General features: G+C 36.8%; 8 protein-coding genes across 8 annotated transcripts; 2 read left to right on the top strand and 6 right to left on the bottom strand.

The window, feature by feature from the left end:
- Positions 1–21628: 21628 nt before the first annotated feature.
- On the bottom strand, positions 21629–23073 carry LOC130050343 (uncharacterized). The gene is made up of 4 exons (XM_056150211.1): positions 22935–23073; positions 22726–22782; positions 22184–22330; positions 21629–21977 (listed from the first exon to the last, which is right to left on the bottom strand). The coding sequence occupies exons 1-4, from the start codon at positions 22982–22984 to the stop codon at positions 21743–21745; spliced, it is 489 nt and encodes a 162-aa protein (XP_056006186.1). The 5' UTR covers positions 22985–23073; the 3' UTR covers positions 21629–21742.
- LOC130046266 (uncharacterized) lies at positions 22319–28407 on the top strand. Its single transcript, XM_056150206.1, has 6 exons — positions 22319–25271; positions 25791–25907; positions 26080–26196; positions 26590–26706; positions 26900–26944; positions 27094–28407. The coding sequence occupies exons 1-6, from the start codon at positions 24836–24838 to the stop codon at positions 27432–27434; spliced, it is 1173 nt and encodes a 390-aa protein (XP_056006181.1). The 5' UTR covers positions 22319–24835; the 3' UTR covers positions 27435–28407.
- LOC125665327 (uncharacterized) lies at positions 28407–35079 on the top strand. Its single transcript, XM_056150177.1, has 2 exons — positions 28407–31568; positions 31699–35079. The coding sequence occupies exons 1-2, from the start codon at positions 28610–28612 to the stop codon at positions 33297–33299; spliced, it is 4560 nt and encodes a 1519-aa protein (XP_056006152.1). The 5' UTR covers positions 28407–28609; the 3' UTR covers positions 33300–35079.
- A 210-nt stretch (positions 35080–35289) lies between these two features.
- Positions 35290–36606, bottom strand: LOC125665325 (uncharacterized protein F54H12.2-like). Its single transcript, XM_056150710.1, has one exon. The coding sequence runs from the start codon at positions 36604–36606 to the stop codon at positions 35290–35292; it is 1317 nt and encodes a 438-aa protein (XP_056006685.1).
- Positions 36607–37578: 972 nt separating this feature from the next.
- Positions 37579–38733, bottom strand: LOC130050514 (uncharacterized). The gene has a single exon (XM_056150711.1). The coding sequence runs from the start codon at positions 38731–38733 to the stop codon at positions 37579–37581; it is 1155 nt and encodes a 384-aa protein (XP_056006686.1).
- Positions 37980–41610, bottom strand: LOC125665665 (uncharacterized). Its single transcript, XM_048898428.2, has one exon. The coding sequence runs from the start codon at positions 39979–39981 to the stop codon at positions 38911–38913; it is 1071 nt and encodes a 356-aa protein (XP_048754385.2). The 5' UTR covers positions 39982–41610; the 3' UTR covers positions 37980–38910.
- Positions 41611–42860: 1250 nt separating this feature from the next.
- On the bottom strand, positions 42861–52008 carry LOC130050345 (uncharacterized). Its single transcript, XM_056150213.1, has 4 exons — positions 51752–52008; positions 46449–46581; positions 46088–46158; positions 42861–43434 (listed from the first exon to the last, which is right to left on the bottom strand). Exons 1-4 carry the CDS (start codon positions 51810–51812, stop codon positions 43274–43276), a joined length of 426 nt encoding a protein of 141 aa, XP_056006188.1. The 5' UTR covers positions 51813–52008; the 3' UTR covers positions 42861–43273.
- A 4318-nt stretch (positions 52009–56326) lies between these two features.
- LOC125658987 (uncharacterized) lies at positions 56327–63992 on the bottom strand. The gene is made up of 4 exons (XM_048890463.2): positions 63785–63992; positions 59170–59302; positions 58818–58888; positions 56327–56921 (listed from the first exon to the last, which is right to left on the bottom strand). The coding sequence occupies exons 1-4, from the start codon at positions 63843–63845 to the stop codon at positions 56776–56778; spliced, it is 411 nt and encodes a 136-aa protein (XP_048746420.2). The 5' UTR covers positions 63846–63992; the 3' UTR covers positions 56327–56775.
- Between the last annotated feature and the right edge of the window lie 8097 nt (positions 63993–72089).

The following is a 72089-nucleotide window of genomic DNA, read 5'->3' on the forward strand; positions in this document are numbered from 1 at the left end:
ATTCTTCGAAAATCAATGCCGGTATAGCAATAACTATAGCAGTCCCTAGTTGTCTTTTCGCTCTGGCAGTTCAGGTGGTATTTAAGTTATTTAAAGGCATAGGGTCTAAGATATTGGTGAAATTTTGTTTGTTCCAAAAAGGTGGCGAAATTTAAGATCATAACTAGAAAATCACACAAAGTTCTTCAGAATGTTCACAAACACATTGGATACGATAGTAATTACAAAACAATTCCCTGTTCTCATTTGCCTAAACTGGTACCCTGTTGACTTTGCATCTCTTATGTTTGTGTGTAGCCACCAATCAGCGGAGTACCAGTTTAATATAATGTCCTCCAGACAAAAATTTTATAAAGGGGTAAAACGTCAAAATGACTTCAATTTCAAAGCGATGCAGCTTTAGATAACTCATAATTAGTACTGCAAATTTGTTTTTTGGAGTTCTCTTTGCAAAATATTGTGATGTCATTTTTGAGATAAAAGATAGACCCTATGCCTTTAAAATAATTTTCTTGGGACAAAGAATTAATGATATGAAAAAAGACTTGATTGTGCTAAAAAATAATGAGACCAAAGGACAAAAAAAAAAATCTAAGAGAATTAGAAAAAATGAGATTTCTGTAGAGAATGTGCAACTGCTAACATTCACCATGGATTCTATATTTTTGTGAAGGTAGCGGATGTAGAAAATGTGAAGCAAATCCTCCTATTTGTATTGCTCATAAAGAGATTAATGAAAAATCACCAGGAGAATGGATTGCTCCAATAAGGTGATTTGTGGTACAGATGTCAGTTTCATATCTTCATCTACATAATTTGCCTAATCATTTCTACCTTTGATCAAGATCAATTAAACACAAGTATCAATATAGAATATTTACACGGGTTATACGATTGCTGGTTTTGAAGACAGTGGTCCTGTCCTTTCTCTTGCTTATACCTCAAATCTCTGTTTTTGCAAATTAATCAAAAGATCAGTGCAGCTGCTATATTTACTGTGGATTTAAAATTCTATATACTTGATCCTCAATCGTTTGACAGTAAAGCTAAACGCTAATCTAAATAATGATTTTCAAACATAGATTTAGATCTGCATCCTAGCTGGGTTTTTTCTTCTTTTTTACCTTCAAGGCATCCATTTTTCCCTAGCAGCATAGGTTGATTGTTTGGGATTTAAATGGAAATATTTAGCCATTTTACGGTGGTTAACTAAATAAAATATAATCGGTTTTGAAGAGTGTTGGAGCAGCATAGGAATCAAATGGAATATATGTATTCAGTATATAAAGCGTTTGTATTTTTGTCACAATTTGCATCTTTTGTCACCTCGTTTCAGTACTTTCAGTACTTTGATTAAAAATAAGGGCGTCCTGAATCAACCAGAATTACATGTATTTTGAGTAAGCGCTTAAAGGCCTATGCTTCCGAAATTAATCTTATTAATAAAAGTCAAGAAGGTTTTAGAAAAAATTATTCTACTCTAAATCATATTTAACTCTGCAATTTTTATAGCCTGCTCTACTCAGTAGGAAGAAACAATATTTTGTGCTTTTGTAGATTTCAAGCAAGCCTTCGATACAATTCAGAGAAATGGTCTTTGGTATTACCTATTAGAAAATAGAATTAAGGGAAAATGTTATACTTTTAAACAAAATATGTATAGAAGATAAATATGATCAGTATGTCATTTGATTTTTTTTTTCTGTTTTAATGTCCGGTTCGCTAAAGTGAAAGTTTATCCCCCTTTTTATTCTAATAATAATAATAATGATAACCTTCATTTATCCAGGATAACACAAATTAGCAAATAGCTAGTTTCATTGTGGTCCTGCATTAAAACATGTACACAAACATAAAATTAACATCTAAAATTAGTATCTAAACATGAATACGATATAAAAGGAAAAGGGGGAAAATATAGCATAAGACACACCTAATTAGTGATAAAATTATTACCTAAATATGAATACATGACATAAAAGGAAAGAAGAAAAAATAGCATAAGACACACGCACACACAGTGCCATATCACAACTACATTTGGCACACCTGAACAAAAAGAGGCAATCACGATGTTTAAGTGCTACTTCTATGAAAATATTCTATCAAATACACAGCTTTAAAAATGCCAACCGAACCAGAGCTTCGAACATTTTGAGACAGTTTGTTCCAAAGGAATGCAGAAGAGTAGCTGTATGAACGTTTAAAATTTTCAGTTTTAGCTCTTGGTAAATATAATAAATTAGACATATAATCATTCGACCTGGTTTGGCGGCAACTCACATCTCTTGTATATTTAAACACGTTTAGGTAATATGGCATCTGATTATTTAAAACTTTGAACAGAAAGACAACTTTTCTAAACATAAAATAATCCTTAATTGGCATCCAGTTCAAACAAGAAAATAAAAAGTCAGTAGAGGTCCTGATATCTCGAATATTTAAAAATATTCTTGCTGCCCTCTTTTGTAGCTTGAATTTTTTTTTCTAAATACAGTTGATTTTGTACGTTACACCAGACAGTACAGCAGTAAGTTAAATGTGGAAAAACAATATTATTACAAACCGTGATAAGTGCATTTGGTGGCATAAAATAACTCACTCTCTTAAGTACAGCAAGATTTCTTGCAATTTTCTTTGAAATAAACTCCACGTGTGCATCCCATGATAAAGTATTATCTATATAAACATCTAATAGTTTAGACTGCTTCACAAATTCAATTTGTACACCATTAAAATCTATATTTAACATTCGACATTTCCGTAACATTTGAGACGTGCCAATAAGCATACATTGTGTTTTTTGAAGATTTATACTGAGTTTATTTTTAAGCATCCATTCTGAACCCAACTTAAGGTCCTCTTGCAATTTTGATTCAATTACATCAACAGATTTATCACTCACATCCTGTGAAGTGTCGTCTGCATACATTGTAACTGAAGAGTGTTTAAGACATTTTGGATAATCGTTAATGTACAAAATGAAAAATAATGGTCCTAAAATTGACCCCTGAGGAACTCCTAAGGATATACTTTTTTCTCTAGATAACACACCTCTCCAACTGACACATTGCTTACGATTTGTAAGATATGATTGAAACCTTTTAAAAGCGTTGTAACAAATTCCAAAAGACATAAGTTTATGCAAAAGTACTTCATGGTTGACTGTATCAAAGGCCTTACGCAAGTCAATAAACAGAACCCCTGTAAGCCTTCCATCGTCCATGTTTTTGAACCATTTATCAGTAAGACCATTCAACGCTGTCTCACATGAATGACTTGGCCTAAATCCAGATTGACTATCTGTAATTTATTTGTTTGTAGATAAATATTCATAAAAGGAATTGAAGACATGCCGTTCAATAATCTTACTGACAACTGGTAAAATAGAAACTGGTCTGTAATTATTTACCAAATGCTCATCACCTGCTTCATACAATGGGACTACCCTAGCTCTTTTCCAAGCATCCACAAATGTGCATGAGGATATGGATTTGTTAAAAATAAAATGTAAAATATCACCAATATGATTAAATGACAACTTTAAGAGTTTTACAGACAAACCATTACTACCTGTGGCTTTCGAAGATGCCATTTTGATAATTTCATTTGCAATAAATTCAATTGTAATTTCTGGAATTTTAAATGAACCTGGTGGTTCTAGATGTTCCACATACGGTAAAGAAGAATCAAAATGCTTTCCTATTTCATGTCCTACATTACAAAAGAAATCATTAAAACGGTTAGCCATTAATTCAAAAGAGGTAATGGTACCGTTGTCAGTTTGTAAATGTGTACATACTGTCGAATTCTGCCTCGATGGTAAACAATTCTCTATTTATATTAATGAACTAAAAGAATTTTTGATAGAAAAAATATATTGGTGGTTTACTATGATATCTACAACTTCAAATCATTTTTGTTTTCATTGCCACACTTTTATCTGCATTTCAAATTCAAGAATGGAGGGGACAAACGTGTGTTACATGTAATCAGTTCAAATTCCTAAGTGTTCTTTATTTAGCCTCGACGAAACATCGTTCTTTCCCGTAACATTGTACGGGAAAATTGTCTGTTCTGGACAGTTTCCGTTAAGTAACGTGGTAAAAAAGAAAATGTTATCTGTAATAGACTGTTTCCGAGAAAACATAGCATTTGTATCCAAACCTTTCCGCGCCCTTCATTGTATGAAAATAGTCACAAGCAAGTATGTGTTGAATTATTTATTTTATTTGAAAATTGAAACCTTTATGATAATTAAATGTATATACACTATCCAGCCTCCTTAAAATAGTCATTGAATATTTTATATTTCTATCATGTATTGTGATGCAACCAACCATTAAAATTCCCAATCATTACTTGCACGAAATAAAGGTCCTAAAAATCTATCAATGTAGTTCTAAGTAATTTGAATTGTTATGATAGAAATTTTAGAATTGAATAAACATTTCTTGTAACATCTACTTGCTTAGTAAATGATAAATGTGGCGCTAGTATTCAAATCTTTCTCAAAAGATAAGTTTTTATGATAAGTTAGTTTGACTAATGTTATGCATTTTCACTAGTTCCTGCTTTAAACACATTTTTAGACCCAGATCCTTGGAAATGGAATCCCAATAAATAGACAAGCATATCTAATACCACATTGATGTCGTTAACACAATGACAGGAACTCCTTCCTTAGTTGACCCAGCAAGATAAATACTAACAATAAGCTGTAACAACTTTCTTCAAGCAATCGTTACATTTCTCGAAACTATGGTCATGCCACGACACTCGCCTTATAATACTGGTGCATTCCCAAAAGTATTTTAACTATTTTAGGGAGGATTACATTTTTATTACAGGTCTAAAAAATACATGTAAAATGATACACAAGTATATACACTGTATACTTCTTTCTTCCAATTCATGATTCAACGAAAATAAATCATGATGAACACAATTCTTTTTCCCAAAGTGGAACTTGTTAAAACTTCATTTGAACTCCGCATACCGAGAAATATAGCATGCTTACTGTCTACAATATACTAATAAACCCCACAAGCAAATCTGCCGGTGTCGGGATAAGCAACCTTATTGCAAGATGGCTGAAAGATCAAATTTTAACATTAATACTTTGAATGTTCTCCATCCTAAACTGAGTTTGTCTATACAGATATAGAAAAAAACGAATGTAAGAATTCTAAGAATGAGCATTCAAAATATCCATGCTTAAATGTCTACCTATGAGCCGGTTTTTGTTCCAAAAATGTACATGCGATTTTGACCCCCCTTCACATTTTATTACAATGATTTTGAAATTAACGATTGTCATATACAATTGAATACTCCTCTTTGACTAACTGCACTCTGGTTATTCTCCGACTGTCCTTGACGAGCGGACATTCTCTTTGCAAGTGAATAAAGTTCCCGAACGCTTAACACCTACCGATAGATGTTGGACTGGTGTTTCGCTTCGCTACCAAGAGGTCTCGGGTTCGATTATCGATGCCGACACCACGTCCAACCTAAGACTTTTAACATAAGTAGTGCGTGTTTTTCCGCCAAGCGCCCGGAATGAAAACCGAAGGTTATGGGTATTCGGACATGACATTTAACCAGGATATCTCTGTCACGGTAGGTGTTGGCATGGTAATTCAGAACGAAAGAAATGTAAATCTGCGAAGCATAAATAGTTTTAATACTCAATTGTTCCACTCAGAAGTTCTCTAACTATCTGCATACGCATGTAATGCGCAAGATGCTTCAGAATTGGAAACCTTCTCTCAATCAAAATAGCTTTGGCCATCTCACATACATACACCCCACAACTGACACCGTCTTCTTGCAATGGGAATGTTGAATCACTGCAATAGTCGACATATTTCCATTCCCTCATTTCAAACTTCTTTCCATACCTTACCATGTATTCATAAGCAAGGTACCTACAAATCTGAAATAGAATTACACTTGTAGTGTCGCCTTTGGAATCGCAATAGTATATAGTTTTCTTAGGGACGTTTATTGCCAGCAAAATCCAGTGAATATTACGTATATTAACCGGAATGAATATTTGCGATTTTTCGAACCAGTTCACAGTTTTGCTTTGGACTTCAAACATGTCACATTTTAACACCTTGGAACTACCGTCAACAATAACTTTGTGACTGAACCAACCAGCATCAACCATATGCACGTCTGAATTTGTATTATTTGATAGCATATCCATATAACAATTTATATCGTCACTAGATAGCCAGTACGTGTCATTACACATCGATTTTAAAGCAGACACCTCTACTGGATACCGTTTTTGAAAGCGTCCACAAAATTGATTAACTTGAGCAGCTGAAACGTTTTGCTCTGGAATGACCATCGTTTGAATTTCAGACAAATTGTCACATTTTTTGTCGATTATCTTCACAGATATCCCCTTTTGCATTCTATCATAACAAGAGAGTAATATCTGCATATTTTTCATTCTTTCCTCCTTTACTTCTTCAGGTACATCACTCTCACCATAAATCAACAGTTTATTGTTGTCGTTGAATACTAATCTAACTGCACCATTCTCAGATACAAGCATCGTAGATATCTTATACTGCAGACTGACAAGGGGCATAGTTGTTGTTACTAAGCCCTCCAGATCAAAGTCATAACAAACATCACCTTTAATGTTCATTTCATCTGATGTAATCATCATCGTAGTGGGTAGCCAAGATACGTATGATGTGCATTTTGCATCTTTTGCAGAACAGGACGGACAACTCAACTGAATTTGAAACGATTTAGCTATGTCATGTAGATCAAATGAAGCAGGCTTTAGCACTGCGTAACGTGTTTTACACAAAATGTTCTCTCTTTGGCAAGACGTGCAGCTGACAACCACCTCTGCTGCATACTTAAAATGACATCCCAATTGTGTCTGCGACGAATTATTTTCAAAGAGAGTCCCCAAAAGCCGTTCAACAAATATGGAAACTTCATTCGACGTTTTGAAATTGCTTCTTTTTGCTACAAGACTTTGCAACTTCTTCAGTGAGGATTGGTTCACGCTTCTGTCTAATTTTATACTTTGCAGTAAATCTGCAGTATATCTTTTAGTGTTCTTGTTGGTTGGTAAGGACGAAATAGCTGCTTTGAATGCTTTTGTTTTACCTACACACTGAAGAAGAGAAGTCGTATACTCTGGTAGACTAGGTTCTTTTCTGTCATACAAAAGAAAGTAGCAGGAGCTTCCTACCTCTGACTCTGTACCAACAGATAGCTTTGTGTCACTAATTTTCTTCAATGAATTGTCCTCAAAGACAAAGGCTGTATAGTGTCCCGATTGGGTAGAGCGACCATGATGGCATACTGCACTTTTTAAAGTATACTGTACGTTCTGAAGATTGTCCGTGTAGTCGGTCAAATCTATTAATCTATCAGGTTTGATCTCCGATACATTCTTTCGATATTGACACCTTCCAATATCATACTCAAACCTTTTCACCGTTAAAACTAAAGTACTAGGGGCTTCTCTCAATTTTTGATTCAAATCTAATAATCCTCCACATCGGCAATTTTCAATAATATCGTGTTCAAAATAATCTTTTAATAATTCTTTAACAGACATTTTGATACCTGGTTTGTTTGGTATTGTTAGCGCCAAGTTTTGAACATATGAATCAATTTTTTCAGTTTTGTTCCCACAGTCTAAACACGTGAAGAACTTTATGATGTTAAGTCTTTCACCAATGTCCATAGCCATTGGAGATATCGCTTTCATATAAAATTCATTTGCATCTTGTTGTTCCCTGTAATTTATTCCTAGATCACCTACTGCTAAACCAAGATTGTTCAAAGCTGTTTGTACAAGTGGTGTAGGAACTTTTTCACCAGCTGACGCTCTGCTTAAAATGTGTCTGAACACGTCGTAAAAAGCCTCCTTCATATCATCTATTTTCTCCTTGCTGATAGCAATGGGTGCATTCTCAGAATAATCAAGAAATGATTTTGCCATGTTTGTAACACTGATGGATTGTATCGTGGCATTGAACCAACAAGTTGCACCGAGATTGTCAATAGGACAAAATGTATTGCAAGAAGTGCTCTGTAACGTCGCACCCTTGGATTCGAGGGAAGACAGGGAGTGTATCGGGGCCTTTTGAAACCTACCTACATTATCGAGGAAATCTTCCGACTTCTGTCGCTTATTCCAGTTCTCTGTTATTGTTGTAACATTTCTTTTTCGTTTTAATTTTCCAACAGATTTCAAGGTGTCCTTTGCTGCACATCTCTGAATCTGAACCGTTTGCCTCATTAATTCCTCTGCAAAGTCGTCAATGCGACGGTTTTTCTTTCCATCCAATCCAATATACTTCAAAATACGAAATCTGTTTTCTATGGTTCCCTGTGTAGTACACTCTGAAAGCGTTGGATGGGTTTTGAGAAGAATACTTCCCCATAGTGGTAAGATCGGTATATATCGATTTAAAATTTGTTGAAGTAGAACTTCAGAATGGTAGGGATTTTTAATCCCAGAAGCATTTTCAACTACTGTGCACGATGCTGTATTGAAAATATCCAATCCCCATGTTTTAAATGGAGAAAAAGTAGCTAAATTTAGAAAATCTTCCTCAGTAAATCTACTGGATGCAGAAAGGTTAGTTTGTTCGGTGGTACTTTCATATTCAATGGAGTCAGCATTGCTAGATGTGGATGTATCAAACGTATTGACCTTATTGACAAGTCGATCGATATACGCCTTATTTCTATCGGTAATTGTTTTGGACTGCAGTGTAACAACTACATCGTGGAAGATTTCTCTTGCCTCAGTGAGGGAGCTACAATTTAAAAGTAAACTAACCATGTACATGCCTAGTTTTAAATTTCTTTTGTAGTGCAGTGTACAAAATCTTCGCACTTTCTTCATGAAATGGCTTTTGCATAAGTGAACTAGTGTTTTATTTGAATACGCACGTATGTCATTTTTGCCAGAACAATATTCCCATGCCCGGAGAAGGAAGTCTTGCAATGTTTCGGTGTTAAATTCTTTTAATGCAGCAATAATGAAAACCCAAGATTCATCGCTGATGATAATTTTAGGTTTTGAAATGTTATTATAGCCATACATTTTTTTTTCGGCATTCCTGAACCTTGTTATCCAGTCTTGCACACAAGGAAGGCTCTGATCTTCAGAAAGCATCGCAGAAACTGGGATCCCCATCTTGCCATGTACCGGGTGTTTAACTGCAAGTTCGTAATACAGGTACTGCTTTCCATTCTCTCGTCGGACAACACTACCTGTAGCATCCCAAAACAGAGGATTCTTGTTTGACAACTTATGATAATACTGAAGTCCCTCTTCTGACCAAAACAAAATATAACGTGGCTTTGCAGAAATTTTTTGAATAAATCCAAACCCTTCCCTTTTTTGATCTTCCATACTTTTTAACAGAGATTGTAGAATATCTTTGTCTTTTCTCCCGACGTGGCGGCCTTCCGTGGCAATTTGTCTGTATACATGGGCGTCTGTCCCCAACCCATCACAATTACCCGATATTAATTGTGAAGTTTTTTTGTCGTGAAACTTTTCTAAGAAGTGTTTCAAAGGTTTCGCACCATTCCTAAACCTTTCTTTCAATACCTCTCTCTCCGTTTTTCGAATGGGCCGTGCATGCTCTTCCGTTGTTTTGTGCTTAACCTTCCCCTTATATTGAACCTGAACAAGACTTTTGTTCTTCATTACTACTTCTACTTCCACGGGACAATCAATGAACTTGCAGTGCGCTTTGCATTTAAAATATGGAGTGTCGCGCTTTTTTCGCCTAATTTGAGCGCTGCTTATCCTATGTTCATCAAATATGAACACGCAGTGTTCGTTTGACGTCTGTAATCCTTTAATAAAAATGTGTTGCCATTGTCCTTTTTTAAAATATCTGCCATTCTTAATGTTTTCTAAATGTGCACTGTCTTCGGCTGAAATGACGAAAGTGGTTAAAGATGGGATGTCAGTCGTAAAGTATTCGGGAATACTGCAGTGCAAGATGTCTTCTAAATCTGATCTGGACATTGGACATAAGTTGTTTCCTTCTACGTTTTTCTTTACATCACTGTATTGCTCGGGGCGGCCTGCAGAAGGAAGAACCTTAAGTGAATCAGTTTCGTCAAAAGCACGATCGTTAACTTGCTTAGACGATGCGGAAGAATGGGGTGAACGGTGTAAATCAATTTTGGGGGACACAGAAGGCGATGACGGGATATCTAAATGTGTATTGTTTTCTGGCGTATTCATGAGGTCAGGATGTTCATGCAGATTATGTGACTGATCTTGATCAGCAGTTTTCATATGGTTCTGATTGATATGTTCAGACTCTGCAGGATATGCAACATCTGTAGAAATCATGGAAATGTTTGACTTTGTATCTTTGACAGACATCTCTAATTTATTGATTGTTGCGTGCGCAAAATCAACTGCTCGCTTTCTCATACTTCTTAAAGATGTTCGATTTTTTACATCAATTTTGTCCAATTCTAGAAGACATCGAGTTAATTTCTCCGATAATTCCCTGTACTGAAAACTATTTTCCGACCCGGAAAAAAGTGCTATTTCGCCATCAATGTGTCTAATTTCTCTATCAACCGTATTAATAGAACCTTCGATACTTTTCATCTCTTGTAAAACAAACGTGTCAGGGACAATACGAATACCCTTTACAAGAAAAAGGAATTCGCCATTGTTACATGCCTTCCTACCACAACGAAACTTTATATTTTTCCCAGTAACGCCATCTTCCAATGTAGGTAGTCTTAAACATGTGCAATGATACCATATTTTGCAATTTTCGCATTCAACCATTCTACCCTCATCTACAGTATCATAATTAAGACCACAAATACAGTGATCACTTGTGGATGCTGTTTTGATAGTATGTGGGGTATAGGGTGTCTTTCGCTTTCTTAACTTTCTCGAAGAGCGAGTTAAATCATCGTCGCTTTTCTTCTCTCTCTCGTCAGAAGAAATATCTATAACGTTAATCGTTTTATTTCTTTTTAACGAAAGACGACCTCGTTTCAAAGAGCGATCATTTTGTCGGTCTTCAATACCTTGGTAACATTCTAGATTTACCACCTCATTTGCTTTCTTTACAGCACTTTTAGACATTTCTTCTGGTTTGGTATCACGGACATTCCCTCTGTTAGAATTCCATATAATGCTCAAATATTTTCTGTTCTTAGAGGAGTTGGACCATTTCAAATAGTTGGCCGCCAGACCATATGGACCCTCCTCGGAATGATCTCCATTGTTAGAGGGATTACAAAATTTTCTCAGCGCCGTTCCAATAGCCAGATAGTCTAATTTGTGATTTTTTATTTTCCATTGACCACTCTGTCTCTTCATTTTGCAAACTTGTGAAGATAATGAGTGCAAGAAAGTGATTGATGAAATATCTATAGATACGATCCTTCCGGAATAATACAAACGTAATATACATGTAATATTACATGTGCACATGCACATATAAATTCATATCACAAATTTGACCTTGAAAACTTAAAGTAATAGGTTTAATTAAGAATATAATGACTGGCCGCAAATCAAAACTATATGAATAAAACGATTTCTTGCAAAGTGTTGTGTCTCGCTAAATTGGAGTCTAACTATGCCTAAGTATTGATAAATCAAAGTTGTCGTTATGTCGTACCAATAAATTTCTACTTCGTCCGACGAGTTGTAAAGACAATGGGGATATATTTCATCAGACTGGATCAAAAAATTTATATCCTGATTAAAACCTTGTTGTTGTTGATTTTGTTGTTGCTATTTGTAAATATCAAGAATTAGATTCTAGTACGAATTAACAAACAACAATGGTGGATCTAGCGGTGAATACAATTCCCTTGCGGAGAGTGAGGGATTTCATATTTCTATGTTGTCAAAATTACTTCGTAAAACCAAGTGGCATAAGTTCCCAACCATGAACTTCATATAAAATATACGGCTTCAAAAATTTAAGCATTTCAATATGTTTTAATAAATGACCTTGAACATAAAACGCTCTCAAGGTTATCATTTTCTTCGCGGTAGCTCAGTGGCAGAACGGTCACTTCGTAACCGAAGGTGTTGAGTTTGAGCCCAACTCGTGCCATGGCGGCCAAACCTAAGACATTGAAATGGGTAGTGATTGCTCCTTCGCTAAACTAGTGAGAATCACTTGTCTATCGGATATGACCTTATAAACGGAGGTCCCGTGTCGCGGCAGACGTTGGCACGATAAAGAACCCTTACTGCTACGGCCTTGAACACTAAGCATGGATCTAAATTTGTGGTACTTCACCAACAGCTGGTGATGTTTCAATATAAGTGGAAGATTATCGACGGGACGTAACACAACCAACCAATCAATCATATTACACCTCATTTGTCTAGCCTAATAGCATAGTATTAGTAACTAGTTAGTCAGTGTGCCGACTATCTATAATCATATATCTTTATACATATAACCATATAACCATGATAACGATATTATTGTTAAGTCCGCGGATCGAATAACATGATGCCAAAAGTAACCTGTAGGTGTCCAATAAGTTGACAATTACAGTCCATTATTTTAATAAAGGACAAAAAAATGTCCAAAATACTGTTAAACCTTAACAATAGCTAGCGCATATGTCCAGCGCTTGAAAATGGTAAGTAATTGTCACCTTATTGGACGGTGCCAGGTAAATTAATCAACGTGTTAGACAGGTAGACTAAAACATGAGAAGACGCCGCAATTGCTAAACAGAAACAATTCCTTTATTGGAAAGTCACTGATATACCTAAACGATAATTTTCTCTTAGTATATTCATCTGCTCCAACTTAAAGATTCAAAAATTTCATTTAATTCTCCTAAAGTAAAGTAAATTTTATTTAAAGTCGGGACTATATACATTCAACAAATCAAACACAAGCTCTATAGAGCCTTTTAACCGACTATCACATTCAAGTATATCAAAGACACATAGCATGCATGTACACATATACACAGACATATCACAGATAACAAAAGAATACAAAACTTTCATGCAAGAATATACAAAAATATACAGATACGAAAGCATAAGACTAAGAGGAAGAAATAAAATACTACAAGCAAGAGTATATGTATGTAAAAATCATCATTAAATTTCAAGCTAATTAGCTATGTTTGCTGTTTCAAGTTTCCTTTTGGGGTCAGAGCAATAATTGATATATTGCGCGCATTAATTCATTTGATGAGAGCAATAATTGATTTAATGCGCGCATTAATTCAATTAAAGACCAAAAAAAAACAAAAACAAAAAAACACCGTACGGTTGCTCCACGGATCACTGAATGTGGGCGGAGCTTATCCATGGTCAATGTTATTTACCTGGAATTTACCTGGCTAAGAGAACGGTTGTTGTGTATATTTTTATGATATACACAGGAAATTTCTCAGGTTATTACAAATTATGCTTAGTGTCTTGATTTGTGCAAAAAAAAAAAAAAAATAATAAAAAAAAAAAAAATAAAAAATTCTACCTACATGCATTCCGCATTTCTATTTCCCGTAAACCTTCAAACTTGGTCATATTTATGTATTGCAAATGACAGGTTTAGCCCATTTCTAAACCTTTGCTTTTTAAAACTGCTAATTAAATTGTTATATATCGTATATAAATATTTTCCTAAATATGATATTACCCGGCGTTTCCAGGCACTTCCTGGTGTCCTGAGAGTTCGCGGTGTCGTGGGTGTAGTAGGTAAAATATCCATGTTTCGAGAGAATGAATAAATCCAAGTAGATCTGTGTACATGTACAACCAAATGAAGAATGATCAAGATACCCCTCAATATGGGCCGTCTGTAGCTGTAGTGTTTGCGTAATGGTGGTATCCCAAACAGAAGCTGACACGAAGTCTACCCCCTCCTCTCTCTCTCTCTCTCTCTCTCTCTCTCTCTCTCTAGGGTTTCTGTGGACGTAGTGTTTGTGTAAAGATGGCATCCCAAACAGAAACTGACACGAAGTCTACACCCCCTCCTCTCTCTCTCTTTAGGGTTTCTGTGGACGTAGTGTTTGTGTAACGATGGTATCCCAAACAGAAGCTGACACATAGCTAGTCTCCCCCCTTTCTCTCTCTCCCTTACTCTCAATCATTGACTAAATGAGTAATTATTGTCATACGTATGCAACACTATTGCCATGCCATATTATTTCATCTATATTATTGCTACAGTTTTACACATTTCTCTCTCTCTCTCTTTCTTTATAAATATAAAACTGTGATAAATTATAAATAGCTCAATAACTCTCTCTCTCTCTCTCTCTCTCTCTCTCTCTCTCTCTCTCTCTCTCTCTCTTTTATCTTTATAAATAGAAAACCGGGATAAATTATAAATAGAAATATCTCAATAACTCTCTTTCTCTCTCTATAAATATAAAGCTGTGATAAATTATGAATAGAAATATCTCAGTAACTCTCTCTCTCTCTCTCTCTCTCTCTCTCTCTCTCTCTCTCTCTCTCTCTCTCTCTCTCTCTCTCTCTCTCTCTCTAAAGCCGTGATAAATTATAAATAAAAATATCTCAATAACTTATTTATGCTTTTTTACTATTGTTTGATTTCTGATTGTGTAATTTATAATAATCCATGTGGTATCTCAAACAGAAGCATTTTTTTAACTACTGTAACAGTTTTACGCATGGGCAATATAACCATTATACATGTTGATGTGCTGCGCCAATAAAGAATTGTTCATGTTTTTATAAATATAAAGCCACAATAAATCATTAATAGAAAATATTCCAATAACTTATGTTTGTTTGGTTGTTGTTTTTTTTATATTATTGTTTGATTTCTGATTGTTTAATCTATAATACATGTATAAAGATGGAGAGAGAAAATACGATGATAAATTGCATTGTATAGGGGACGTTAGAAATTAAATATTCTAGGTGCGAGTCAATGCTATCAAAACTCAGGTATACTGGGGCTTTCGAGATCTGAAGACTGCCGGTCATCATTAGCCATGATTGTTATCAAAACATCTTTCTGAGGTAGCTGTAGACCATGGTCTTTGCAAACGTCAATCAACCTAAGCTCTATTGTTAAAAGTTTGATTGACCAGCGGCTTATCATTGATCGCAACACAGGTAAAATTTGGGGGCGTTAACTTAAAGTTGGGTCTTTAAAGAGAGCAATAATTGAATTGATGATATCTTCAAATAATTGAAGATATTTTCAATTATTTGAGTTTATGTTAATTTGGCGCTCCATAGAACAGCAGCATTGAAAAAATACCAAATATTGTGCGATGAAATTCCTAAATACATATCTAAATACATTATGTCCATCATCTTTCAAAACTTACTTTTAATTAGGTGTACTTGATATAAATCTGTTATTTTTATATCAATATCTACAAATAGTGGAAGTGCACATGTCACAAAATTCTGTGGAATGATGAATAGTACGTTCTGCTAAATTTTCAAATGGAGTATCAAGAATTTCAACAATTCCGTTCTGAAATAGAACATCCTCCAATGATCTAGAAATAACAATTTATTACGTTGGGGAGGGGGTCATCAGTGGCGGATTTAAGGTAAATCGTGGTATCTTGTTTAGAAAAATGTAAACAATAAAACACGCAATAATTCATTCCTCTCTTAGAGCAATAAATGACAAAATCTTTTGATTTTTGAATTACTTTTATTGGGGGAACTTACATTTTTTCTAAAAACCCTTAAAATTGGCATCATATTGTTGATTTCCCTCCATCAAAAATGACAGAGAATAGTAAAAATTACTACATAGAAGACATATTTGAAGCCCAATAAAATCTGTAAAATCCAGGAGCTTCCGGGGCTTCGCCCCCTGGGTCTCCACCAGGGCTTAGCCCTGGACCCACTGGAGGTTTCAAGGCGCCCTCCCCCCCCCCCCCCCTTGCATCATAAAATTGCGCCCCTAACCGCAATTCCTGGATCCACCCCTGGTCATGCTAATAAAGTGATTGTAAAACGTGGTACTTTGCATAAAACTCCTTTGGTGTTTATACATAGAATTAATACGGCATTACTGAAAAAATCCACATTTGATAAATACTATTTTTTCTCTCATTGTATGATTGAAAAATATTTATGATTTTTACAAAATTCATAACAAAGACACGTGTCTGCGCAAACCACATGGGTCCTCAAACAGGGCCCATTTCATTTCAAACATCAAACACTGGTCTATCGTGAATTCATTGACACACGCCAAATATTCGTACGAATTAATGTACATCAGATTTGGCACGGTGTGAAAGGGATAGTTTCGCACTATAGACCCGGTCAACTTTCTCAAAAAATAAAAATATCTCATATTTAAAGTAATATTACCCGTGTAAAAATTTATCAAATGATTTTGGGAAACGTGTCAAGTATACCTAAGTGGCACAAGTCCTAGTTTAGGCGCTAGGCGCCGTACCTAGACCCCTATCGCATATAGTCAAATAGTAAAACTAGGGTATATTTGGCGCCCCGTGCCCCAAATCGGTGCCTATACTTACCCTTTTGGGGTCAGAATCTATTAGAGGGATCAATACCCTAAAATGCCCTGTGGTCACCTGAGTGGCACAAGTCCTAGTTTAGGCGCTAGGCGCCGTATTTAGACCCCTATCGCATATAGTTAGATAGGGTATATTTAGCGCCCCCGTGCCCCAAATCGGTGCCTATACTTACCCTTTTGGGGTCAGAATCTATTAGAGGGATCAATACCCTAAAATGCCCTGTGGTCACCTGAGTGGCACAAGTCCTAGTTTAGGCGCTAGGCGCCGTATTTACACCCCTATCGCATATAGTTAGATAGGGTATATTTGACGCCCCCGTGCCCCAAATCGGTGCCTATACTTACCCTTTTGGGGTCAGAATCTATTAGAGGGATCAATACCCTAAAATGCCCTGTGGTCACCTGAGTGGCACAAGTCCTAGTTTAGGCGCTAGGCGCCGTATTTAGACCCCTATCGCATATAGTTAGATAGGGTATATTTGGCGCCCCCGTGCCCCAAATCGGTGCCTATACTTACCCTTTTGGGGTCAGAATCTATTAGAGGGATCAATACCCTAAAATGCCCTGTGGTCACCTGAGTGGCACAAGTCCTAGTTTAGGCGCTAGGCGCCGTATTTACACCCCTATCGCATATAGTTAGATAGGGTATATTTGACGCCCCCGTGCCCCAAATCGGTGCCTATACTTACCCTTTTGGGGTCAGAATCTATTAGAGGGATCAATACCCTAAAATGCCCTGTGGTCACCTGAGTGGCACAAGTCCTAGTTTAGGCGCTAGGCGCCGTATTTAGACCCCTATCGCATATAGTTAGATAGGGTATATTTGGCGCCCCCGTGCCCCAAATCGGTGCCTATACTTACCCTTTTGGGGTCAGAATCTATTAGAGGGGTCAATACCCTAAAATGTCCTGTGGTCACCTGAGTGGCACAAGTCCTAGTTTAGGCGCTAGGCGCCGTACCTAGACCCCTATCGCATATAGTCAAATAGTAAAACTAGGGTATATTTGGCGCCCCGTGCCCCAAATTGGTGCCTATACTTACCCTTTTGGGGTCAGAATCTATTAGAGGGATCAATACCCTAAAATGCCCTGTGGTCACCTGAGTGGCACAAGTCCTAGTTTAGGCGCTAGGCGCCGTATTTACACCCCTATCGCATATAGTCAAATAGTAAAACTAGGGTATATTTGGCGCCCCCATGCCCCAAATCAGTGCCTATACTTACCCTTTTGGGGTCAGAATCTATTAGGAGTGTCAATGCCCTAAAATGCCCTGTGGTCACCTGAGTGGCACAAGTCCTAGTTTAGGCGCTAGGCGCCGTACCTAGACCCCTATCGCATATAGTCAAATAGTAAAACTAGGGTATATTTGGCGCCCCGTGCCCCAAATCGGTGCCTATACTTACCCTTTTGGGGTCAGAATCTATTAGAGGGATCAATACCCTAAAATGCCCTGTGGTCACCTGAGTGGCACAAGTCCTAGTTTAGGCGCTAGGCGCCGTATTTAGACCCCTATCGCATATAGTTAGATAGGGTATATTTGGCGCCCCCGTGCCCCAAATCGGTGCCTATACTTACCCTTTTGGGGTCAGAATCTATTAGAGGGGTCAATACCCTAAAATGTCCTGTGGTCACCTGAGTGGCACAAGTCCTAGTTTAGGCGCTAGGCGCCGTACCTAGACCCCTATCGCATATAGTCAAATAGTAAAACTAGGGTATATTTGGCGCCCCCATGCCCCAAATCAGTGCCTATACTTACCCTTTTGGGGTCAGAATCTATTAGGAGTGTCAATGCCCTAAAATGCCCTGTGGTCACCTGAGTGGCACAAGTCCTAGTTTAGGCGCTAGGCGCCGTACCTAGACCCCTATCGCATATAGTCAAATAGTAAAACTAGGGTATATTTGGCGCCCCGTGCCCCAAATCGGTGCCTATACTTACCCTTTTGGGGTCAGAATCTATTAGAGGGATCAATACCCTAAAATGCCCTGTGGTCACCTGAGTGGCACAAGTCCTAGTTTAGGCGCTAGGCGCCGTATTTAGACCCCTATCGCATATAGTTAGATAGGGTATATTTGACGCCCCCGTGCCCCAAATCGGTGCCTATACTTACCCTTTTGGGGTCAGAATCTATTAGAGGGATCAATACCCTAAAATGCCCTGTGGTCACCTGAGTGGCACAAGTCCTAGTTTAGGCGCTAGGCGCCGTATTTAGACCCCTATCGCATATAGTTAGATAGGGTATATTTGGCGCCCCCGTGCCCCAAATCGGTGCCTATACTTACCCTTTTGGGGTCAGAATCTATTAGAGGGGTCAATACCCTAAAATGTCCTGTGGTCACCTGAGTGGCACAAGTCCTAGTTTAGGCGCTAGGCGCCGTACCTAGACCCCTATCGCATATAGTCAAATAGTAAAACTAGGGTATATTTGGCGCCCCGTGCCCCAAATCGGTGCCTATACTTACCCTTTTGGGGTCAGAATCTATTAGAGGGATCAATACCCTAAAATGCCCTGTGGTCACCTGAGTGGCACAAGTCCTAGTTTAGGCGCTAGGCGCCGTATTTACACCCCTATCGCATATAGTCAAATAGTAAAACTAGGGTATATTTGGCGCCCCCATGCCCCAAATCAGTGCCTATACTTACCCTTTTGGGGTCAGAATCTATTAGGAGTGTCAATGCCCTAAAATGCCCTGTGGTCACCTGAGTGGCACAAGTCCTAGTTTAGGCGCTAGGCGCCGTACCTAGACCCCTATCGCATATAGTCAAATAGTAAAACTAGGGTATATTTGGCGCCCCGTGCCCCAAATCGGTGCCTATACTTACCCTTTTGGGGTCAGAATCTATTAGAGGGATCAATACCCTAAAATGCCCTGTGGTCACCTGAGTGGCACAAGTCCTAGTTTAGGCGCTAGGCGCCGTATTTAGACCCCTATCGCATATAGTTAGATAGGGTATATTTGGCGCCCCCGTGCCCCAAATCGGTGCCTATACTTACCCTTTTGGGGTCAGAATCTATTAGAGGGGTCAATACCCTAAAATGTCCTGTGGTCACCTGAGTGGCACAAGTCCTAGTTTAGGCGCTAGGCGCCGTACCTAGACCCCTATCGCATATAGTCAAATAGTAAAACTAGGGTATATTTGGCGCCCCCGTGCCCCAAATCGGTGCCTATACTTACCCTTTTGGGGTCAGAATCTATTAGAGGGATCAATACCCTAAAATGCCCTGTGGTCACCTGAGTGGCACAAGTCCTAGTTTAGGCGCTAGGCGCCGTATTTACACCCCTATCGCATATAGTCAAATAGTAAAACTAGGGTATATTTGGCGCCCCCGTGCCCCAAATCGGTGCCTATACTTACCCTTTTGGGGCCAGAATCTATTAGGAGTGTCAATGCCCTAAAATGCCCTGTGGTCACCTGAGTGGCACAAGTCCTAGTTTAGGCGCTAGGCGCCGTACCTAGACCCCTATCGCATATAGTCAAATAGTAAAACTAGGGTATATTTGGCGCCCCCGTGCCCCAAATCGGTGCCTATACTTACCCTTTTGGGGTCAGATTCCATTAGGGGGTCAATGCCCTAAAATGCCCTGTGGTCATCTAAGTGGCACAAGTCCTAGTTTAGGCGCTAGGCGCCGTATATTGACAGTACTTTTTTGTCGGGTTCGTTATACGTACGTTTTCTAAGCGATAAATATTAGGAAAAATCCTTATTGGTCGCTAGCTTATTGTTCGCTAGCTTGACTTAGGCTAGTTGTTATTGTAATCCGGAAGTGACACGCCTTACAAATTACGTTCCATGCGCGTTAAAAGTCAGAGTGGATCCGTAACTCGAAAGTCCCGTTTTAGACAGCCATTATGACGATATGTTATTCTTCCTTAATTCAAACTCTTAAGGTCTTTCTTTCAATTCCAATTAATTGCATTCTTAATTTCGACCAATCATCTAACATTTAGATATGTTGGGTAACACACCCAATGGGGGGGGGGGGGGGGGGGGGGGGTGTAGTTAATGCTGTCATTCCTATAGAGGATATTACCTGGTAAATCCCAATTTTTAAACAGAATAGTTGCCCCTTGCTTCGGTTTAAATTGGCTCATTACACCAAAACTTTATTCAAAAGAATGTAGTTTTCTGAACAAAATCTTGGGTATAATCACTTTTCTATAATTCTGATCGGGTTTGGTTCAAATTCAAAAAATCAAAGTACATGTATTCCTGAAGTTTGACCATTTCATTTCAATTTCTTTTTAAAATATAATTATCTGATACGTCTTTTTTCTAATTTGTTTCTTGAAGATTTTAGTCACAGAAATTAAATATATATATATATTTATTCACAAATAACATTTCTAATTTTCATAAATATTATTATGTAAAAATTAGAACGTCTATCTGAGTTGTAGACATTTATTTGACCAGGTATTCATGTCATGCATTAAATCACAATTACTGTGCAGACATGGTCCATAAGCAGTGGCGGATCCATCGCTACGTCAGTAGTAAGGGGGACAGTACACAGTCAGTATACAGTCAAGATGACGTCATGGGTTTTTCCCCACATAGGTCATTGAGGTCAGGGGTGAGTACACAGTCAAGGGGGAGTATACAGTCAAGGGGGAGTATACAGTCAAAGGGGAGTATACAGTCAAGGGGGAGTATACAGTCAAAGGGGAGTCTACAGTCAGAGGGTGAGTCCACAGTCCAAGGGTGAGTCCACAGTCAAGGGTAGGTGAGGAGGTGATTAGCAACACTTAAAGGATTAATTCACATAGCAACAGTCGAAGGATGATACCATAAATATCTATTGTCAGGGTCACCTTAGTTCATATAGCAACAGTTGAAGGATGATACCATAAATATCTACTATCAGGGTCACCTTAATTCACATAGCAACAGTCAAGGGAGGGATCTAAAAATATCCTTTTTTGTCTGCTATAAAAAGGCCAAGTTTTAAGATTCTATGCACAACCATTACTTGCAATCAAAAGATCCAATTCAATTGAGTAAGTAATATTTTATTATCATATTTACCACAAATTATGAACACATTTATGGATATTTTGAAGACATAAAAAGTAAAATTCCATCTACTTGTACAATAAAAGCTGCCCTCTATAACGTTACTTTTTTTTCTTATTAAATTATGAACTGATTAACAATAAGAAATTGTCAATCAGTATATAAAATATCAAACAAATCTCAATGGATATTTACAGTTTTACACAATTCATAGTATGGTATTGACGTTATTGTTAATGTCAATATCACAAGTTGTGAATTTCACTCTCTTTTTCTTTGGTGTCACGGGAGCCAACTGGTCCTCCAAATAATTAACAATAATGTTCATTTGTTCCAAGTCCTTTGAAACGCGGTCGCTCAAATCTCGGAGTAATTTAAATTGTTCTGCTAACGGCTCCCTCAACCTCTTTTCCAACAAATTATATTTCTCAGGATTTTTTCGTCTACAATAAACAGGATAAAAATGACATGTTGCAATAAAAAAAAAAATCAATTCAAGATATTTTATATTAGTTCCTTTTCCCCAGATTAGAGATGATGTTAATATGCATAATATTTAAATTTTATGATATTTAAATTTTTTTTTAAATTTTCTCTAATTCAAACATTATAATAATAAACAAAGTATAAATAAAATGTTTATGTTTACCGGAAAGTAGTAAGGATGGAATTCTCACAGTTTTCGAAACTGTCCAAAGGTTCCTCGTCAATCACGGTTGCTAACCGCCAGTTTGAATCCATGGCCGGCGAGTACATGTAACTGGCTGAGGTGCCGCAGTTGTGCTGGCTCTCAGGTCTAAAGAGATATGGAGAGGATTACTTTCCTTTGTACTTCGATAATTTAGTTTGAACATAAATTTAATTTTACTTCATAAAAAGCAGTTAGTCTTTGGCACCAAATAAAACATTGATGTACATCATTCCAATTCTACGTATATAAAATGTTAAGAAGAAACGAGAAACTTGGAGATTTAATACTTTGAAGAGATAGAGGGAGAAAATACTCGTTATCTGTTTAAAATTTACTAAATATAATAAAAATTGTTAAAAGGAGGGAGAAAATACTCGTTATCTGTTTAAAATTTACTAAATATAATAAAAATTGTTAAAAGGTGTAACATTACACTAAAATGATTGGAAAATTTATGGTTCTAAAATCATTTCAAGTCTAAAATTAATGTTTATATATACCTTTTAAGTAGAATTGTCTCGGTTTGACTTGTACTTTCGGGGGTAGGAGTGGAAGGCCTTTAAAAGAATATATAACACACTTTCTGATTCCAATTAAAACATTAATATTTATAATGTATATTATCTATATAACGTGAAACAAAGCACTACATGAAAGTAGGCATATCAAGCCAAAGAAAGATAACTCTTATAAAAGCTGTTAAACTCACCGCTTTGGCAGGCCTTCCATTTCCAACTCTTCACTCATCTTCAACCACATTTGTTCGAACTCCTCGAATGAATTTGCTGAATTTGTGGAGTCGCTGTCAGGAGAAAAAATAAATACTGTAAATCAGACCCATACTGAATTCAAAAAAATTCCATTTCTAGTTCTTCACCCATCAAGCTTAGAAAAAAACCCTCAAACTATGTAATATATACTGAAAGATACATGTGAAATTCAAATAATTAATATATAGAGCACTAAATATTCACAACTAAGTACTGAAATTTTACGCTCCAACCCGGGGTCGAACCAGCGACCTGGCACCCTCCGCCTAGCAAGACTGTCAACTCAGCACATTAGCCCATTCGGCCAAGATATGACCTCCCATATATATATATATATATATATATATATATATATATATATATTAAGTAAAAAAATATTTTTTAAAAATTGTTCTACTTACAGAATGTCAAGAAACTTTTCTGCCATGATCAGATTTTTTGTCAATGATAATTTCTGTTTGCAAACTCCATTTATATATAATTTCGGGTGGACGTTATGGATGATGATTAGGTCTTTGGAGTTTCTTAACTCTAATTTCGTAACACTATAATTGGTTGGTTGAGTAATGACCGAGAAGTGCCCCTATTGATCGTATTTATCATCTGCACCCCTTTTAGTCACGTTTGAAAAATACCGCCCGGTTGTCCAATACCTGCGCAAACATTGCAGCAGGAAGTGTCCCACTTATTTACGTGGCCTCAATAATTAACTCGGTTAATGATCTCAGCTTACTGATTAATTTTACACAAAATATATATGTATTATGAATGTAGTTATGGAACAACATCAATCATTGTATTTCCGCTGTATATTATATAATCATTAATTCCTACACGAATTACTAACAATTAGTTTACTAACTTTAGGGGGGGGGGGGGGAACCGAACAATTTCATGGAGACAGGATCAGAATCATGCTCATTTCTATATATGGTTGGGGAAACTGGAGACTCTTGTCTGTCATTATATCATTGTATCAGCTTGAAATGTACATGAGGGCTATTCTCAGCCAGCGCCAGTACTGAGTAGGGAAAATAAACAATCAAAATAATTTGATTATAAAATACATTTATTATATATGATATTTAAAGGGTCACCAACATGCGTAAAAATGGTGGTGTGACTGAATGTGTGAGATTTGTGACACACACTTGTCTCATACAAAAATGTCCTAATGATTTGTTATATAATTTCGGAACCGTCTTTCAAACCAGGGGGGCAGCTCCGGAATTTGAAGCTACGGTTAGAGTGGGCGCCGTCCGGGTTTTATGCAAGGGGTATGATCAGCCCTGGTTGGGGCCCAGGGGACGATTTTTAAAAAATAATTTTTAAACGTTTGTAAATATAAGACCTGCAAAATCACAGCAAAACTCCTGTCATGTAGAAATATATCTTTTTTACTTTTTTTCTTACGAATGGTTGTAAATTAATCAGATTATTAAAAAAAAATCATGTTCAATAGGACGATTTACTGATGAAGTTGAAAAAGATAACCATGCCCGCTTGTATTGTACTCGTATAATAAACATCAAAGAGTCATTTTAAACGCTACTTTGTAAAACCAATTACTTAAAGTCGAGTGACTGACACATTTGAATAAAAAAAAGAATAATTAGAATAATCAGAGTTTCCATATTTGCAATAACAGTGGCGGATCCAGAGATTTTTTATTCCAATGAATGATATTGTATTTTTTGTTCAACATGTAGGGAGAGGGTGAATTAAGTTTTTATAAACTGTGCCCAATCCCGTTGTAATATTTGATATAAAATAAATTAATGAATTATAAGATAAATCTAATAACTCATTTAGTAAATGAGACAAAGAAAAGATTAATGGGATGTCGAAAAAAATATGGTATGAATTGATGAAAAGTGTAAAGGTTGCGTTGCTGATGGAAATACCCGCGAATCCTCCGTCACATGATCAATTTAGCTCATGCGACTTTTTTATCAAATGGAAAATGGAGGGACGAACTACAGCATGTGTGATATGTGCTGCAATAGTGATGATGACACTTCAAGATTTTTATACTTTTGCTAAAATTATGGATGTTGCGCAGTGTCCAAGATGTCTGAACAAACGTGGAGTTGTAACGTGTAAAACTTACAAGAACAATTGTGTCAGTGTTTTCCTTAATCGTGCCAGAACCCAAATCCGTGAAATTCGCGTCCCTATGTGTACTATCGATATTGTGGTCAACAGAAAGTGGGAGTCCCTTACTGACTTTCCAGTAGTGCGGGACATTAGGGGACATCAATGTGCCAGTGTATTCAGTAAGTAGTACTTAGGGTTTTCATTATTTCAAATTAACGTGTATTTGACCACTTAATATATCATTTTTTGAACGACAAGTCGTTGTTTGTCGTTGTTGTGGTGATTTGCTAGAAGAGGAGGGGGTTTTTAACGAATGATGTATCGTGAGAAAAATAGGACCACGTGATATTTTCATAAACCAATCAAATCACTGCGTCTTTTACTATGGAATGTTTACGTTTGTACAACTTGTGTATTGGTATTTAATTATGTAATTTAGTCTTAACTGATTCTTAGAACGTTTCTGTAAATATCAAGAACAAATTAATAACTCGTGTTTTCAGTTCTAACTGTGACTGGTATCTAAAATAAGTACTCGTATGATCGGGTTCGGGGTACATACAGGGAATGTGAAATCGGAAGTTTGAAACGTTCCCTTTGTTAGAGGGTGTACAGTGAAACTGAAAGTAAACATTTTGTTTTTGTTGTAGATCCCCTAAAAAAAAATAATCACCGCTCCTTTTAAAAATGTATTGCAGATATGCCTACTGAAGAGTCCAAGATGTTGGCCACCACTACAATACCATCCACTTCATCAGCAAATACACAAGGGAGGGCTTGGATTGGGCCAGCGTCATTGAAAAGTACAACTCAAGGTAGGACTGCATTTGTTGAACTAGGTTGACTTGGTAGTTTTACACAATTTAACAAGAGTATAATTCAGAAATATTATTGAAAGATTAAAAAGCAAAGTAGTATTTTTTTCTTACCAGGAAAAAAACCCCCAAAATAGTCACCACCTCTGTGTAAAAAAAAAATGTATTGCAGATATGCCTACTGAAGAGTCCAAGATGTTGGCCATCTTTACAGTGCCATCCACTTCATCAGCAAATACACAAGGGAGGGCTTGGATTGGGCCAGCGTCATTGAAAAGTAAAACTCGAGGTAGGACTGCTTTAACGTTATATATCCCTCAGCAAGGCGGGGTAACTCATACATATATAAGATAATGATGAAATTAAAAAAAAAATGTTTTCTATTATGTTCTGATTGAATGATTATCAATTATCCACCAGAATACATATCTATATCAACTGCGAATCTTGATCAACATATAAATTGATAATGGAAAAGAGCATTTTCAATTTCTGACACCTGAGGGATGGATAACCTTAATTGAACTAGGTTGACTCAGTAGTTTTACACAACAATTTAACAAGAGTATAATTCAGAAATATTATTGAAAGATTAAAAAGCAAAGTAGTATTTTTCTTACCAGGAAAAAAAAACCCCCAAAATAGTCACCACCTCTGTGTAAAAAAAAAAAATGTATTGCAGATATGCCTACTGAAGAGTCCAAGATGTTGGCCACTTCTACAATACCATCCACTTCATCAGCAAGAACACAAGGGAGGGCTTGGATTGGGCCAGCGTCATTGAAAAGTACAACTCGAGGTAGGACTGCTTTTGTTGAAAAATGTTAATAAATAGATATCATACATGTTAAGCCAATTTCAATTTCTTTTAGAAATGAATTGTAAAGCTTTATTGTTAAATTCTTGTGTAGACATGCAAATTCTTTGTTGAGACTATTACGATTATCACAATTATGATTTTTGGGCTAATGTTTTGTGTTTTTAAATTCCAGGGTTACAATTATCTACCGAAGAATTTGACGTGCCTGGGACCGCAGGTCAGTTTGAAACCCTACTGATGTTAATTATCCATGAGAATGAACTGAACAGATTTTTTTTTTTTGATAATTACTTGTTGTATTTGTATGTTGTGTTTGATGCATTGATGAAAGTGTTAATTGTAATTACTTGTTCTAACTTTTAATAGGTGTTTTTGCCTGGGCAGTTGTCACAACACTTGCCATTATTCTGATTGTGATAAGGCATCTTTTGCTTTCGAAAATAAAATGCTGCTGTAGAAGGCAAGTCAACCATCTTCCTAGAACACCATCACCACCTTCAACACCGTGCACTCGTGAAACTGTAGAGCAGATAAGAATGCATTTATTGCACACACCATCTTCCATTGCTACCACCCCCAGCAGTTTATCGGCGTCAACCCCCAACACAGTAGTTTCAGTAACTCGACCTCTCCTTGGTGATGATGACGATGAACCTATTTCACAACGTACCAGGGCTAAAAGTGTCGCAAAGAGACTTAGCCTGTAATTTCTTTACTAGTTTTTCAAAGGGATGATATTACTACGTTTTGAACTTTTTAATGACTGTGTAGTGTACAAGTTTTGAAAATGATAACAGTAAACAGTTTTATGAATGTGTAATCAGTTTAAAGTTGTGCATTTTTTATGACAGATTTTTTTGGAATTGGAAAAAGCATAAAGTTTGGGACTTTTTGAACTGTTTAAGTTCCATTATTTTTCCTTTTTTTACAAAACAGATTTGTTAATGACATAACAATTTGATGACATTTTACTTTTTTTAATGAATGTACATGTAGTACAGAGCAACGGTATTGTTTAAGGACATTGACTCGTTAGTTTTTCCTATGGTTGCTTTTAATGTTTTTGTATTTTTTATTTTTTTTTTTATTTTATGCGACAGTTTGTATTTTACTTGAATACTGATCAAAGGAAAATTTAAAGTCCTGCCTTTATTTGCTGATTATTATAATTTACATATGACAGTGATCATTTGGTTATTTTTGGGATGTGCAATTGATGTAAAATGATGTTTAAGTTGATTTTAACTGATAAATGTGATTTACACTTAACATTGATCATTTGCTTATTATGATTGTGATGTATAAGTTATGACATTAGGGTTAATTGTTGCAGCACATATTTCTATATAATAATATTTAATATCCAATAGTTATAGAGTATTATGCTTAATATTATCTACCTGTGATATAATGCTGTTAATAACAATGCAGGTTTTAAATATTTTTGAACATTTGTTTAGCTAGAAATTCTTTTGGTTAGCAACTGGGTTTAAAGAATAAGTTTGCACAGTTTGATATTAAGCATGTTAATGTCTATTTATAGATATTTTTGTCAATAAGCCAGTATATTTCTTAACATTGTTTTTACCTAATGTCATTTCTTTGAAAATTTGTTAAGTATTAGGAAATACTTAAAATTTTTGTTACAGGATTTTTGTTAATAAAAAAGTATTCTTTCTATATTGCCTTCTATATTTTATTAATGTACTCAAGTTCGAAATGGATATTCCGATAATTGTGACATTACGCTGCTGTCTGTAAAAATAATGTTTTACTGGTTTTTCAATTTCATTTAACAAATAACTAGCCATGTTTATTAATATACCTTTTGTCCTTTGACATGGATATAAATTTATATATATATTTTTTTTGTAATTAAGAGATGGCAGACAGCGGTTTATTAAAAGAAATCCTGGACTCCTTGAATGACCCAGACACCGTGCAGTTGTTTGCTACAGTTAATGGTCTTACTGGTGATGCCGAGGTCGAGAACAGATTAAGGGAGCTCCAGTGGGAAAAGCACATCGATGACTTATGGCAGGAGGTTCTTTCCGAGATGGAATCCCCAACTAAAAAAATTAGACCATCCCAAGAGGATGGCGATCAACCCTCTACGAGTGGGCAGTCGGGGGGTGGGGGGAGTTCCGAGGACCCATTAGAAAAACCCTATTTCATTTGGAAGAGAGACACTCGAACATTTAAGAAAAACTTGGCCCGCGACACCACGTTTAAGGTCAAATTTAACGAGCAGTGGAAGGGGGATAAATTGTTAGATATACATAACAAGTTGCACGATATGTTCGACGACCTGTTGTCAGAGGCCCGGGGTCACGATGCGGATCTGGGAAGGGTGGTCATCAGTCATTCGAGTTTAAACAATCCGATCGTCGTGCCGCTACAATCCTGGGAAAATCTGAATGCAGATGTCGTCCTGTCCGAGATCACCAAAGTACTTAATTCGAACGAAAGCTTGTCCGTGGACGAAAATCTGTTGATCACCATAGGGTCCATCGATTTGCCCAAAGGGGGAGGTAACCCTAGAAAATTACCCATCACGTCTCTCTTTGGTCCTAAAAATAGCGTAGAAAGAAAGAGATCGCTTTTTCACGTACAAAATGATAACAACGTATGTATGGCCATTTCCATTGGTCTCTGTTACCTGAAAACGTGTGAAAAAGTAGATGCTGTTACGTGGACAAATTTAGTGGGGAAAGATGCCGGAACAATGTTCGACCATATCATCAAGCACCGTACTGTTACTCGATCCTATTACAACAATATCTTGAAAACCTCGAGAAAAAAAATGCAAACGGAGTTGGCGATGTGGCTGTGTGAAAGAGCCGGAGTTCCTACTGACAGATATTTAGGTTTGAACGACATCGAACCATTCGAAACCTTACTTGGTGTCTGTATCAACGTTGTGTCCTCAAGAGTAGGGAATAAATTTGTCAGGGTGACGGAGGACGAGGACAAGCCACGTCTGTATTTATATCACGTGGACACAGAAACTGAAAAACACTGGCACGGGATTGCCAGCATACAAGGCTTTTTTAAGGCATCGTATTTTTGCCATACTTGTTTAAAACCGTATAATGATAAATCCAAACACACGTGTACCACCTCGTGTGAGGTTTGCTTACATGACCACTGTCCAGAAACAAATGTCCAAATAGGTTGTCGAACCTGTGGACGGGTCTGTCGTTCCGTGGCGTGTTTTAAACGTCATAAAAAACAAAGAGTCGTCAAGAAAGAGAGTTATCCTCCTCCTTGCGAACTGTTTCACCAATGTAAAAAATGTAGGGTCATTCTACATTGCTGTAAACGCTCTCCCGACTTGCACGTTTGTCAAGAATGGCAGTGCCCTAACTGTCTAGAATATCAAATAGGAGAACATCATTGTTATCAAAAACCGTGTGGATGTGATTTAGAAAAAAGAGACAAAAAATTTATTTTCTACGATTTTGAGACGCGTCAAGAGGACATCTTTCATTGCGAGCAAGGGTATCGACCGTCTTGCATCAGATGCGACCAATGTGTCAAAAAAGAACGCCAGTGTGTAGACTGTAGACTCTGTCAGAACTGTCGTGATCCGTCCTGTGGTCTACAACAACACAAAGTCAACTTTGCCGTGCTGCAGACCACCTGTCACATATGTGAGAAAAGGGAACTGGTGGAGGGCGCCTCCTGTAGTTACTGCGGAACACGGTGTGAGCAATGCTCCCGAACCCATAAAGGTGAATATGTGAACCCCCCTTGTCCCGACACTTGTGGAAAAAGGGAAGTGGTGTTTTCTGGCGACAACGCCGCCGAGCAGTTCTGTGCTTTCGTCACCAGTGAACATTGTAAAAATTCGATCTTGATTGCCCACAATGCCAAAAGTTTCGACTTGTATCCGGTTTTAGAAGTGCTCATAGACCGTCACTCTATTCGACCTAGCAAGATCATTTACAACGGTTCTAAAATCATGTACATGCACATTGCGCACAAATTAAATTTGACTTTTGTGGATTCCCTCAATTTCCTGCCCATGAAGCTTGCCAAAATACCAGATGCCTTCGGTCTACAGGAACTCTGTAAGGGATACTTTCCCCATTTATTTAATACTAAAGCCAATCAAAACTACGTGGGGCCGTATCCAAAGTTGAAGTACTACGGATACGATTTCATGTCGGCCGGGGAGCGGAAAAAGCTTGCCGAATGGCATGCAACGAAACGAGACGAAACCTTTAACTTTCGAGAAGAAATGTTGCAATATTGTCGCTCGGACGTTGATATATTGAGGCGGGGGTGTCTAGAATTTAGAAACTTGGTGATCAAGGTGACAACTCTAACAGAGGAAACGGTTCAAGCAAACGGAATCATCAAGAAAACGAGCTCGGGTGGAGTCGACCCCTTTGATTTTGTCACCATTGCAAGTGTCTGCATGGGGATATTCAAGTCGCTCTTTTTGAAGGGAAAAAGTAAAATAGAAATCACCAAAGATGGTGAATCGGATTTGTACGACATTCGTCATCATAAGAGTTTAGAGGGGGTCCATCTCGGTGATTCTTGGACGTCTCTCGTCGATTTAAGAAAGGACGACAATGTACAGATAGGAAAACGACATTTCAAAAGTCCCGTGGCAGTAGTACCATCTCAAGGATACACGAAGCGCGACAATTACAGCAAAATTTCCATCCAGTGGCTGGAGTGGTTGATGGAAAAAAGTCGTCAGCGGGGTAACCCCATTGTCATTTCCCACGCTCTCAACGGTGGTGAATTCCAAGTGCCAGGGACCAATTACAGATGTGACGGGTTTGTCAAGATTCCTGGCGGAAACGGAACCATTTATGAATTCTATGGTAAGAGCTTATTATTTTAACCTTTGCCCCCCCGTTTTCCCCCTAAACTGGAGGGGGGGGGCGGCGGCGGCGGCGTACCTGGACTTAATTACGAATGTATTGAGGATTGATATTGTTCATTTTGGTACAGGTTGTGTATTCCACGGTTGTCCCAACTGTTTCCCAGACGATAGGAATACCATCAAACACCCGTCTACCAATCAGACCATCAAAGAATTGTACGACATGACCAAACACAGAGAAAAGGAATTGAAAAATCTGGGATACAAATTGGTCATTGTGTGGGAGCATCAATTTAAATTTCAATTGGAGAAGAATGTAGCTTTGCAACAATTCGTGTCCACCCTAGATCTCCAAGACAGACTCGACCCACGTGACAGTTTTTTCGGTGGTCGCACCAATGCCATCAAACTGCATTATAAAGCTGCAGAAGACGAAACAATCCAATATTTCGATTTTACCAGTCTCTATCCCTGGACCAACAAGTATTGTCGGTATCCCGTCGGCCATCCGACCATCATAACGGACGATTTTCAGGACTTGTCGCAATATTTTGGACTGGCTAAAATAAAAATTCTCCCCCCTAGAAAACTTTATCATCCCGTACTTCCATACAATTCGAATGGAAAATTGAAGTTCCCACTTTGTAAAACGTGTGCAGACAGTGAAAATCAAAATGAATGTACATGCTCTGTTGAAGAGAGATCCATCACGGGCACGTGGTGTACTCCTGAAATTCAAATGGCAACGTCAAAAGGGTACGAAATCTTGAAAATCTATGAAGTTTATCATTTTGCCGAGTCTTCCAAATACGATGTCGAGTCGTGTGAGGGGGGATTATTCGCTCAGTATGTGAACATGTTTTTAAAAATAAAACAGGAGGCTTCCGGATTTCCGGCCGAATGCGACACGGAAGAGACCAAAAGAAAATACATTAGGGAATACAAAGAAAACGAAGGTATCCAATTAGAGTATGAAAAAATTAAAAAAAATCCCGGTTTGCGATGTTTAGCGAAACTTTGTCTGAATAGCTTTTGGGGGAAATTTGGTCAGAGGTTGGGCATGCAACAATCCGTGTTCATTCACGAATCGGAAGCCGAAAATTTTTTTCAAATGCTCTCAGATCCTACAAAAGTACCACACAACTTTCACATTGTTTCGAGAGACATTCTTCAATTAGAATGGAGTAACAACCCCCTATTCGCGTCATTCGACAATAAAACTAATATATTCTTGGCCTCTTTTACCACCATGTGGGCTCGACTGAAATTGTATGGCGTTCTCGACAAATTAAACGAGAACGTCTTGTATTTCGATACAGACAGTGTCATCTTCAAGACAAAAAAGTCGGACAACTTGAATTATCTCCCCATAGGTAATCACCTGGGAGAATTGACTAATGAAATCTCTCCACAAGACGGGTACATTGTCGAATTCGTTTCTGGGGGTCCTAAAAACTACGCTTACCGCACACTGTCGGGAAAAGAAGAATGCAAAGTTAGAGGGTTTACACTTAACTGGGCCAACTCGAAACTTATCAATTTCCAGGCTATCAAGTCGATAATCTGTACCTCACACGACCGACAAATTGAAATTGTCAACCCTTGTAAAATATCGAGAGACAGCAGAAAGCGAAAATTGTTAAATAGGGTTGAAACTAAAAATTATAAGATGGTTTACACTAAAAGGAGAATTCTTCCTAATTTAGACACGTTGCCATTTGGATTTTGATTATAAAACGAAATATTTTGACGTTTTTGTTTTTTTTATTGAATGATAAATACACAAATAAAATGATAAAAGACATTATTCGTTGTTATTACACTGTCAATATGTGAGCCAGGGTACGTTTTTCTTCTTCCGCCGAACATTGGAAATTCCAGGAGGTTTCCCAACCTTCATCTTCTTAGCGACGTAACCTGTTCCAGTTTGTAACAAATTAGTTTTATCCACTAAGTCACTGGCAGTTTGTTCTTGACCTTCTGAGGATTGCTTCGAAGTTCGGTCGACTTCTCGGGATGACGTATCAGCAGGTTCTAATTTTTGAAGTAAACGTTCATATTTCAGTTTCGGTACAAGTATCATTTCCTTTGCCATTTTCCTTTGAAATGTTGAACAATGGGTTTAAGTAGAAGCGGCACTAAAGGAATGTTTTTCAATAGTATGCGACGTTTCTCTCGGTTGCTGACTTCTCTGGACCCCAAGGATCGAATGCATGATTCATAAGGTTTCAGTTGGTTTATATACTTTTTAGTCAGAGGATAAGTTCCGGTGTAAATGTTAAGTGCTATTTCACTGAGCACATCGTACTGTTCACTGTTCAAGGCTTTAACGATTACTTTTTGCTGGGCATTGTCTGCACAGACAAGAAACTTTAAAAAAGCCTCGTGTTTCTTCACCGTTTGCTTCATCTTTGAATAATGAGGCGAACACATCAAATCATACTTATTTATAGAGGTTGGTAAATAATCATCTCTTCTCCCGGAAGAATGCGTGTTCTTAACTGATACTCTCTGTTCTGTGTAGGTTCCAGGCAAACATGTAAGTAACCGAAATTGGGTCGAGTCGCAGATTCATAGGCTGCTTTGAAAAAAGGAACTTGTCCTGGTAAGATCTGAGATCCAAAGGTGATGATCTGTCGGGAATCGCGGTAATTCTTAAACAAAATGACATTAAGACAATTCAGTGAAATGGTCCTGGCGTATTTTCCCGGCGGGTATAAGTTCTGAGACAACATCACGGTGGTCACGTTTCTATGATGAGATGTCACCGTGAATAGATGCACACAATCTTGTGATTGCGCAACTTGTAACATGAGATCATCCAGTACCACTATAGTGTGACTGACACCCTCTGTGTACTGCTCTATGTCTTCTTTTGAAGGCATTCCTTGATGTAATGAAAGGTTTGGTATCGTCTGCTTCATTTCCTCAAACATGGGTTGATGTTCAGAATAAGCATAAATTATTCTATCAACAGGCATAGAGAACATGCCATTGGCGTTTTGTAAAAGTGTTTTAGTAAAATGCGTTTTACCGCTTTGTGTACTTCCACATATCAGAATAGTGGAAGGTGCCGAAAACGGAAGCAAGGAACGAGTGTTCCACCAATCGTTTATGTTCTCTGTTGCCATGTTCCTCGGTAGCCAGGCTTCCTCATACTGAAGTCCAGCGTAATGCTACGCGCACATATATATATATTAACAAACTTATTCAATGACAGTATAAAAATAACTTCTCTATCTATGTTTCATGATTAATTTTAATGACAGAATAATCATACATAAAACGTTTCACAAAATCATCATTGGATTGAATGTCTTTAGAAAATAAAGCATACACATCATTTATCGAGTTTTTGAAACACAATCATGCAATTAAAAATACTAATACATAAAGTCCACACAAATCGGAATTACGAGGCTGTAGTCGTATAGACTTGAAATTACATTGTACACTGCTCATCCTCAAAAAGTTTTGAATGTCTTGATTGTAATGAGTTGGTGATTTCCCAAGGCTGTCGAAAAACTCTGCTTGGGATGGACTTCGCACGATTATTGCCACCCAATGTTCTCCAGGCATTGGTAAAGGTTGTGTATTGACGATGAAGGCACTCGGATACCTTGTAACGATTTGGGGTAATGTGTTACTAGCAAATACACCTTTCACATAGCATCTTAAGCAGGGGTCCGTTTTCACCATATTTAGCAGCTGTGTCGAATTCATGGTTGAATGTAGTTGATATCACGTGATTTGTCGACTTCCAGTAGAGATGAAAAGGTAGCAAATACAATTGCGTTAGCAGCTTTAGTTGTTGCTTGTTTAAATTTCAGTTCCAGTCTGGTGTTTCCCCGACGAATCAGATTTAAATACTCTTCTCCAAATCCACAGGAATCAATAGTGAAAACAAACAGCGAATATCCACTTCCAAAATTATCACGAGTGATGATCAGTCCGGCATCATTGTTCCATTTTCCCGAGGCTTCAAACAAACGAGCGTAAGCTGCTGAATACAGTCCCGCTGAGAAGTCTGTTTTGAGCGGTCTACCGGGTACACTTTCTCCGTTAACGTATATTCCGACGTCTGTTAACCCCATATGCTCAAAGTTAAAGGGGTTAGCGGTGTAGTCCCCATTGACGGCTTTCTGGTCCACCAAGGCCACCACGATGCGATCGGGTACCGCTTGAGGAAAAATGTTGTCCCAGTAAAACTCTGTGGATCCTTTAGGAATAGTATTCATTTTCAATTCATTTCGCATGATAGTATACTTCACGGGGGTTGCTTCTATCTGTTTACTATGATTCAGTAGAACGCCAGGGTCTACTCGCACTTTGGCTACTTTGTACACAACGTCCAGTAACTCTAATTTGAAAGCTGGTGAAGATTCAGCCGACATAATGACAAACGGGGCACTGGATCTAAAGAGTTTGATGTAAATGTCTACCCCGTTTATCAAATATTTATCTATATCAAAGACATCTTCCATCAGGTTTCCTTCCAACTCAAAGACTGCACTTTGCTGAGTGTATCCATACCGCACGACCAGTCCAGCATTCCCCCCATTGTATGCATTGGCGTCACTCAGGTTTCCCTCTTCTTTAAAAAACAGCTCGGATTGTTTCTGTGAACTAAGTTCGTCTCTCCCGCTGAATAAAATTGTCTTGAAATAGGCCTTCCACGGATAGTTGTTTGTGTTGAAAGAAACTAATTTGTTGTTCAAGTAGACATCCATCTGGGAAAACATACTTTGAAGTGGTAAATTTACAATGCCCGTTTTTTCATTTTCTGCCAGCGCCGTTCCATCTGCTTTCAAAATTCGGGCTTTCACATACAATTTACTCCTTTTTAAATCAATGTATTCTGCCGCCGAACCAGATACTACGATTTCGATTGGTGTATCGGATACTCCTATGCTAGAAATCGGTCTTGCTTCTGTAAAGTACACTTTTTCGACCGCTACCTGATTTGTTGGAGACGCAAAAAGAGACAGTTCCATAGGTTGAGCTATGTCTTTATTATCACTGCTTAAAAAGGCCATTTCTACTGTTTAAAGATACTCCTGTAACTGTCAATCTTAAACTCTTTCTTCTTTCTCGATTGTGTTTTCTTGCCTGGTGCTCCTCGCTTTTTCTTAATTGTCTTCTGTGTCGTTTTTCCTGACTTTTTTCGTTGTTTTGCAGGCTTAGACGACTTCTTCCTTTGAGATGTTGTTCGTTTCGATTTCTTGGAAGGAATGACAGACGATTGAGAACGTGGCCTTTTTATACTCCCCTGCACATTGACGAATGGAACACCCTCTTTGACATCCTTGGCATGTTCGATCTTAGCTCTTTCCTCCACCGCAGTCACTGGGGTCATTTGAGTGCTGGTTTGTTGTACTGATTCTAATTGTGAGTGAGGTCTCAATGGAATGACATAAGACTTATAACTTTTCACACCTCTTCCAATTTGTTTAGGCTTGTATCTATAAGGGTTGAACTTTTTCTCTGCCATGTTCTTGTAAAAGATTTCCCACATTCTGGGATCACTGACGTAAGTTTGGCTATTCATCTTCACAGAACGTAAGGAAACTTCTTGAAATGAAGTGTTACGGTCACCGGTCCGTCTAAGAATGACACTAAGTTTCCTTCTCTGTCTGTTATATATATGCCAATCTGCTGCAATTGGCCGATTTTTACTGGAATGTAATACGGTAGTGGGTAAGTGATATTTTCTGGTTTCTTCCCCAGGTATATGCGTCTTAGGAGAGGTGCTTCTTTTCCACCAATAAGAGTTTCTTCACAAATATCACAACACACAAACAACTCAGATTCTTTTTTGGATGTAATCCAGCTTTCTGAGGAAAATTCTGTCAGGGCAACAGTCCAATATCCGTCGAATTGAATCTGTTTATTCAATTGAACTCGATAACAATTTGGTTTATTGTCAAAATAATCAGAACTGTCCGTAGACGTCAACACCATCCGAACGCTCATTTTGAATGAACACATCTTGTAGAAATTAGTGACTTTTATTGCTTTTCCAGAGAGCTTTCTGGAATCCAAGAATTGAATTTCTTAGGCCATCCTTCCCATTTTACAAATACTTCTTTGGTTTTTCCACGACGCCTCCTTTTAAGAATTTTTTCAACTCTATAGGCAACATCTTCAGACTTGACAACTTTTTGAAGCTCAGATTGGTAGAAGGTGCCTTCTATAGGATCGTCTGCCAAATCTTGTACTTTGTATACAGGTATTTGACCCCTTTTGTATCTTTTAACGACTTTGAAAAATTCTTCTGTCCATTTCTGTTGATAGTCTCTTTGAAAAGGGTGTTCAAGCTGTGATATCCTGACATTATCTCCAACTTTTAACTTGAAAAATGGTTTTACTCTTTTTTTCATTGTTTTCTTGGATGTATGCTGGTTACCATTCTTTTTTCTCAGATCCGATTTTGGTTTTGTTCCCGCAAGATAAGCATCGAGTCTTATTTCATCAGCATTTCCCTGGTTGACAGTAAGGGGAGCATTGCCACCCAAAGATCTGTGAGGTCTGTTGTTGTAACTTTTCACCAAGTCTTGCAACACATTCACAAATCGGTAAGTTTTGTTTTTCATGAAATAGCGATACATAAGGTTCTTCATGGTACGAATCACTCTCTCCGCATAATTTGCTTTGGTTTCATTTTGTGTGTATATCACGTTAATTCCTTCTTTTTTCAGAAACGTCTTTACCCAACGATTTTTGAATTCGCTACCTTTGTCTGTTCTAAGGGTGTGTGGTTTTCGTCCAGTTTGAAAAACTGATTTTAAACCATCGATGATGTTTTGATGATGTTTATTTGTCAAGGGGACTATAAATAAATATCGACTAAATATGTCAATTAAAACCAATAAGAATTTGTAACCGTCGTTGTGAGATGCAATATTACTGACGTCGGCTAAGTCACCATCCCACATAGAGTCGATTGTGTTCACTATTACTTTAGAGCGCGGAAACGTCTTACGAATAGGCTTATAAAGACTATATGAGTCTTCGTTGTTTAAAAATTGTCTTATTCTCCTTCTGCCAATCTTGTATTTGCCTTCCTGTTTAACGGCTTGATACAATTTTTCGGGACCAGCAAATGCTCCCGGTTTACCGGGAGTGTAGTAGAGATCCTTCAAGTAATCCGTGTAGTTTGACATACTGCGTTCCAATGATGATCCATCTTTGATTATCACCTTTTATATTCAAGTAACAAACCAATTAAGACAGGCAACTAATTACTATTCATTTTTATTAGATTTCGAATGAAAAACAAACATGTGTATATATAATTATTCTCATCATTAATTTTGAATTCAGTGTTCATGGTCATTAGGTCAATCAAGATCACTCTCAATCGATTTCACGTCCTGTAAATCTCCCACATTGCATTCCTTGGACATATTGTCTTGGGCATCGTAACCGAACGGGGTACATTCGGGACAGTCTAACATTCCAAGTTGATTTTGATGAGATTCGCTGAACATACAGAGTTCGGTGTCTTTGAACTCTGGAACAGATTCATGCATTTCTTCAAGGGCATCTCTAAGTCTGGCTAGTTTGTTTCCGTTCAAAGTGACACCCTTCTTTGTCGGTATGGGTTCTGGGGCATCGTCGGGCTTCCAAAAGTGTCTTATATCCACTGTAGGGTAGCCAGGTGACAATGAGACGAACACGCCTCCGCCAATATGCCACTGCACTTCTCCATTCTCCTTTCCAATGTTGTCTATGTAGTCTTGGATATCTGGAAGAAGGGATTCAAATTTTAACCAACGAGCCAAAGGAAAGGTGACTCCTTTCTTTGTGGCAATGAGACGACCATGGGATTCTGCGAGATGGCGAATGTGAACGTAAACCGTTCCCTTGTAAGGCATGACGGTGAGGAACAGGTCATTAAAGTCATCCAGACTTATCCTACATCTTGGCTCCTGAGACTGAGGGTGTGTAGCTTTCTTTGATTGGTTTCCGGAATCTCCTCTTTCTTTGGTAGGAATGACTAAAGATCTTGCCATAGCTAATTTCTTTTCGTATTCAGACTTCGTATCATCGTCATTATTCATCAAGAGTCTCGATAAATCAGCTTGATTGGCTTTCATTAAGGCCATTCGGAATCCCACAAAAGCCCTCGATCCTCGACGTAAAATGATACTAATCAGTTTTCTGCTTTGGTCGTAACTGGTTTTCTCGGCTTCTATGCGTTGCCTCATTTCGTCGGTAATTATGTTTGAAGCATACAAATGTTCCGCGACTCGAATTGCCATCATCTTCTTCACCAATATAGTGTAGTTTGCCTTAATAAGGTTTTGATGTTTATCCTCCATCTCTGTCCACATCAAAACTCTCACAATAAAAAAAATGAAGTTAACCCGTATCCTCTCTGAGACTTGTTCAGGACTGGTGAAAATCATTCAAATCGATCAAATTTATACATCATTTAATCACGTGGTTCGTGACTGTAGACTTCGCCTTGACTGTAGACTCCCCTCTGACTGTAGACTCCCCTTTGGCTATATACTCCCCTTTGGCTATATACTCCCCCATGACATCAGTGACTGTAGACTACCCTCTGACTGTAGACTACCCTCTGACTGTATACTACCCCACGACGTCAGTGACTGTAGACTTCAATTTGACTGTAGAAAACACTGGCTGTAGATTTTGACATTACAGATCTTTAACATTATGGGTTTCCAAGTTTTGTGTATGAAATTGAGTACGCATTATTTGTACATTTTTCTCCAGTATAGGATTTAAAACTTTTGATGCATGATGTATTCTTCTTTGAAAACGATATCTGTCCAAAGCCATGGTCATCCATTCCCCCTTTCGATCTTCATAGGGAATATAGATAATCGTTTTCTTGTCTGAAAATGTCACAGTCTTGCCCATAGTTTCAAGCTTTGACAATTCAACATTTTATTCATGCATCACTTTATATACGATTCTGTGCTTTTAAAATAGATTCATCCATATGATCGACAGATGTTTTAAGGTACTGCCACTGTGTTTTACTCAAGGTAATTCCTTTGTTCCCCGGTTTTCCAGCATGAAATCGTCGTATGTCAATCTGTATGGTGTCGTTGATGCATATCATGGCATATACTTCGTTCGAGAGTGGGTACCGATCCACGTATGAACATGTTTTAATAACATCTTTTTCCAAAGTAGGGCGTAAAACACAGTCTACCTGATTAGGTTTTTTCTTCTCGTGTAAAACACTGACAGCGATGCACAAAGAAATAATAAGAACAACTGCAAAAAAGCTAGGTACTACAATCCCGATTTTTTTCTTCAACTTCTCTTTTAACATCCCTTTGCAATCATTTCCACAATCACTTGTTAGAAGTTCCATCATTACCACTTGTTCAGCCATCTTTGATCAAAATGATTTTGCTAAACCACCGTATTCCCATTTATATATATACATAACGTATGACCTCTGTGGGCGGGGTTTTCAATACCCTATGATGTCATCTTGAACTGTAAAAATCCGATTCTCTCAAGGTCTGTGGAAAGTATTTTTTCGGCATAATTCTACGTTTCAATATGTATTCTTCAGATCCCCAGCTGTCTGCAATGTCATAACCATTTCTCATTTTTTCCTTAAAATCAACAATGCAATCTTCTTTTCTGTCAAACCATTGACTTTCTTGTAAAGTCCATTTCTTTTCATTTTTTCTTAAAGCACTCCAGGCCAAAATTTTCCATTTGTACTGCTTTTCCTGAGTTGCCATCGTTATGCCAACGCAACTGAGATTTACAGGGTATTTATTCATATTTTTAAAAAAGACTCCCTTATGACGTAAGTGAGACTACCTCTTGACTGTAGACTTCCCCTTGACTGTATACTCCCCTTTGACTGTGGACTCCCCCTCTGACTGTATACTCCCCTTTGACTGTATACTCCCCCTTGACTGTATACTCCCCCTTGACTGTATACTCCCCCTTGACTGTGTACTCACCCCTGACCTCAATGACCTATGTGGGGAAAAACCCATGACGTCATCTTGACTGTATACTGACTGTGTACTGTCCCCCTTACTACTTACGTCGCTTTTTTGTGTAGAAATCGGGCCTGACTTTCGAGAAATCCAAGCCTGTATTAAATATCATCATAAATACAATTTCAATTTTCATAGAAATATGTCCAAAAAGAATACAATATTTATTTTTTGTTTAATTCGGTACCTTCAGAGTTATCGCCCCTGTCCCCAAGCAGAGATTCACTTTGAACCCACTGGAAGCTTCACGGTAGCCCTCAGAGCCTGCATTTTACAACGCCACCCCCTCCGTTGATAAACTTCTGGATCCCCCAATGCCTGGTGAATGTGGTTTCTAATCTATTCAGTCGCTTCTTACGACCGCGACAATCAAAGTGCCTGATTATCATACCCAAAGGTTTCTTTTCTTTCAAAAAGATGACAAACACTGATTATAATGTGTTAACTTTCTAAATGAAGAGAAATCTATCAAGAAAAAGCCCCAAACTCTGCACTTTTTCGAGACAAAAAATATGAATAATGATAATAGAAAAAATGAAACCACCTAGGGAATTTTTGCTTTATAGTTAGTTGCGCCAGTGATGTGCTTGAAAATGTTTTTTATCTCTTGCGAATAAACAGAACACATGGTAGATAATATATCAGAATGAACATCCGTGTTTACCGTGTAACTTATATAATTTAATTCATGTATATCAGGAAAAGGTTTATATACATAATTTTTAAAAAAAGTTTAAATTTGAATTAATTGAAGAATAGATGTCTCGTTTGAATGTTTTAAGGGGGTATAAATACAATGGAAACATGGACAGCTGGGTGATTAATGTCGATATTCCCGTGAGATAAACATACAAAAAATGTCTTGCTTTTTACTGTATTTTGTGACAAGCCTTTTCATGAGTCTGAATTTTATGTACAGATGAAAGATCCGTCACAATGACTTATATATATTCATTTATTACATGAAAAAAAAAAAAAAAAATACTGGCAACGCATAATGTCAATATTTTGTGAGAATGCAGTAAAACACTGTTATAGAGAACCTCCAGGGCCAGCGAAAAACAGATCGTCATATCCCATGACTTTTCTCTCTCGCTATTTTCCTGTCATAAGGGAATAAATATCACTTCGCAATAAGCATGAATTCGTTATAAGCGTGTTTTACTGTAACTGTATGATGCACTAATGATCTGTCAGCACGAAATCTTCTTATCTGCTACACCTTTGTTTATTCTTCCATTCCGCGAGATGCTGCAGTGAACAGAAAAGCTTTTTTCTCCTTCTAGTTTGGTTTCTAAACTTTTTATTATGAAAATACAAATCTAAATACTACACATCATATTTCATGAAATGAAAAAAAAAAAATACAAAAAACCCCCAAAAAACACTCAATAAAAATAAACAAAGAAATACTAGTAGTCACCTTTCCGCTTGATAGAATGTTCTCCGGCAACAATGAAATACCTTTTTCATTTTGATCATCTAAATACATATGTATGTACCTTTCACACACGCACACACACACTTGTCAATTTTTTTTTTGCACATTTCTTACATACACGCTAGTTAATTGACGGAGTAAAATTGGTCCTGGTCTTCATATAAAAACATCAAGGTTTAGAACAATATATGATAAATACATATAACAAAAAGATTGTTCATATCAATAGTTATTGTTATCAATTGACCGTCCATATTCCTATTGTTTTGCAGATACATTTGGCTGTCCGTACGCGGCCGGTTGTCCGTAACCTTGCGGTTGTCCGTAGCCAGGTTGTCCATAAGCTGCCGGTTGTCCATACCCAGGTTGAGTTGTTGTCTGGGGACTCATTACCACACCTTGTGTCTGTTGTTTCTTTTCTGATGGAAATAAAATTTTAAGAACTTATGCAATCTAATAACGCCATAGATAAACAATCATATTTTTCTAGAGTCTGAACAATTTGTTTAAAAAATAAGATGAAATCCATACACGTGATTCTAGATATAATATGACGGATACACAGAATTCTGGTGCATTCATGAATTCATGATAGCTTTACTAGAGCTATATTATACCGCAAATTATGGCGTCCCGACAGGATCATGTCGCAAATTCAATTATAACGCGTTGTAAATAGCACACCCTCGTGCTAACTCAACTTCATACAAAGCGCCATTGTGCTGTCAGAGAACATGCCGATGTGCGAACACCATTTTACACAACGCGTCATTGCGTGAACTCAACACACCGTCGGTGTTTGTCCAAAGTTGTGGCTGCACGAGGGTGCGATATGTAGAATAAACGCGACAATGTGCTCAGCAACAGCGCGACGACGTGTTTTGTTACAGCGCGTCAAATTCTGTAACGGCACGAGGGCGTGTTCTGTAACAGCAATACGGTCGTTCCGTGCGCTACTCACACTATACCTCTGTCAACGCTTAATTTACAGAAATTTTGTAAAAGTTTATAATATCCAGAATATACATGCATGTTTAAGACTAAATATGTAGTCGTGTTGTGAAATGCTTTAGGTGCAATTGAATTTATGGTTACTGTAAATTGTTTAAAATCTATCCTAAATTTGGAACTACTTCGTAACATGCGTATGAATTTAGGACATTCACGTGGTGGATATGTAATGTAAAAATGGGATCAAAAGTAAGAAAGGCTGTAAAAATACGACAAAACTTGCAAAATAAGAGACAAACAGCAAAATGGTAAAACTGTACTTATCAAAGTGCTAGTGGGCTATGGAAAGAGCCTGATATATTGCTTGTTGCCAGAAAGGAACCGAGAATGACTGTTTATATAATGTGATTATATTGTCACGTGATTCCAAGCGTTGACAGAGATGTTTAGGTGAAGCTTGCGTAATGCGCCCTCTGGTGAGGAAATGCGATAGGGCGTGTTGGTGACACCACGTGGTGTAAAGTTGTATTAGCGCAGGAGCTAGTCTAGTCTCGTGCAACCAGACGCTCGGCTGTCTCCGTAAATATACGACGAGCAGAGATCGTACTGGCTAGCTTAAGAGCTAGTTATTGTGGTTGATTTGTGCCATTTTTCAATGCGTTGGTTTCTCTCTTGCTATTTTGAGACAAAAAGTATGTTATCATTTTGTAGGTTTTTGTTTTTTTTTTTATTTCGGAAAGAGAAGTTGCTAAATATGGTTTGTTGTTTTCCCCTTGAAATAACCCCCCAAAAAATGAAGAAAAAAATGTAAAATGGCACAAATCAGCCACCATACCTAGCCCACAGGCTAACCGCGCAGCCCACAGGTAGACTCACGATAATAACTGTGCTCGTCGGAGATTTGCAGAGACAGTCGAACGTCTGGTTCAACGAGCTAACTACGCAGCAGCATGTACTATAAATAAGCTGTATCGAACACTTAGGGTACGAGACTGCCAGTCTGTTTCATTTGGCACAGGCACCGTCCCTTGGTACCCTCTGTGTTTGTGATACCATTTTATAATATTGTTTTACTTTACTTCCCATATAGCACACTTGTTGTACAGCACATTTTCAATCAGGATTGTGATGATAATTCAATACCTATGTCAACGTAGACACCCTTTTAAAACATGAGTATATGGTACACGTGTATATTGTATCATGTTGTTATAATGTTTGCTTGTTAAAATTGCATATGCCCCCTGAGGGCCCTTAATTGATGAATAAAAGACATATCATAGTATTGTTCTGAGAAAGCGCAACGGCACAAAGTGTACAACTCAATTCCACTACTCCCAAACAATTCTCCATTTCCACACTCTGTATTTATGTCATCGTCGCTAGCGAAGTTGTTACGAAGGTTGAGATGCCTGTTTAAGATCATTATCTAGACAAGTAGTTAAATCTATGATTTTTAAACAATGAGACCACATCGATACCATGAAAACTAACATATAGACTCAGTGGCGGATTTAACCCCCCCCCCCCTCCCCGTAAAACTTTCAAATTTAAGATAAATCGTGGTATCTTGTTTCAAAAAATGAACTAAACGAAGCAAAGAAGCAAGAAATTCTTCCACTTCCGGAGAAATAAATGATAAAATCTTTTGATTTCTTGAATTACTTTATTGGGAGAACTTATTTTTTCCAAAAACCCTAACAATTTGCGTCATTTTATTAATTTCATCTTATAAAAATGATAGAAAATAGTACAAATGCCTAAATAGGAGACATATTTAAAGCTCTATAAAATATGTAAAATCCAGACCCCCTGTCTCTTAAAGTGGCGCCCCCGTAACCGCAATTCCTGGATCCGCCCCTGAAGACATCTGATAATCGGCAGACGCACATGGAGCAGGAAACCCCCCACATTGACCGAATTCTCTACCTTTGTAACAAATCTGTTGCGCATTCAATTGTGAAAATCAACGGCTTTAATGAATGAAATACACATGTACTATTTTGCGAAAATCCTAATTTTGAATAAGATGGTGTCACTCTTTTGTTAATGTATCGAACAAGGGACATGTTCATTTCACTCTAAAAAGTTTTACTGACTGAATCCTGAAATTCTACTTACTATAACACACACAGCAAACAACGACACAAACGATGAGGACGACCAGGCCGACGATGGGACCGACGATAACTCTGAAATGAAAGACATCATTCAGTATGAAAAGATGAATTCTGGTAAATTCACTCAGGTCTAGATTCAGGTTCGTAGAAATCCAAATTCAAAATGGGGCGGGGAAGGAGGAGCAAAATGCACTTCTTTAAATTTACACCGATTTTCAATTTCAAAATTGGGAGGGGGTATGCATTCAAAACATAATATTCCTACAATTTTTAAAGAATTTCTATGTGAAAGAAAAAAACTTTTAATGAGGGCGGCTAACTCCTAATCCTACTGACCTGATATTTATTTAATGAATTCATACCCGATACTTAGGCAGGTTGATGATCCGGTACAGATGTACCCGGAAGGACAACACCAGATAGTTCCGGAACAGCAGTGGTAGAAAGAGAGAGGACAGTCACTGTCACTGTCACACGTTCCATCCGGGTTCAGCGCTGAAAGAGAAGAAACAAATAAAACGCAAATCTTTGGGTCCTTCCGGCAAGCTCGGGAAAGGCGCCTCGAATGTTTTACGTTCCCCGGAAGTACGAAATTAGTACAAAATGGGATAGTTAACATTTCATTTAGGTTTACTCCTGGTATGTAACATCATTACTAGCAAATATATACTGGGAAAATGATAATAAATGATTTTATACAGTTGTAAAAATGGGGGAGGGGGGTTACTGTAATACAATTGTGGTAAAGTTGTTTTTCCGCTTGCCGGAAAGGCCCGAGAATTTTTCCGCTTGTCGAAAAGGTCCGAGAATGAAGTATCCCCTTCTCCGTGATTTTCACGGACATTATTAGAGTGTGCATGCATTATAACTATAGAATTGTTCACTATTTAAATAATTCATAAATAAATCCTGATACCATCCCCACAAAGAACCCAATAACGTAGATAGCGCACGTTTAGTGACATGACATTCAAAGGAAATATCTATATTCAGACTTGAGAACCAAACACACACACACACACACACACACACACACACACACACACACACATATATACACACACAACCATCTATTTGGTCTTGTACAATATTTTCTGTGTAGGTATTCTTTTCTTATACTGGATAAAGCACTGTGCACAGGAACTGTCACTGCATAACGACTAGTAAGGTCTGTCGCGGCCGGGATTCGAACCCCGGCCTTCCGCATGCGGGGCGAACGCACTAACCTATCGGCCACCGCGGCGCACTAATTAACAAAATACCGAGAGGTTGAAAGTTCGAGCCTCGTTCGTATCATGGCAGTGTCAAGCCTAAGACGTAAACATAGGTAAGTGATTGCTCTTTCACCAAACGCTCGACATTTAGAAATCAGAATCACGGGTCTTTCGGATTTGACCTTAAAAACAGATGTCCCGTGTCGCGGCAGGCGTTGACACGTTAAAGACTTTAAAGGTTCTAAGAACCCTCACTGTTACGGTCTAGAGCGCTAAGCATAGGTCTTAATTTGTGGTACTTCGCCTACAACTGGTGACATCTCAATATAAGTGAAAAAAATTCTCGACGGGACGTAAAACAAATAACCAAACAACGCTTTGGAAAGGACGTAACCCTTCGTTTGAAGAATTGTAAACCCCCTGTACACAAGAATGCTCTAGCTATGATAAGTTTGGTTGAAATTAGTCTAGTGATTTGGGAAGGAAAAGTTTACAGACGGACGGACAGACACGGAGAGGTTGGGCAACAGGTGATCAGAAAAGTTCACTTCAACTTATAGCTCAGGGGAGCTAAAATTAACCTAAAAATGATGTCATTTGCAAACCAAATTGTCTTCTTTGAATTAAAACTAACGATCCGCAAAACGAACACACGAATCACAATTAACATACAAAGGAATGTACAAATGGACGGCGCTTAAACTGAATTCTAAAAAGGAAGATTGTGTTTGGTGGAAACCGCGAGATTTATAGTATGTTACTTTTGATTGCCATGCGCGGATCCAAAGGGAAGGAAGGGGCGGGCTCCATGACCTGTATCTTATTCCGTAACCCCGTACTCTCGGCGATTCGGTGGCTGAATAAACACCACCATCTTCGGTGCACTCATCAGTCATAATGTCAGTCAGCGTTTGTATGACTATGTTCAGTGCATTGAAGAATTGTAGCGTTTAACAACGGTGGAGGAAAACGAAGAGAAAAGAAAGGGAGGAGGGGGAGGGTAAAAAAAGAAGAAGACCGCACACAGAAAGTTAAACAATGCAGATGTTATCAAACTACAAAACGGAAATAAAGTGAAAACAATGAACGCAATATATTACAATACAATACACAGTGTCAGGTAGTAAAGTATGTGTATCTGCCACAAGGAAAATATTTAACACGGGGAAATATTTATCTTGTTTATGGTTACTTTTTAAGATGTTGCATCCAGACCAGAAGGTTGAAACGAGGAACTGATAGGTTTAGTTCACTTCTTCAATTAATAAAAATCGATTCGAAAAGGAGCCCCTGTCTATGATGTACTAAAAAAAGAAGATAAAAACAATTCTTCCTTTCGCTTATTTGAAAGAAGGTACGTAAAATAAGGATCATTATATGATACCTAAGTCATTACACACAGATCATCACAGATCATGTTTTTCTCAAAACAAGTATCAGCTTTGACAAATGTTATATTCACAGTTTACAGGAAGGGCACCGTTCAAATTCCGAATTTCCCCAATTTGGACAAAAATATGAAGGATATTTCGCTAAAGAAAATATAAAGCATACACCTACCTACCCCTCAAATTTTCAAAATACTCTTGTATATAAAGAGTGCAGAGTATAAAACAAGCAAGCACAATTTTATGAAAGTGCCGAATGTAATTCAGACACAGCTAGGAACATGATATTACATCCTCGCTCTCCCCCCCCCCCCAATAAATATAAGGAAAAAAATTAAAAAGAAAACATCTTATTCGAATAAGTTAAATGGGCTGTCATTTGGCTCCAAAAATTGGATTCAATGAAAATTGCTCTATATCATCTATTTCAGTAATAACACCAGTATTTAATGATTTCAAACACCCTTTTCACCTCAAATTAGGCATGTAATTTTGGTGATTAAATAATTATTGTCTTGCAATCCACTAACAGCGGTTATCTAACATAGTTTAAAAAGGTTTCTCTTGTTGTTGTTTTTTTTTGTACAAAATAAATGTTTTTATTAGTCATTTCTATACATGTATATTCCTATGTCATTGAGAGATTTGGAGAGAAAAAAAATCGTTGCCATCACTTTCACTTTAAATCTAGACAAAAATAAATTAAACCCACGCGAATAATCACGAGTGTGTGCTGTGTTGTAATGGTAGGAAAAATCATCTAAACCGACCGCAAAGTGTGCACCTTTCCGTAATTAGATCAAAGTATACACCTTTCGGTAATCAGATCAAGTTGTACAAGGCAGACGCTGGTAATTTCACCGAATAATTCAATATGGCCGAAAAATGCTGGTGGAAAATTTATTGATTTTTGTCTCCTTATTTTGTTAGCTATTGTATGTACATAGTCATTGTCAAGAGTTTAAAATATATTTTAAAGAATAAATGAAAACGATTGATATTTCATACAATCAACAAAACCAAGTTCGTCTCCCCCCCCCCTAAAAAAATCAGCAAATATTTTGATAATTTTGCAGATGTATGTAGATATTTACAAATGCACTAAAATACATTTTTGTAAAAAAAAACAAACAAAAAACAAAAAAAACACAAAAAAACAAACAAAAAAAACAACAAAAAACCCCACCTTAAATGGTAGTTATTATTTATTCTGTACTTTATTTGCATTAACGTCCTTAATTCCTCAGTGGTGATCTTCTCAGCTGCTGAACGTCCATATTGAATGTACTACGCTAAAACACGTTGACACCATATCGCACGTGATTATAGGATGTAAAGCGCCTACACCGAGTGTATAACGGTGAAGACAATTCATGCACACCGACTCTAGACATATCAAAATGTACACAAACATACCGTCAAGTTTCTTTGTTCAATCAAACCAACAATACGTGGTACATGAGGTCAAGTACATGTGATACATTCCAATGGGAAAGAGAGACACAAACAAAAGCAAGATTTAAGTATATTTTCAGAATTATGTAACGATTATGCTAGAGACACATAATTTTACTACCATTATTCTAGATATATATGTTGATTTTTCTTTTTTCTAGCTGTTTTTTTCTATGGAATGTATACTCCAGGGCCATTAGCCCCCACTACCTACTTTAGTACACCTTCCTTGTGTACCGATCCTTGATTTGCTGACAGGGCAGATATCGAAGAAAGTTAAAGCTATATTGAGCGCCAAATTAACAAACTCAAATAATTGAAGATATCTTCAATTATTTGAAGATATCATCAATTCAATTATTGCTCTCTTTAAATGAATTAATGCGCACATTAAATCAATTATTGCTCTCATCAAATGAATTAATGCGCGCTTCAATTCAATTATTGCTCTCATCAATTGAGTTAATGCGTGCATCAATTGTATTAATGAGAGCAATAATTGATTTAATGCGCGCATTAATTCAATTATTGCTCTCTTCAATTCATTTGATGAGAGCATCAATTTAGTAGAAATATTGCTCGCAATAATTAATTTAGAGCTCGGTATAAATAATTTGATGATCTCTTTAATTCAATTGAAGATATCTTTAAATCATTTACAATGCTTTTATATAAGGAATTAATGTGCGCATCAATTCTTTTAAAGAGAGCAACAATTCAATTAAAGATATCATTAATTCAATTGTGGATATGTTGAATTGAAGATATCTTTAATTATATAGTTGCTCTCTTTAAAAGAATTATTGCTCTCTTCAAATGAATTAAAGATACCATTAATTCAATTGGAGAGAGCAATAATTGAATTAATGCGCGCATTAAATCAATTATCGCTCTCATCAAATGAATTAATGCGCGCATCAATTCAATTATTGCTCTCATCAATTGATTTAATGCGCGCATAATATCAATTATTGCTCTCTTCAATTGAATTGTAGTGCGCATCAATTCAATTGTTGATACCATTAATTCATTTGAAGAGATCATTAATTCAATTAAAACGCGCATCAAATCAGCTGAAGAATCAATGCTCTCATCAATTCAATTAATGCGCGCAATAATTCAGAATTGAAGATATCATTAATTATTTGAAGAGATCTTTAATTAAATTGTTGCGCGCATCAAATAAATTGATGATATCTTCAAATAATTGAAGATATCTTCAATTATTTGAGTTTATGTTAATTTGGCGCTCCATAAAGCTAACTGTTTTTGATGTAGTAATACATATCTAAATTGTATATCTGCATAAAACCATAAAAATTTCAAGCATTTGATTAAAAACAATTATTTAAGAAAAACACCTTTCACTTGTTGCAAACAAACACCAATTCCAAATCTGAGTGGGAACTTTGAAGAGCTGGTTAATATCTTTTTAACATTTGAACATCAAATTTACAAGTCCCTTATCATTCAAAATTTGTACTGATTACAACCAAACTAATTCAATATATATATTCCCAAGCATAATTTTTTTTTTCAATTTTTTTAAAATTCAATTTATTTTACATACATGTAGTATCCCTACAATAGTTAGTATAGCACTCTTACCGTTAGTAACACAGATAAACAAAACTAGCAGAACAGGCACTATCCATTTGTAGACCTCCATCTTTGATCTCTTGCGGTATATGTCACCGTAGCCACCTCTGGTTTAAATTTGTATGGAATTTTTTTTTATTGCCCAATGATCTACGCGTCAAGAAATTCAGGTGTGTCGTAAAATGTTATGACGAAGTACCTGCGTTTTAACTCGACGACTGGAGTGATTAATGTAATATGAAAAACAGCAAACAAATTTCAGGGTCAATATGATGCAAAAGGTACAAAGCACTATGTTTATATTCATACGAAATAGTGTTGAATAAACAGAGTTTTGAATGAACATTAATTTTGCAAATGTATATACTGCATGTACTGTATTTAAGGTAGTAGATGTATAAAATTTAACGATAGGAGATTGGACAATTTTTAATGATTTAAAACAAGAAAAAAATTCCATTGTTATTAGGATGGAATTGAAATAATTCATACGATAAGTAAAGGATTAGAAGCCGACCTCGTAGGACCTGGGACTTGTTTGAAAGAGTTATCTACCATTGATGAAAATAATTTTCTAAATTAATAAATTATAACATTTGAACTAGTTCCAAGTCTCAGCTACTTATTTCATAAATCATAAAACTGAAATACATGGTAAGGGGTATAAAAAATAGAAGATATATCGGTTGAAACATAACCTGTAATATCATGCAGATTTAGGAATTTTTGATTAATCAATCCTTCCACTACAAAATATGCTCCCTGTCAAACACTTTCAAAATTTGAATTGACACAAATAGGGTTCAGAAATAGATGTGTAATATGGGATGAGTATTTAACCAGTAAATACTTAGTTTTAGCATCCTACGCAGTTGTGTTTAAAGGCTCAAGAGCTAACTTCCTCAATTTGTCAACAAGATTTCATCCGGGTAACTAATCCAACTTCTTATTTCATTTTATAATTCTTACTTTCTTATCTCCACTGCCTTTATTTTTCCCCCATATATTTATAGAGAAAGTTTATGTAACTTTTTACCACGACATTTGTGATTTGTATGGAAATGCAATTTCTTTGTAAAATACTAGGTGAAATAAATCAAGCAGTAAACAAAATTTCGTAAATTTACTTTTATGATGGATTGTATATATTTGATAAACCCTTCAAAATGATACCATGATTACAAAACTCACACCTTCCAATTAATATAGATATGAAATATGACCGTTATCCATTGGTTACCTTTAGAAATAAATTTCATTTTTGAAAATACATGAGGGCATGAACTTCGACGCTTTACGCCAGTATACGTTTTACTTCTCAGTCCTTATAGAAAATAGAGCTGGCATGCACGTTGCTGTTCACGCTCTCGTGTATATGGAGCTGACATGCACGTTGCTGTTCACGCTCTCGTGTATATGGAGCTGGCATGCAGCGTTGCTGTTCATGCTCTCGTGTATTTACAGATATGAAATTCACCTCTCATATTTACAATTTATTTTCATTTCTGTAGGAAATGCCCAGCTGTTCAAATATCGTAGTCGTACTATATTTATCAAGATTTATACGCATATTCCTCACATTCACGAGGAAATGGGTATCATTTCAATTGGTAAACAATAACAAAGTTAAAAACATTGGAAATGTAAATGATGAAATATAAATTCGAATTCCTTTTATCATTCATCACGGGAAAAAATCCTTTTATTATTCATCACGGGGGAAAAAATTCCGTGGGAATCCGCGCTAGAATAGGTCTAGGCGACAGAACTTCATTTCTATTATTACAAAAGTACGTACCATCTATCCTTCTGTGTTTAGTAAACCAGAAGTAATAAAAGAATTAGATAGATTACATGAGGAATAGGTTTTGGTTCCAGCTGACAAAGCTTGTAACAACATTGTCTTTGTTTGTAAGGCTCATTATTACAACTGTATTTTAAACGAACTTGGCATGAACTCCACTTTTGGTAATCGTACTTATACTCTAACTGCCCTTTGAAAAGATGAAATTCTTCAAAACCATGCTTCAGTTTTAGACACATTTAATATCCCAGTCAATGGGTCGAATGAATATGAGTTACCGTACCTATACTGGGTTCCTAAACTACATAAAAACCCTTACACTGCTTGATCTAGGAAGTGCTCTATACCAAGCCCCTATCTTCCCTCCTCACGAAAATATTAATAGCTGTGAAGGAGAAACTTCAAACGTACTGTGCGACTACATATGCCATAAGTGGTGTAAATTAATTATTTTTTAGGTCACCTGAATTCATTCAGGTGACCTATTGCTATCTGTTTTTGTCCGTCGTCGTGCGTCGTGCGTTAACATTTGAACATTTTCAGCTTCTTCTCTGAAACCCCTGAACCAATTTCAACCAATTTTGGCATATAGCATTTGTGGGTGGAGGGGAACAAAAATTGTGAAATTCGTGGTCCCTGTCCCCCTGGGGCCTGAGGGGTGGGGCAAAAACCATCAAAATGAGTGTAATTTTAAAAAATCTTCTTCTTTACTCCTGGACATCAAGAAGGCAAACTGTGGGCATAATTATAATGAGCGTTGAGCCCTCTACCAAAATTGTGAAATTCATGGCCCCTGGGGCAGGGGTTCTTGTGTTAGGGTGGGGCTCTATTGGTCATATAGTGAAAATGTAGAAATTCTTTAAAAATCTTCTTCTCTGTCTCTGGGTATTAAGTAGACAAACTAATAGCATGGTAATGATGAGCAAGGATGCCTATTTATACCCCCCGCAACAAGATGTGTGTGTGTGTGGGGGGGTATACTGGAATCGGGTTGTCCGTCTGTCCGTCCGTCCGTCTGTAGACGCAATGGTTTCCGGGCTCTAAAGCATTATCCTTTCCACCTACCGTCACCATATCATATATATGGACTACCCATGGGATGAAGATGTTCCCTATCGATTTTGGGGTCAAAAGGTCAAAGGTCAAGCACACTGGACATCGAAGTAGCAATATGGTTTCCGGACTCTAAAGTGTTATCCTTTCCACCTACAGTCACCATATCATACATATGAACTACCCATGGGATGAAGATGTTCCCTATCGATTTTGGGGTCAAAAGGTCAAAGGTCATGCGCACTGGACATCGAAGTAGCAACACTCAGAAAAGAGGTAGTTTATACCTATTACCAACACCCTTTGGGAGATTGGGGTAAGCGGGGGGTATTCTTAGTGAGCATTGCTCACAGTACCTCTTGTTAAAAATTGTGAAATTCATGGCCCCTGGATCAGGGGTTCTGGTGCTAGGGTGGGGCTCTATAAGTCATATAGTGAAAATGCATTATTTCTTTGAAAATCTTCTTCTCTGTCCTTGGGTATTAAGTAGACAAACCAATAGCATGGTTATGATGAGCAAGGATGCCTCTTTCAAAATTGTGAAATTCATGGCCCCTGGGTCAGGGGTTCTGGTATTAGGGTGGGGCCCTATTGATCATATAGTGAAAATGCATTTTATTTCTTTGAAAATCTTCTCCTCTGCTGCTGGGTATAAAGTAGACAAACTAATGGTATGATGATGATGATCAAGGATGCTTCTTTCAAAACTGAAATTTATGGCCCCTGGGTCAGGGGTTCTGGTGCAAAGGCAGGGCTGACCACATAACTATTCAATGTTTCTTCCATCCAAAAGTAAAATTCTTATATTTAAACACAAACCTAATTCAAACATTGGAAGATTGTTACATGATACTCAGGTGACCTATAAGGCCCCGGGGCCTCTTGTTTAAAATGTCGATTCTAAATAATTCTAAAGAACTTTTAGTAATCTTAAAATCGCAATTTTTTTTCTCAAATCAACAACATCAAAAGATATGACTTTTCAATTCGACATTTAGATATACCGATGACATTTTATCAATTAAGAAATAATAATTTTCATTCATATGTTGATTCAATATATCCCTATGAACTCGAAATAAAAGACACCACATATTCGTCCACTTCTGCTTCATACTTATATATTTTATTGAAAGTAGATATTAACGGTAAATGAACAACTCGACTTTATGACAGAAGGGATGATTTCAGCTTTCCCACCGTCAACTTCCCATATTTATGTAGCAATATTCCATTATCACCTGCATATGGTGTTTATATCTCTCAACTGATTCGATACGCTAGAGCTTGTTCTGCGTATGGTTTGTTTTTAAATCGAGGCAGACTACTGACAAACAAGCTGTTGGTACAAGAATTTGAACAATCTCATTTAAAGTTACAATGACTTATATATATATATTCATTTATTACATGAAAATAAAAAAAAAATTACTGGCAACACATAATGTCAATATTTTGTGAGAATGCAGTAAAACACGGTTATAGAGAACCTCCAGCGAAAAACAGCTCGTCATATCCCATGACTTTTCTCTCTCGCTATTTTCCTGTCATAAGGGAATAAATATAACTTCGCAATAAGCATGAATTCGTTATAAGCGTGTTTTACTGTAACTGTATGATGCACTAATGATCTGTCAGCACGAAATCTTCTTATCTGCTACACCTTTGTTTATTCTTCCATTCCGCGAGATGCTGCAGTGAACAGAAAAGCTTTTTTCTCCTTCTAGTTTGGTTTCTAAACTTTTTATTATGAAAATACAAATCAAAATACTACATAGTTCATAAAATGTAAAAATTTAAAAAAAAAAAAAAAAACTACAAAAAAAAAAACAAACCACACAATAAAAATAAACAAAGAAATACTAGTAGTCACCATTCTGTTTGATAGAATGTTCTCCGGCAACATTGAGATACCTTTTTCATTTTGATCATCTAAATATGTACCTTTCACACACACACACACACACACACACACACACACACACACACACACACACACACTTGTCAAAATTATTTTGCACATTTGTTACATATATAATATACACGCTAGTTAACTGACGGAGTAAAATTTGCTCTGTCCTTCATATAAAAACATCAAGGTTTAGAACAATATATAATAAATAACAAAAAGATTGTTCATATCAATAGATATTGTTGTCAATGACCGTCCATATTCCTATTGTTTTGCAGATAGATCTGGCTGTCCGTAAGCGGCCGGTTGTCCGTAACCTTGCGGTTGTCCGTAAGCTGCCGGTTGTCCATACCCAGGTTGAGTTGTTGTCTGGGGACTCATTACCACACCTTGTGTCTGTTGTTTCTTTTCTGATGGAAATAAAATTTTCAGAACTTAAGCAATCTAATAACGCCATATATAAACAACGGGTAATGTGTCAAGTATATTTTTCTAGTGTCTGAACAATGTGTTTTAAAAATAAGATGAAATTCATGCACGTGATTCTAGATATGATATGACGGATACACAGCGTAAGAATTCTGGTGCATTTATGAATATTCATGATAGCTTTACTAGAAGGCTATATTATGCCGCAAATTTTGGCGTCCCGACATGGTCATTATAACACGTTGTTAAATAACACACCTTCGCGCTAACTTAACTTCATACAAAGCGTCATTGTACTGTCAGAGAAAATGCCGTGGTGCGAACACCATTTTACACAACGCGTCATTGCGTGAACTCAACACACCGTCGCAGTCACAGAACACTCTTTTTCTTGGCTAGTACAACTCTACAATGTAGTAACAACGCGACGGTGCTTGTTCAAAGTTGTGGCTGCACGAGGATGCGATGTGTAGAACTGTGTAAGCGCGACGATGTGTTCAGCAATTTAGCGCGACGACGTGTTTTGTAACAGCGCACCGAATTCCAGCACGAGGGTGTGTTCTGTAACTGCACAACGACCTGTTGGAATGAGAGTACCAAACCCCCGTATGCGTAACCCAGACTCAGTTTACCCCAAGATTGAGCGGAGGTATAAATGTCTAGGTGTTGCGTGATTGGCTAATATTAAGAGTGAAATTATTTGGAATTGAAAGAAATATTATAGAGGTTCAAATTAATTGTCAGGATGAAAAATTATCGCACAAAATCGAGAAATGACTGAGGAAATTACCATGGTAGGGGTGTACTTAAAATGAAGTGTGTAATTTACTGCAGATTGCTATGTGTTGTAAAAAAAAAAGTACAAATATGGCCTATAAAAGGCACGGGACCCTATATATTTTTTGTCATTTTTTATCAACACTTGGAATGAACTTTGAAATGTTTGCGGTCATTTATTTAAAATCGATATAGTCAATTAGTGAGAGGGCCAAAGGTTAACACTGAGGTCTATAGGAAATGAATTGGTACTCTTTTCCCTGTTCCGTACCAGCGCGCGCGATGGCGTGTTCTGTTACAGCGATAGGGCTATGCTCTACCCAGAGTTCCGTGCACTACTCGCACTATACTTCTGTCAACTCTCAATTTACAGAAATCTTGTAAACGTATATAATATCCAAAATATATGTTCGGACTAAATATTTAGTCGCATTGTGAAATGCTTTAGGTGCAATTGAATTGATGCTTACTGTAAATTGTTTAAAATCGCTGTTTGGTACACATGTGTATATTGTATCATGTAGTTATAATGTTTAATTGTTAAAATTGTATATGCCCCCTGATCATGAGGTCCCTTGATTGGTGAATAAAAGATATATCATATCATTGTTCTGAGAAAGCGCAACGGCACAAAGTGTACAACTCAATTCCACTACTCCCAAACAATTCTCCATTTCCACAAGCTGTATTTATGTCATCGTCGCTAGCGAAGTTCTTACGAAGGTTGAGATGCCTGTTTAAGACCATTATCTAGACAGGTAGTTAAATCTATGATTTTTAAACAATGAGACCACATCGATACCATGAAAACTGACCTATAGCCATCAGATAATCGACAGATAATCGACAGACGCACACGGAGCAGGAAAACCCCAGATTGACCGAATTATATGCCTTTGTAACAAACCTTTTGTGCATTCAATTGTGAAAATTAACGTCTTTAATGAATGAAATGTGCGTCTTTGAAATACACATGTACTATTCTGCGAAACTCCTATGTTTAAATAAGTTGAAGTCATTTTTTGTTAATGTATCGAACAAGGGACCTGTCCATTTCACTCTAAAAGGTTTTACTGACTGAAGCCTAAAATTCTACTTACTATAACACACACAGCAAACAACGACACAAACGATGAGGACGACCAGGCCGACGATGGGACCGACGATAACTCTGAAATGAAAGACATCATTCAGTATGAAAAGATGAATTCTGGTAAATTCACTCAGGTCTAGATTCAGGTTCGTAGAAATCCAAATTCAAAATGAGGTAGGGAAGGAGGAGCATTTAAATTTACACAGATTTTCAATTTCAAAATTGGGGGGGGGGGGGTATGCATTCAAAACAATATTCCTACAATTTAAAAAAAAATTATATGTGAAGGAAAAAACTTTCAACGAGGGCGGACTTACTCCTAATCCTACGGACCTGATATTTATTTCTTGTATTCATACCCGATACTTAGGCAGGTTGATGATCCGGTACAGATGTACCCGGAAGGACAACACCAGATAGTTCCGGAACAGCAGTGGTAGAAAGAGAGAGGGCAGTCACTGTCACTGTCACATGTTCCATCCGGGTTCAGCGCTGAAAGAGAAGAAACAATTCAATAGCAAATCTTTGGGTCCTTCCGGCAAGCTCGGGAAAGGCGCCTCGAATGTTTTACGTTCCCCGGAAGTACGAAATTTGTACAAAATGGGATAGTTAACATTTCATTTACGTTTACTCTGGGTATATAACATCATTACTAGCAAATATTTACTTGGGAAAATGACAATAAATGATTTTATACAGTTGTAAAAAAGAAAAAAAAGAAAAATGGGGAGGGGGGATTACTATAATACAATTGAGGTAAAGTTTTTTTTCCGCTTGCCGGAAAGGCTCGAGAATTTTTCCGCTTGTCGGAAAGGTCCGAGAATGAAGTATTCCCTTCTCCGTGATTTTCACGGACATTATTAGAGTGTGCATGCATTATAACTATAGAATTGTTCACTATTCAAACAATTCATAAATCAATCCTGATACCATGCCCACAACGTATTTATAACGATTTTATAAAAGAAAAGAGTTTAAATGAAAGAACCCGATAACGTAGATAGCGCACGTTTAGTGACATGACACTTAAAAGACAATTTTTGTCCTCGCTCGTCATCTCATTGATTATTTCCATCCTCGGTTACCCATGGGTGTTTCTTTGAAGGAGCGTGTGTGGACTTAACACCGCGATCCGTGACATAATTTAGCACCAAATCACATCAAAATTTGAACTATATAATAAAATATTTTATTTGTAAACAAACATCTTTTAAAATATAAAGAAAGAAAAAATCACATTAAACTTGCATCACTCTTTCGATGATGTAACCATACTCTATATGAGATGCTTTAACGAGTTCTCAAATAAACTTTTGGTGTAGTGATCCACCTAAATTGACCCCACCCTATTTTTTAGAACAAGGTTTTTAAAGATACGACATTAGTTTCACCATTTTTTATCCTCTCCCTTTGGAAATGATCTGGTCGGTAGAGGGTTCGCTTTGTAACCGAGGGGTTGTAAGTTCGAGCCTCGTTCGTATCATGACTACGTCAAACCTAAGACGTAAACATAGACCCCCCTGTATTGATTGCTCCTTCGCCAAACGCTCGACATTTAGAAATCAGAATCACGGGTCTTTCGGATATGACATTAAAAACGGATGTCCCGTGTCGCGGCAGGCGTTGACACGTTAAAGACTTTAAAGGTTCTGAGAACCCTCAATTTTACGGCCCAGCTGGGCCCTTATTCACAAAATATCTTACGACTAAGATGGAAAAAAGAATTCTGTTTAATAATTAAATACCAATCACAAGGTCATAAGTATGTATTCAACTTTTATAAACCATGGATGTACTTTACATATTAATTAAGAAAGTCTACAAGAAATGAAAAATAAGGAAATTACAGTGTTTGTAAATTTTGATCTTAGTCGTAAGATATTTTGTGAATAGGTGCCCAGAGCGCTAAGCATAGGTCTTAATTTGTGGTACTTCGCCTACAACTGGTGACATCTCAATATGAGTGAAAAAATTCTCGACGGGACGTAAAACAAATAACCAAACAACGCTCTGGAAAGGACGCAACCCTTCGTTTGAAGAATTGTAAACCCCCTGTACACAAGAATGCTCTAGCTATGGTAAGTTTGGTTGAAATTAGTCTAGTAATTTGGGAAGGAAAAGTTTACAGACCGACGGACAGACACAGAGAGGTTGGGCAATAGGTGATCAGAAAAGTTCACTTCAACTTATAGCTCAGGGGAGCTAAAATTAACCTTAAAATGATGTCATTTGCAAACCAAACTGTCTTCTTTGAATTAAAACTAACGATCCGCAAAACCAATACACAAATCACAATTAACATACAAAGGAATGTACAAATGGGCGGCTCTTAAACTGAATTCTAAAAAGAAAGATTGTGTTTGGTGGAAACAGCGAGATTTATAGTATGTTACTTTTGATTGCCATGCGCGGATCCAAAGGGAAGGAAGGGGCAGGATCCATGACCTGTATCTTATTCTGTAACCCCGTACTCTCGGTGATTCGGTGGCTGAATAAACACCGCCATCCTCGGTGCACTCATCAGTCATAATGTCAGTCAGCGTTTGTATCATTATGTTCAGTGCATTGAAGAACGGTGGAGGAAAACGAAGAGAAAATAAATGGAAGGGGGGAGGGTCAAAGAAAGAATATAACACACAGAAAGTTAAACAAATGCAGATTTTATCAAACTGCAAAACGGAAATAAAGGGAGGGAGGGGGAGGGGGGGGGGGGTAAAAGAAAGAAGACGGCACACAGAAAGTTAAACAAATGCAGAGATTTTATCAAACTGCAAAACGGAAATAAAAGGAAAGCAATGAACGCAATAAAGTACAATAAAATATACAGTGTCAGGTAGTAAAGTATGTGTGTCTGCCACAAGAAAAATATTTAACACGGGGAAATATTTATCTTGTTTATGGTTACTTTTTATGATGTTGCATCCAGACTAAAAGTTTGAAACGAGGAACTGATAGGTTTAGTTCACTTCTTCAATTAATAAAAATCGATTCGAAAAGGAGCCCCTGTCTATGATGTGCTAAAAAATAAAAAGATAAAAACAATTCTTCAAATTTTTGCTTCTTTGAAAGAAGGTACGTAAAATAAAGATCATTATATGGTCCCTAAGTCATTATGGACAATGTAGATCATTATCAATGAAACAGATTATGGTTATCTCAAAACGAGTATCAGTTTTAACAAATGTCATATTCACAGTTTACAGGAAGGGCACCGTTCAAATTCTGAATTTCTCCAATTTGGGCAAACATTTGAAGGCTATTTCGCTAAAGAAACTATAAAGCATACACCTACCTACCCCTGGTTTATAAAGAGTGCAGAGTATAAAATAAGCAAACACAATTTTATGAAAGTGCCGAATGCTAGGAACGTGATATTACATCCTCGCTAGCCAAGGGTGGCGACGCTCCACGGTGTTGAACAGAGATAACCTTGGAGCGTCACCCTTGGCTAGCGACGATAACGACTTTTAAACATAAGTCAGATCCGGATAAATAGGCGGGGGTATTCCCCTTCTCATGCGCTTGTACGATTTACGCAGTCATAGTTATTTCATTTTAAAAGTATCTAAAGATCATTTTTTTATTCTTAAAGGATTGCAAAATTGAACAAAACAACCTTCTTTTTTTTTAAATCCTTTTGTGATATACGCATTTTAATGCACGTACAAGATGTTTTTAAAAGAACATAGAGGACTTGTCAATGTCAAGCCATCCCCCAAAAATAAATACAAGAAAAAATCTAAAAAGAAAACATGGTATTCGAATAAGGGGCATTAGCTGTCATTTTGGCTCCAAAAATTAGGTGTACTGGGCATTTGTTCGTAAACGCACAGAGCAATTCAATAAGGCCGAAAAAAATTTACAGAATTTTGTCTCCTTATTTTGTTAGCTGTAAAGTATCTAAAAGGACAAGTCCAGTGTAATGTGTGTATTCGTTGACAAGAGACTAAACTATATTTTAAAGAATAAATGAAAACGATTGATATTTAATACAATCATAAAAAACAAGTTCGGCGATAAAAAAAATAAATTGATAAATAAAAACCAGCAAATTCTATAGTTTTGCATATTCAGGTAGATATTTACAAATGCACCAAAAATACACTTTTGTAAAAAAAAAAAAATAATAATAAATGCATTAAAGTCGTTAATTCCTCTGTGGAGATCTACTCAGCGGCTGAACGTTCATCTTGAATAAACTACACTAAAACATGTTGACACCATATCACACGTGATTATAGGATGTAAACCGCCTACACCGAGTGTATAACGGTGAAGACAATTCATGCACGCCGACTCTAGACATATCAAAATGTACATATACATGTACACATCAAAATTGAAGCATAATTTCAGAATTATGAAAACCATTATTCTAAAGATATATAATCATGTTACCATTATTCTAGATATATATGTTGATTTTTCTCTTTTCTATCTGTTTTTCCCCCTATGGAATGTATACTCCAGAACCATTAGCCCCCACTACCTACTTTAGTACACTATTCGTGTGTACCGATCCTAGATTTGCTGACAGGGCAGATATCGAAGAAAGTTAAATTCAACTGTTTTTAATGCAGTAATACGTATTTAAATTGTATATCTGCATAAGAAAAAACCACAAAAATTTTAAGCATTTGTTTAAAAACAATTATTTAAAAAAAACACCAACAAAAAAACCAAAAAAAAAACAAAAAAAACAACCTTTCACTTGTTGCAAACAAACACTAATTCCAAACTCAGTGGGAAATTTCAAGAGATGGTTAATATATTTTCAACTTTTGAACATGAAATTTACAAGTCTCTTATAATTTAAAATTTGTACTGATTACAACCAAACTAATTCATTATATATATATATATATATATATATATATATTCCCAAGCAAAATTGTTTTTCAATCTTTTTTTTAAAAATTCTATTTACTTTAAATACATAGAATGTCCCTACAATAGTTAGTATAGCACTCTTACCGTTAGTAACACAGATAAACAAAACTAGCAGAACAGGCGCTATGAATTTGTAGACCTCCATCTTTGATATCTTGTGGTATATGTCACCGTAGCCACCTCTGGTTTAAATTTGTATGGAATTTTTTTTTATCGCGCAATGATCTACGCGTCAAGAAATTCAGGTGTGTCGTAGAAATGTTATGACGAAGTACCTGCGTTTTAACACGACGACTGGAGTGAATAATGTAATATGAAAAACAGCAAACAAATTTCAGGGTCAATATGATGCAAAAGGTACAAAGCACTATGTTTATATTCATACGAAATAGTGTTGAATAAACAGAGTTTTGAATGAACGTTAATTTTGCAAATGCATATACTGCATGTACTGTATTTAAGGTAGTAGATGTATAAAATTTAACGATAGGAGATTGGACAATTTTTAATGATTTAAAACAACAAAAAATTCCATTGTTATTAGGATGGAATTGAAATAATTCATACGATAAGTAAAGGATTAGAAGCCGACCTCGTAGGACCTGGGACTTGTTTGAAAGAGTTATCTACCATTGATGGAAATAATTTTCTAAATTAATAAATTATAACATTTGAACTAGTTCCAAGTCTCAGCTACTTGTTTCATAAATTATAAAACTGAAATACATGGTAAGGGGTATAAAAAATAGAAGATATATCGGTTGAAACATAACCTGTAATATCATGCGGATTTAGGACTTTTTGATTAATCAATCCTTCCACCACAAAATATGGTCCCTGTCAAACACTTTCAAAATTTGAATTGACACAAATAGGGTTCAGAAATAGATGAGTATTTAACCAGTAAATACTTAGTTTTAGCATCCTACGCAGTTGTGCGTAAAAGCTCAAGAGCTAACGTCCTCAATTTGTCAACAAGATTTCATCCGGGTAACTAATCCAACTTCTTATTTTAACTTCTTATTTCATTTTATAATTCTTACTTTCTTACATTATCTCCACTGCCTTTATTTTCCCCCCATATATTTATAGAGAAAGTTTATGTAACTTTTTACCAAGAGATTTGTGATTTGTATGGAAATGCAATTTCTTTGTAAAATACTAGGTGAAATAAATCAAGCAGTAAACATAATTTCGTAAATTTACTTTCATGATGGATTGTATATATTTGATAAACCCTTCAAAATGATACCATGATTACAAAACTCACACCTTCCAATTAATATAGATATGAAATATGACCGTTATGCATTGAATACCTTTAGAAATAAATTTCATTTTTGAAAATACATGAGGGTATGAACTTTGACGCTTTACGCCAGCATACGTTTTACTTCTCAGTCCTTATAGAAAATGGAGCTGGCATGCACGTTGCTGTTCACGCTCTCGTGTATATGGAGCTGACATGCACGTTACTGTTCACGCTCTCGTGTATATGGAGCTGACATGCACGTTACTGTTCACGCTCTCGTGTATATGGAGCTGACATGCACGTTGCTGTTCACGCTCGCGTGTATATGGAGCTGGCATGCACGTTACTGTTCACACTCTCGTGTATATGGAGCTGACATGCACGTTGCTATTCACGCTCTCGTGTATATGGAGCTGGCATGTAGCGTTGCTGTTCATGCTCTCGTGTATTTACAGATATGAAATTCACCTCTCATATTTACAATTTATTTTCATTTCTGTAGGAAATGCCCAGCTGTTCAAATACCGTAGTCGTACTATATTTATCAAGATTTATACGCATATTCCTCACATTCACGAGGAAATGGGTATCATTTCAATTGGTAAACAATAACAAAGTTAAAAACATTGGAAATGTAAATGATGAAATATAAATTCGAATTCCTTTTATCATTCATCACGGGAAAAAATCCTTTTATTATTCATCACGGGGGAAAAAATTCCGTGGGAATCCGCGCTAGAATAGGTCTAGGCGACAGAACTTCATTTCTATTATTACAAAAGTACGTACCATCTATCCTTCTGTGTTTAGTAAACCAGAAGTAATAAAAGAATTAGATAGATTACATGAGGAATAGGTTTTGGTTCCAGCTGACAAAGCTTGTAACAACATTGTCTTTGTTTGTAAGGCTCATTATTACAACTGTATTTTAAACGAACTTGGCATGAACTCCACTTTTGGTAATCGTACTTATACTCTAACTGCCCTTTGAAAAGATGAAATTCTTCAAAACCATGCTTCAGTTTTAGACACATTTAATATCCCAGTCAATGGGTCGAATGAATATGAGTTACCGTACCTATACTGGGTTCCTAAACTACATAAAAACCCTTACACTGCTTGATCTAGGAAGTGCTCTATACCAAGCCCCTATCTTCCCTCCTCACGAAAATATTAATAGCTGTGAAGGAGAAACTTCAAACGTACTGTGCGACTTCATATGCCATAAGTGGTGTAAATTAATTATTTTTTAGGTCACCTGAATTCATTCAGGTGACCTATTGCTATCTGTTTTTGTCCGTCGTCGTGCGTTGTGCGTTAACATTTGAACATTTTCAGCTTCTTCTCTGAAACCCCTGAACCAATTTCAACCAATTTTGGCATATAGCATCTGTGGGTGGAGGGGAACAAAAATTGTGAAATTCGTGGTCCCTGTCCCCCTGGGGCCTGAGGGGTGGGGCAAAAACCATCAAAATGAGTGTAATTTTAAAAAATCTTCTTCTTTACTCCTGGACATCAAGAAGGCAAACTGTGGGCATAATTATAATGAGCGTTGAGCCCTCTACCAAAATTGTGAAATTCATGGCCCCTGGGGCAGGGGTTCTTGTGTTAGGGTGGGGCTCTATTGGTCATATAGTGAAAATGTAGAAATTCTTTAAAAATCTTCTTCTCTGTCTCTGGGTATTAAGTAGACAAACTAATAGCATGGTAATGATGAGCAAGGATGCCTATTTATACCCCCCGCAACAAGTTGTGTGTGTGTGTGGGGGGGGGGGGTATACTGGAATCGGGTTGTCCGTCTGTCCGTCCGTCCGTCTGTAGACGCAATGGTTTCCGGGCTCTAAAGCATTATCCTTTCCACCTACCGTCACCATATCATATATATGGACTACCCATGGGATGAAGATGTTCCCTATCGATTTTGGGGTCAAAAGGTCAAAGGTCAAGCACACTGGACATCGAAGTAGCAATATGGTTTCCGGACTCTAAAGTGTTATCCTTTCCACCTACAGTCACCATATCATACATATGAACTACCCATGGGATGAAGATGTTCCCTATCGATTTTGGGGTCAAAAGGTCAAAGGTCATGCGCACTGGACATCGAAGTAGCAACACTCAGAAAAGAGGTAGTTTATACCTATTACCAACACCCTTTGGGAGATTGGGGTAAGCGGGGGGTATTCTTAGTGAGCATTGCTCACAGTACCTCTTGTTAAAAATTGTGAAATTCATGGCCCCTGGATCAGGGGTTCTGGTGCTAGGGTGGGGCTCTATAAGTCATATAGTGAAAATGCATTATTTCTTTGAAAATCTTCTTCTCTGTCCTTGGGTATTAAGTAGACAAACCAATAGCATGGTTATGATGAGCAAGGATGCCTCTTTCAAAATTGTGAAATTCATGGCCCCTGGGTCAGGGGTTCTGGTATTAGGGTGGGGCCCTATTGATCATATAGTGAAAATGCATTTTATTTCTTTGAAAATCTTCTCCTCTGCTGCTGGGTATAAAGTAGACAAACTAATGGTATGATGATGATGATCAAGGATGCTTCTTTCAAAACTGAAATTTATGGCCCCTGGGTCAGGGGTTCTGGTGCAAAGGCAGGGCTGACCACATAACTATTCAATGTTTCTTCCATCCAAAAGTAAAATTCTTATATTTAAACACAAACCTAATTCAAACATTGGAAGATTGTTACATGATACTCAGGTGACCTATAAGGCCCCGGGGCCTCTTGTTTAAAATGTCGATTCTAAATAATTCTAAAAACAGTGCGACATTTAACTCTGGACACGACAAAAGTCCGGAGTTTCGCCAACCCTTTTATTAAGGATACAAATAAACCCTTTACAAAAAAAGATGGGATTTTATGTCCACAAGACATGCACCAACATTTACACTTGTAACTATTGTAGTTTTTAAGATATTTCACCTGAAATCAAAAAATCCCATGGGATTTTGGAGGGATTTTTAATCCCACTTGGGGGATTTTCACTCCTACCAAAAATCCCATGGGAGAAAAAATATAATTTCTCCCATAGGATTTTAACTCCCATATTTAAATTCAAAATGGGATACAATGTCCCATAGGAGGAAATGTCCCATAATGAACATGAAATGGCAGTGAATATCCTATTTGAGCATGAATGGGAATAAATATCCCAAATAAAACACAGGATGGGGACTTTTATCCCATGCATATAGTAATAAAGCAGAAAATTGTATCTTAAAGAGTGTTGTTTGTCATGATTCTTAAGAATTTACTTGCAAGCTAAGGAATGACATTAACTTTATATCTAGTAATTACATTCCTAAATTATGTAGCCCTATACATGTGTTAATGGATAAATGTCTAAACAACATGAGAAATTAAATTATATTAGAGCTCTGCATTACTAAACTCTTTCCCATGCAATTTCAATTGTATACATATAACCCTATCACAAAAATATTAGAATAAAATTGAACGGTATTAAATTATGCAGTTAGAACACTAACTTATTTACATGCAGCTGTTCACATTCTCTATTTACAACCCTTTACAGGTCGTCAGGTGTGAATATTCACAGGAACCGGTATTTTTGTCTGTAATAATAATAGTAGGCCCTATGGTACCATCCCCAATGAAAAAAATAACCCAAAAGGAATGGCACCATTTCTTACTCAAAACTTCGCTTCAAAATAATTCGAAAATTCTGCTTTTATCGTCCCCACCCCAATTGTCATTCTGATTCAGTAATCCCAGTGCTTTTATTAGGGGTGTGTGGTATATACCCCTACTCTTATCATTATGTACAGGCTAAATTACCGGTTCCTCTGATATGTTGTGGAATTTTGGAATAGCCTGGCTTACAGTTACAATTTGTTTACAATATATTAAAATTAGTGTTAATTAAGTGCTTACGGGGAAATCTGCTACTGCTAGATGATGCTAAGTTGTTTCGTGAACCGAATCAGACATCTCCAACAAGATTCTCGAAGATTTAACAACACAAGAATCATTTTACAAAATGCATGCTTCGGTCCATCATTCTCCCTCTGACAATCACATTCATTCTGAAGTCAAAGTACTTTCTCCTATACCTGAAGCGTCAAAAAGACTTTGACAGGTAAATACGAATAAACGGTTAACAGACATCTCGACCCTAAGAAAGTTCAGTCCTGGATGTTCTAGTCCAAAAAGAAGTATGATCCAATCTTATGCATTCATTTATTACATTTCCGGTTGAGCAACACCCAAATCCTCTAGAGACATTGTTTACAGTTATATGACATTACCTAAATGTGTGACACAATATTAATCCACCCCTGCTCAAAGGTACACAAAGGGCATAAGCACCGAGCATAGACCTAAATGTTGCAGCCCTTCACTGGCAATGGTGACGTCTCCATACAAGTGAAAAATTCTCAAACAGGACGTTTACGTTTTTTTTGTTTGTTTTTTTTTAATTTTGTTTTCATTTTTTTAAATGTTAAACATGAAAAGTATAACTGAATCTGTGTTCACAGCCAAAATTTTAACCTTCTGGATGCAGGAATAAAAACAATATTTTAGCCTTCATTCTGTGTTATGTAAACAAAGACTGGAGTCTTTTTATGTTTACATTTAAGGTGGCTCACTACACCGGGAAATAGTTTCTCAAATCAGTACAAATAGATTTAATATTTTAAAAAAGATCTGATGATATACAATAAGTGTGTATGCCAAAAACAGCAAAAAATGCAAATTTGGATAAAAACATGATTTTCAAAAATATTATTTCAACACATGAACAAAAGACTGGTGGATTTGAGCTCAAGATCTGTAGTTCACCAGCCCAATGCTCTCTCTCTCTCTCTCTCTCTCTCTCTCTCTCTCTCTCTCTTGCCCAATGCTTTATTAATTAACCACTTAGCTATGGTGTTATAGACGAATAAATCGATCAATACAAATACTTTCCCAAAACATTTAAATCGCCATCTTGTAACATAGTGTCATAAAGCTTTAGTGTAGTGAGTACCTTAACAAACCAGTGAAATGTTTAATTTTGTAATTGAATTTTCAAAGCATCTTTACTTTTGCACATGCAATTTTACAAAGATTATTCAATAAAGGGTAAAAAAAAAAAAACAACACTTAAAATACTTGTTTTTGATCCACTGTAGATATTAGGAAAATATTAGATTCCTGGGTCAGAGAAATCTAGACATCATTAAATGATAATGAAGTATTGTATAAAAAAAAATTTTTAAAAAAAATAAAAATTCAAGACTCTGCAATATGTTTGCAACTAGGAGAAATGGTCACAAGCTATTTACACCCGCATCCCTCTTGGATCGAACCACTATAACTTTTAGGATAACAATAAATCCTCTCCCAACAATGTTCACATCTGCAAATGGCAATGAAGCATTGTACAAAGTTTCAAGTTTATCAGATAATCCATACAGGAGGAGAAGCATTTTAATGCACAATTTAAGACTTTGTGACAGACAGACTTACAGATATGGACAGAAAATACAAAAACCATATAATTATATGAAATGATTTTGCATGTAAAAAGTACATGAAGTGCACAATTATGATTTAAATGTAATTATCATTTTTATTAGGAATTTAGATGTCTCCTCTTTTTGCAAACAATTACACATCTATATATGAAGATGACATATATAGTGAGCATATAAAACACTCCTACCAAAAATGTAAACAAATATGTGCAATGCAAGTTTGAAAAATATGTATGTCTTAAAAAGTGATTGACTAGATATCAGGAAGCAAGCAAGCTCACTCCATGTTACTGTGCTACAACTAACTGAAATTCACTACATTATCCAAAATCCACCCAAAAAGAACCAAAACCTACCAACACTAAATACCAATATATATCCATGTGAGGTCAAGGTTTCAGGAGTGAAACAATGTGTTTTTTAAACTTTAAAATCATTATGTTTTACTTTTGTAGGATATTCATAATGTTGAAATTGATTTAAAGCAATCAATTTTCAATTGGAGATACAAGGTACATGTATGCACATAAATGTACCACCCTGAATCTCATATCATACCTTATTATAGCTGGCAAAATTATGAAATGAAATTTAATGTCACCACAGAATTTATAATTTCCGTTTCTTTCTCTCAATTCACATGGAGACCTCCTTTTTTAGAGTCTTATTTTCTTTTACTTGAATGTTCTAAATTGAAATCTAAGGAATAATAATCTTGGAAGAAAAATCTACATGAAAATATTTTCTACTTTGAGAAACAAAATGACAAACATAACTGTTTTAAATGTAAGTAAGAAATAGAAAAATAATTCAATTTAATGCACTTACATATGTAATTGAAAGAAAATTCCTTTGAGTACATGATTTTAGAATGAAAATAAGATTGATTAATATTCAATAAAGTATTTCAATTTCTTCAAAACTTCGATCTTCAGATGATTTTCCATCCATTGACACCCCAAATGTATGATCACACACATTTAGCAGGAACATATGTTCCTCAAATCTCCTTCACATAACACTTGACTACTTTTGAAATGCAATTTAAGTCTTTTTAGAAATTAACAAAGATGAGTGTACAGATTCATACCCTAGCTGTTGATGATTGCTAAAACTGATCACTACTCAAAACTCTGAAACAAATCTTTATGGATTTTTTTGTATTTCACACACAAACGCACACATACACGTACATGCATACACACATCAAAAATATCAACAAGACACTGACCTTAACTAAATACCTGAGTTATTTAGTTAAAAGTATTACTAACCTCAATATGAATGAAATCTATATAATACAGTAACTTTTCTTGCTCTAGGCATGCATTTATATGCTAAATTCTAATATTCAGTAGAAGTATAATACATGTATAAGGTGTAATTCATTCCCCCAAAAGCGTCTATACTGATGAAACATTTTACAATTATAAACTTGATATACACTTTTAACACTATTTGGATCTGACCTTGAATCAGAACCCTGGAGTTGCAAGTGTCACAATTTTTGTACATCTTTCTGTTTTTCTTGACAATGCATCCATCATTTATAATATTCTAGTGTCAACAAAATTAAAGAAGGATTCTTTTAAATCATAAAGACATGTAATTACTATGACCATTTTTGGTTCCATCTATTTTAAAGC

The sequence above is a fragment of the Ostrea edulis genome, chromosome 9, assembly GCF_947568905.1.
Source record: "Ostrea edulis chromosome 9, xbOstEdul1.1, whole genome shotgun sequence".
NCBI classification, from domain to species: domain Eukaryota; kingdom Metazoa; phylum Mollusca; class Bivalvia; order Ostreida; family Ostreidae; genus Ostrea; species Ostrea edulis.

What these genes read in the sequence shown, in the direction of transcription:
- LOC130050343 (XM_056150211.1), bottom strand. Translation starts at nt 22,984, where the DNA reads ATGTGGTTGAAGATGAGTGAAGAGTTGGAAATGGAAGGCCTGCCAAAG. An exon ending in GAGACAATTCTACTTAAAAG is followed by an intron (nt 22,331 to 22,725) that starts GTATATATAAAC and finishes ATATCTCTTTAG; the next exon opens with ACCTGAGAGCCAGCACAACT. An exon ending in TCCATCCTTACTACTTTCCG is followed by an intron (nt 21,978 to 22,183) that starts GTAAACATAAAC and finishes TGTTTATTGTAG; the next exon opens with ACGAAAAAATCCTGAGAAAT.
- LOC130046266 (XM_056150206.1), top strand. Translation starts at nt 24,836, where the DNA reads ATGTCGAAAAAAATATGGTATGAATTGATGAAAAGTGTAAAGGTTGCG. An exon ending in ATTGAAAAGTACAACTCAAG is followed by an intron (nt 25,908 to 26,079) that starts GTAGGACTGCAT and finishes AATGTATTGCAG; the next exon opens with ATATGCCTACTGAAGAGTCC. An exon ending in ATTGAAAAGTACAACTCGAG is followed by an intron (nt 26,707 to 26,899) that starts GTAGGACTGCTT and finishes TTTAAATTCCAG; the next exon opens with GGTTACAATTATCTACCGAA.
- LOC125665327 (XM_056150177.1), top strand. Translation starts at nt 28,610, where the DNA reads ATGGCAGACAGCGGTTTATTAAAAGAAATCCTGGACTCCTTGAATGAC. An exon ending in AACCATTTATGAATTCTATG is followed by an intron (nt 31,569 to 31,698) that starts GTAAGAGCTTAT and finishes ATTTTGGTACAG; the next exon opens with GTTGTGTATTCCACGGTTGT.
- LOC125665325 (XM_056150710.1), bottom strand. Translation starts at nt 36,606, where the DNA reads ATGGCCTTTTTAAGCAGTGATAATAAAGACATAGCTCAACCTATGGAA.
- LOC130050514 (XM_056150711.1), bottom strand. Translation starts at nt 38,733, where the DNA reads ATGTCAAACTACACGGATTACTTGAAGGATCTCTACTACACTCCCGGT.
- LOC125665665 (XM_048898428.2), bottom strand. Translation starts at nt 39,981, where the DNA reads ATGATTTTCACCAGTCCTGAACAAGTCTCAGAGAGGATACGGGTTAAC.
- LOC130050345 (XM_056150213.1), bottom strand. Translation starts at nt 51,812, where the DNA reads ATGGAGGTCTACAAATGGATAGTGCCTGTTCTGCTAGTTTTGTTTATC. An exon ending in GTTTATCTGTGTTACTAACG is followed by an intron (nt 46,582 to 51,751) that starts GTAAGAGTGCTA and finishes CTTCTCTTTCAG; the next exon opens with CGCTGAACCCGGATGGAACG. An exon ending in TGTTTGCTGTGTGTGTTATA is followed by an intron (nt 43,435 to 46,087) that starts GTAAGTAGAATT and finishes TATTTCCATCAG; the next exon opens with AAAAGAAACAACAGACACAA.
- LOC125658987 (XM_048890463.2), bottom strand. Translation starts at nt 63,845, where the DNA reads ATGGAGGTCTACAAATTCATAGCGCCTGTTCTGCTAGTTTTGTTTATC. An exon ending in TCAACCTGCCTAAGTATCGG is followed by an intron (nt 58,889 to 59,169) that starts GTATGAATACAA and finishes CTTTCATTTCAG; the next exon opens with AGTTATCGTCGGTCCCATCG. An exon ending in TGTTTGCTGTGTGTGTTATA is followed by an intron (nt 56,922 to 58,817) that starts GTAAGTAGAATT and finishes TATTTCCATCAG; the next exon opens with AAAAGAAACAACAGACACAA.